Consider the following 60,948-nt stretch of genomic DNA (forward strand, 5'->3'; position numbering starts at 1 on the left):
ACTTTAGTTCCACCCCACTTGGGCCAATGGCAGGGTAAGGCAACCTGGCAGGGTAAGGCAACTCATATGCTAGTCTGGTATGTTGTGTAAGACACTGAGGTGAGATAGAGTCACTCAGGCTGGACCTCCCCACTGGTCATGAAGCTCACGGGGTGACTTTGGGCCAGTCACTCCATCACAACACAACCTCTCTTGCATGGTTCTTATTGTAGGAATAAAATAAGGAGTGAACCCTGTCCTCACAAGCCACTCGGAGCTCTTAAAGAAAAGGTGAGATACCAAATGAATAACTAAATATGTAACAAATAAAATATGTGGCTGTTGGACCTTATTTCAAAAGCCCTTTGCAATCAGTTAATCCCCTTGAAAGAAGATTCTCTCCCTTTTCTGCAGCCTGATGTGTGAAGGGGAAGAGAAGGACAGAAGAGGGAGGAGGAGGAGGAGGAGGGAACATCAAGAGAAGAGAAAGGACAACACCCCACCTTCTCTTTCTAGCCCCTCCCACAGTCTTCTTCTGTCCCAACCACTAGGATGCAATTCCTAGTGGAATTGCATCCTAGTGGAATCAAAACCGCCCAGAGTCCCTCCTTTGGGGGGGAGATGGGCGGTAATAAAAATTTGATAAATAAAATTAAATTAAATTTTAAAAATCCCTAGCACATTACTTCTAATCTATAAGAATCCAAAACAACTTTTAAGAGGAAAAAAATTTCATCCACTGGGGCCAAGGGCAAGTTATTGTGCAAGTTGTACTCTGAGGCCTCCAGGTTGCCTACACCTCATACAGATTTTCTAAAACCTCTCTGATGTTACCTCCTCCCTCCTCTCTGAGGCTGTCTTCAAGCCAGTTTATGTAACTGCTTTTCTGCAAAATGGTTGTGGGATGGAATCCAGATCCACTGTGCTAAAAGTCAGTCAATCCTTTATTTGTTTCATTTCAGAGGTCAAACGTGGGTGATGGATGGGAATCATGAAAACCAAAGATGAGCAGAATGCTACAATACATCTTAAGAGGATCTCCCCACTAAGTCAGAGCAATTAATGGTACATATTCCTTCTAGATTTTTTTCTGCAGTGACTGCAGTCTATTTAATTGGAATGCAATTAAACAGAAATTGTGTAGGTATGAATAATTAGTGATACTAATCAGGGATACTATTGAGTTAATTATATCAGAGATGCTACCTAAGGATGACTGGAGGGCTTTCAAGTTTTCTAATTATACAAGAATTCCTTTAGATCAGGCTTGACCACTTTTTTTGTGCCAAAGCCATATCTGCTGCAGGTCTGGAGGCTTTGTGCATGAAAATGCACACATTAATCTATCTTAGCCAACAAAACATGGTTTCTTATCAGAGCCCTGTTTACTGTAAATCCTGAATTCCTGGCAGAAGGCTGATGGTCCCTTCCTTAAGCATCTCCACTAAAAAGGGTCCCCCATTTTCTGAGAAAGTCTGTTCTGCTGTTTGAATTTATGTTTCAATTTTATTAGGAAGTTACTCCTATGCTTAGCCCAATTCTGCTTCCTTGTTATTTCCACCCCTCTGCCTGAAGCAAGAAAAAACAAATCTGTTCCAAGTTGTTACATAAAGAGCAATCAAAAAACAGAAAGAGTAAGACATATGAGACAGAAATTATTTGAAATGTTCTTCAGCATTGGATCAAAAAGTTGCTCCTTATTGCAAATTGCATATAATTCCCTCTATAGAAGAATGGCAAATCAAGTTGTGGGGAATATGCTTTGATGTCCAAAATAACAATCCGTCTGAATTTGGAAACCATTTTTCGATTATAATTCCATACATAAAGTTTGTGTTTCTTCTAACGTAAGATCCTAACGCTTAGATTTTGATTTGCTAAAGATTTTTTTTTAAGTTTAGACAGAAATTATTGTAACCTTTATTTTTATTTGTATCAGGCCAATGATCATCCTTTATAATTGCACATTAACTTGGTTTTAATAATGATCTGAAGTTTTTAAATGATATAAGGTATTTAAGTACACATAGGACAAAATTTACGTTATCTCAAAATTGTTACTCCATTTCATTCAGTTTTATAATACTTGTGAACCTCTTTTCTATTTATTTAATGCTGTTTCCTTTTATTCCATTGTTTTTCGTTCTTTTTTTCCCGTTCTGCTTCTCTTTCTCAGTGGTGTTTTCTTTTTTAAGTATCAAATAAAATAAAAATAATAAAACCTCTAAATATGCTAAAGACATAATAGAGTATTGTAAAAATACTATACTGTTAAACTATAAAGCTGTAGTTGTATTGTAAAAAAAACACAACCCTAAATATTGGACTGAAAGGGAGGCAATTTGGAATGCCACTAAATAGAAATTGTGTAGGATGTGAGGGGGATCTCGCTGCAACATCCCTCATGCCATTGATCACCTGGATTGATTCAGCTGAGTCAGAAATTTTGTAGGCATCAATCATTAGTTTTGCATTCTATAGTAAAACCACTATATAATGATTAATGGAAGGTTCTCAGGTTTTGCTGTGATGCAAGAATTACTTTAAACCTTTCTAGCCTGAAGAGCCACAACTAGTACTGATTTGGAAGCTGTGTGTATAAATCAGCGTACTGATAAACAGACACACTTTTGCGCACACACTCACATACCACCCTGCATTCTTCTAGCAAACTAATAGCTTCTCTGCTTGAATTAATAATAGAGAACAGCTTACTCAGAGGGAGGGAGAAACCATTAGCAGAAAGAAACCATCAATCTCTTGGTTTCTCTCTGGGCTCAGGAGAAAGGTCAGTGAGGCTTCCACAGTCTCCATGGGCCACCACCACTACTCAGAAGAAAAACAAAAAGGATTTCAGGGTGGCAACCTTTGCCACATATGTTTAAATAACCACAAGAGCCATGCCTTCTTCTGTGTGTTTACTGCAGTGCAAAGTTCTACTGATTTACTCTTATTTCTGGCCTCCAGATTGAAGGCCATTAATTCTCTGCAATGTCAGTCAACCTATGAGCTGCCCAAGCTTTGGTCTCTCCAAGAAGGGACAAAGTCTACTCAAGAATTACCCCAGGGGTAAGGTTAGGCAAAGGACTACTTTCTCACTGAGTCCTGAGTGAAGATCTCTTCCCTGGCTCTCCCGAGACATTGTGCAGTCCAGGTGGCATAGCAAGCGGCACTGTTCCCCCCACCCCCCAATTCTTGCCAGTTGCCCAAAGTGAGCCAAATTATTTAAGCTAAAGAAACCTTTGACAGAAAAAAAAGAAAGAAAAGGCATTATATAAGGAACACTTTGCTACCTTTCCTGACATCCCAGATCTGCTGCCTGAGGCAGGTGCTTCCCTCTGCCCAACAGTAGAGCTGGCTCTGCCCAACACTGACTGCAAGGCAGAAAGGGAGGCTATCCAAGGTACTAATTCCCTGCAAGAAATCAGCAGGGGCTTTGCTCTGTCACTGCTCTTGAATAACCCTGCCCATCGTTCCTAAGCATTTGCCCTCAGCAGCCCTGCTTCCCCTGTTAGGGCACCAGCCAGCCTGGGATTTTGCCAGATCCAAGACCATAGTTACGGCCTGACATTAAACAAAAACAGACATGTGAGTTTGGCTGTTGGTGTGGCCAGAGTTTGTGTTGCCTGGCAACTGTTGCTACGGGTGGGTTGTGATCTTTGGATGCTGTTGCGGCAGGGAGGATGGTGTGTCCTGAACTCCGCACAGAGACATGTGCGGATGTGTGTGTGAGAGGGAGTGTTTATGCATTCATTCTTATCTCTGCTTCACCACCAGCTCCAGGGTTGGGGGCATCTGAGAGGGGATGACAAAAGAAGGAGGAGAAAGATGGACACAGATTGACCAAGACATACCTGCATGCACCGAAATAAATGCAGTGGATGCAAAATTGTTACACTGTACTGCGAACATAGGAATCCACTGCATGAATTCTGACTGAATCCAATTTTATTATAGGTCACAGACCTAGACTTCATAAAGAGCTTTGGCTTTTCTTTACACACACAGGCTCCTGATATGGGGGCAGATTTCCAGGAACAACTCTATGTCATTTTTAAAAATGGACAAGGATCTGGAGAGGCACACAGTAAAAGACACATTTTTCTATGGAGGCCTCTAGTATCCCCATTCAGTTCAAGTCCTTCAATATTTAGGGAATTCACACTTCCTCTGTAATTTGCAGTCAAACACAAGCACAAACACACACATGCAGCTGCTCTTCACATTCTATATGTTGAGTGTGAGCAAGAGCCCTGTTGTCCCCAGAACGATGATTGTTCTGCAGATTGTGATTCAGCCACATCATGGGTGATGGCTCCAAGTTATTGTCTTTATTTCAAACACTCCTTCTGTTTTGCAGTCGCTCAAGGTATTTGCTCAAGCCCTGTTCAAGGTACACAGGGACTCTTTCAGCAGATTGCCTAACTCGCACGGTTGGGCCAGTTGCATTCTCTCCAAAGATCCTGGATACATAAACAAACATACAAGTGTGCACTGACAGGGCCTCCCCACCCAACATCCTGGCTCATTTCAGACATCAGGCCGAACCCACTGTTTGCACTAACAATCACATCAAGAAGAATCCAAACCACGTTTCAAATTCCAAAGATGGACCACAAGCAAGGCACAGTTAAGACCTCATTATTGGCTTTCACTTATACTCCTATCAGCATTCATTTCTCCTTCCACAGTGCAGTTCCACTCCTCAAGGCAGAACAATGGCCACTGCCATGCTAGAGTTCATCAGACCAAACCATAGTTAGCTTTAAATAAAAGCTTACAAACTCATGTTGAGTCACAGTTTCAGATTCTAGTTAGCTGGTCTCCGGAGTTTTGAGTCTTTTGCATGGATTTTGAATTTCCATGACTTTTTGACCAGCAATGCTGGTCTTCTGAACACCTTCTGAAATGCACTGCAACGTATGATAGACTTAACCCGAGCTAACTTGTCCATTGTGGAGGAAGATTGATTATGGCTATTGTTGTTTTTTAAATTTAGCTTTATTTTATGTTGTGTTTACCATTTCAACTTGCTGTAACCCACCCTCTAGCTTCCTTTGAGTTGGTCATGCTACAAAAAATAACAAACAAGCAAACAAACAAATTGGCTTTTATATGGGAATTGTATCTTTTGGGCTAGTCATTCTCCACCCTCAGATACAAATTTCTTTCTTTGGACCCTCTAAAATTGGCAGTGTGTTTTCTGCTGCTTTGGGAAAGAAACATATCTGTAATCTACATCTTAAAATAAGATTCATGTTGTTTTAAAAAACAAAGGGAAAAAAAGAATAGCCTCTAAAAACATCACCTCCACACATGCAGGAAAAAAAATAAGTTTGGGCTGAAGCCACATGCATAATGCAGCTCTACCCACTTTGCAGAGCTGTCGTACTCCCTGAGACCCATTCTGTGTACAGATACCTGTGTGTGCTGAGTTCTATACTGTAAAATAAATTGCCATGGGAGGTAATGCTGACCTGTCCTCATTAAAACCTAGAAAGACCCTCAGAGTATCTTTTTTTTATCCAGAATTTTCTATGCTGATAATGGTGGTGTTTATTCTTTGGATTTTCTATGTTAATGTCTGTGTAAGCTGCCCAGAACCATATATAAATGTACAATAAATATATGCACTTTCTCTCTAATTTTGGCCTACTTATTTATTTTTATTTATTTATTTTGTATCCCGCCTTTATTATTTTTATAAATAACTCAAGGCAGCAAACATACCTAATCCTCCTTCCTCCTCCTATTTTCCCCACAACAGCAACCCTGTGAGGTGAGCTGGGCTGAGAGACAGCGACTGGCCCAGGGTCACCCAGCCGGCTTTCATGCCTAAGGTGGGACTAGAACTCACAGCCTCCTGGTTCCTAGCCCATTGCCTTAGCCACTAGACCAAACTGGCTTTCTTCCCTGGAATTCTGGAGGACAGAGGTGCCATACACATTATGTTGGGGAAGACTATGGTAAAGAGTTAATCAACAAGTGAATATTCAAAATTGCTTTTATTAATTTGCAACTTGGCAAACTCCATCTTTAGAAAAGCTGTTCTTGTCCGTTTGATGGGTGGACAGCCAGGGAGCATAATCTCTGATCCTTAACCCTATTGGGATACCTGAGAGGACCTCATAGTTTTGTTTTTTCTTCCCAGGGACCTTTTCTATGCATCAATATGAACAGATCTGCAAGGTAGACTTATGCATATTTACTGACTTAGCTCTGTGATGGGAACAAAGCCACCCGCAATCACACAAGCTTATCTAATAGATGCCAGTCCTAAAATTTGCAGCCCTGTTCACCTCAGAGGGCTGCAACACCCCACTGTCTGTTCTCCAGCTTTGGCTGGTTCACTAAAATCAGGAGAAATATATACTCTATCACTGACCCAGAAGCAACTCCCAGTCACAGGAGTATCTCTTGCTCAACTCATTCCTGCTAGGATATGAAATGCAGATAGACTGAAGGACAGCTAAGCACATTTTTACATGGGATGCTTAACTGCTCTTTTCAGACTCTTAGGCTCTTGACCTATGGTCATAAGGACCAGGAATACAGAATAAAAAATCAGAAGCAAGCTCTTTTAGGAACGGGGCTATCATTCCAGACAATTTTCCAGGATCAAGCCTGTTTGTCACTAGCATGGGTGAGGACTGTGTGGCCCTCCAGATCTTACTGATCTGAATCCCCCAGCATTCTATTGGCCAAGCTGGATGGGAATGCTGGGAGTTGCAGCTTCGTGGCCCAGAAAAGAACACAGATTCCTGCCCCTACTCTAGACTTCTGTGTGCCAGAGCCAGGCACAAAATCATGTCTCAAGATGGCAGATGTGAAACTGCAAAACAAGGTGCTTCTCCACGCTGGGGTTTGTTTTCAATAGCCAGGATCAGTGCTTAAACTGAAATGCTACCAAAATGTAGATGGCCTGGTTTAGAAAAGGAAATAAGCGCTTGTTGTTTTTGTGATCATTGCATCAGGAGCATTCAGAAACCCTTGGACAGATCTAATGCAACCCAGCAGATCTTTAGCTTCTGCCTCTATCTTGTCTACTCTGATAACAAGGTTGTAAGGTTTTGTGCAAAGATGCCTTGGCATCACTTGCTACTTGATCCTTTAAACTGGAGGTGTTAAAAGAATGCATCTGGGACTTTTCTTGTAGACTGGCTTGCAATTCTTGCAAGGATGTAAAAGTGAATGCCAGGCATCTTGTCCAAGATGGACCTAAGGTGGCCCTATGTTCCTCAATAGTCCATATACAAAGGGTCATCTCAAGTCTATTGACTTGTTGAAATAGTTGGGTCAGCTGTTGATCCAGCCTCATAATTGCTCCTCAGGCTTATAAACAAGAGCGCAGAACAGGATCTTGTCATACAGACAGATTAGTCCAGAATGAAAAGGTTCTGAGGTTGTAAATGTAAAATGTACCAGTGGAAATCCATAGGTAAAGCTCAGCTAAGCTTAACTTGCCCTGTTAGAGCTTAACTTGCCATTTTCAAATTACTCAAACAAAAAGCATCAAGCATCAAGCAGATTGATCTAAATACCATTTCTGCATATCTCTCTGCATCTGCAGTTAAAATCTGTACATCTCAAGATGACATTTCTGCTTCCTCTGCATCCTTATTAACAATCATAAAGGCAAACAAACGGCAGCGGGGACCAAGGACAGTGTTCTAAGGGGTCAGGATTGAACAGCCCTACAGTGGGAGCAGACAGATCCAGGGAGAGGAACGGGCATCCAGCCACAACTAATGGGAAACCAAGACCATTCGCAGGACTTAGAGATACCTGAGAGAGACAAGCATCGCAATCAGAGCATTAGGATAGCGGAGAGAGTGGATTTTCTAACATTTTCAATACAGCCTGGTCGAAAAACTAGAAACAAGACCGTATTCCGAATTAATTAGTCTAGAGCAAAATGACGTCACCATGTTGTCTGCGCTGCACACAACAAAAAAGGAAAGCTTCTAGCACTGTCTCCAACATGGCGCCCTCCCGGGGGGCCCTTCACCCTCTGCCAACTGGCCAAAAATCATGGGGGATGTGGGTCCGACTCCGGAGCATCTGGAGGGTGTCAGGTTCTGGGAACCGGTCCATTGTCCATTGCCATCTATGACAGAGATGTCAGTGGGGCTGATTTGCAAGGAAGCGCGCCCAGAAAGGCGCTGCGACATTCTGAATGAGCATCTTCATGCACGAAATAGAAAGAGAGAGGGAGAGGCGGTTTGGAGAAGGGATGCGCAGAGGCCGCCGGGTGTGCACCCCGGTTGAACGGGAGCAGGGCGCGTCGCTGCAGCTGCAGCTGCAGCGGCGCTCGTGGGAAGCGAGAGGCGAAGGATCCGCCGCGATTCCGACTGCAAACCCAGTCGCTCCCCCGGCCTCGGGATCCAGCTGGAGCCGTCCCTAGCCCACCCCGGCTTCCCCTGGGCCGCCCCGCGCGCGCGCTGCTTACCCCGCTCGCCGTCCGCCGCGCTGCGCCTTGCAGAACGCGCTGCTGAGGGAAGGGCGGCGCGGCCGTCCGGGCGAGGCTCGGCTGTTGATTCCCGTCTCCATGGAGACCCGAGTGACACAGCGGCGGGGGGTGGGGTGGGCAGAACAGCCAGGGCGCGGGGGGGGGCAGGGCGAGGGAGGCGTCCGGGGCGGCGGGGGCGAGCTGCGACCGCCTGCCAAACACCGGGCCCGGGCCAAGTGGGCCACTGGAGCGAGGGCGAAGGGAAACGCCGCCGGGACAGATGGACGAAGCTGGCACCGCGGGGAAGGGAGCGGGAGAGACCCCCTCGCCCTTCGCCCGGGAGGGAGGCGGCCCCGCCGTAGCCGCGAGACCCGTTTCGGCCCGCTGAACCTTGCTCCGCGGCTGTCGGGGGCTGCGCGGGGGAATTTAATCCCTGCTGGCGTCCCTGATGATGTGCAGCCGACGCAGCAAGCTCTCCGACGCCGGGGTGGCTTTTGCGTCCGAACAGCCCCGTCTGCTTGCGCTCTTCCCAGCATGGTCCTTTCCAAATCGGTGGGACTCTGGGTCCTAACATCCCGAGCTGGAGGGCACCAAGTTGGAGGCTCCTGCCCTGTTCTGATCTTTCCCATCAGTGTCAACAATTTAATTTAAAAACAGTAAAACCCAGAGATGCCAAGGACTGAGAGTGTGCTTTGCATGCTGTGGCATATGGGGTTTAGAGGCCTGGCTTGACTGCTGTTGTGCTGGTGTGAGTCAGAAAAAGGAGAGAGAATCTGGGAGAAGCAGCTTGCGATGGCCTTGGAGTGCAACTGGGTCAGGAGGGCTGATGAGCTGACCTGGTTGTATATAGTGATTGATTGATTAGATGTCATCAAATCATTGTTGACTCTGAGCGACCACATAGATTTCCCCTATAGTAGAAGAACAGGAAAGCCCCCACCAACTTTCTTTGTGAAGCAATTGTCCTTCAGGGTAAAAACACATCCAGCTGTCAAAGAACCCACATTCACACTGTGATGCATGCCAACTGTCTTCCATCTCTTTGGGATATAGGGGAGGACTTTTCAGGAGAGAAAGGCCATGACTGTCAGAGATCCAGATCTAGCAGTGTTTGTTCATACAATATCCTTGGTTGTTGAACTGACCCATTTTCTAGGTTCACACAGTGGACTAAACCATACATACATGAGCTAAAACATCTGGGTTTGTGTATCATGCTAAGCCATTAAAAATATTAACAAGATTAAAGCTAACCCATGTTCACAGGGTTCTGTAAATGCATCTGCTAGGCTTCAACTGACCTGGCTAAGGGCTGTGCAAGGCCAACATTAAATCCTGTGGTCTTGCCTACTCATGCCCACCCACATACACACAAAGAACCAATGAGAAATCAATAGAAATGGCTTCAAGTGTATAATCCAAAGGTGAAAAAGGGAAGCTGTCTGGAGGCTGTCAAACAGAACAGCATTGTTTCCCCTGTCTGTTTCAAAACAAGACTAGTATTATTTGGTGAAATTGGCAGGCATATAGATTTTGATCAAACCTTGGGAAAAACTTCCTAACAGCTAAGAAGGGAGGAGAACCCTCTTCACTGGATGTAGTGAAGGAAAGACAGAGCAGCCATCTGCCAAACAGGTAGAGGTCTTCCTATATAGAACTATATGCTGGTCTATGACCGCAAGAAAGATTTGGTTTGATTTGATTTGATATATAGAGCTACACTGAATGGGAGGTTGGATCAGATGACCTCTAAGGCACACCCCACTCAGGGTTAAACAAAGATGAATCCTGCAAAGGGAATAAATAAATGTGATCTGTTGCAAAAAAGCAGGGTGGGTGGGTGTTATGGTGGGAGACAAACAAAGCTAGCTAGCCATGCTTCCTTGGCAGCTGAGCCTCTTGGGACACCTAAATGCCTGTAACTGATAGTCAAGCTGGAGGAAGGAAAGACATGCTAGGCAGCTTTGATAATATAAATACATATGACCTCCTAGTGCTGTAGGGAGGAATGTCCCCACCCACCCAGATATCTGCCTTTACCTTCCAAATACACTCTTGACCCATTATAAATCCAGCAGAGTATTATTGACACTAACATCTAGCAAAGCATTAAGATTGATTGGTTACATTTATATCCTGCCACAATCTACCAATTCTTGGTGGCTTACATTAAAACATGAGATTAAACATTAATAGGTTGACTATATTTCCTTGAGACAAAAACGGGACATAGGGATGGCAAAACGGGACAGAGTTAAACTTATGTAATATTCCATATTCATGAAAAAGGTGATAAAAAACGTTATCGACAGTAAGCTGGGAAGGAGCAGGAGTGGGAGGTGCGGCAATGGTTGGGTCCAGAGAGGCTGATGCAGGGGTGGCACTGGGCGGAGAGGTTGCAGGAGGGCTGAGGGTGGTGGCGAGCTGGGATGGGAGGACAGGAATGGAGGAGTCTAGTGAACGGTTGTCCCCAACAACCTGTTCCTCTCTGGTGCGCCCTTTTATTTTATTTTCTTCCCACTGTTTTGGCCTGCGAGCCAATCGGCTTCTTTTCTGCTGGGCGCACTTTTCTGACTGCCTTCCACTGCACTGATTGGCGGCAGCGACTCTTCCTCTTGCTCACCACTGATCAGCTGTTCCTGCGGTTCCGCTCTGGGTTTCCCACCGGATTGAGAACTACTGCCAAGTCAGCTTCCTTTTCAATTTCAATTTCAATTTTTTCCCGTTTTTCCCAATAACGGCTCCAACGTTTTTGAAAAAATGGGACAAAATTGACATTTATATTAAAATGATGGGACGGTCGGGAAATGTTAAAATAACGGGACTGTCCTGTTCAAAACGGGACGTATGGTCAGCCTAAACATTAAAGATGAGATGACATGCTCAATTACAAACAGAAGCTGCTTCTGTAAAATTGCTAGATTTGTTGACTGACTGGGCTATTTATATTTACTGCAACATCAAGCTTTTAAATTCTTGATCGCTGTCATTTTCAACAACAAAAATTCAAAGAAATGTAAACTGATATCAACATCTGGGCTATTTCTCTGCCACAAGTTGCAAAAACTGTTACTCAGAATCAGAAACATTCCCACTTCCTAATCGTAAGAGGAAGAGGTATAACAAGGTAATAAAATTTAACTAATTATATTGTTATATAAGTATAAATCCTAATTATATTAGGAATTATATATAACTGCATAAAAGGAAACCTATTATGTGCACAGTTTGGATCGCAAACTGCTTTGCAAACCTGCAGAAGGCATCAAGGTTGGCATCTTAAGTGAATTCCAATTTGCATACAGGTTCAAGAAGTGCTCATGGGGTAAGTTCAATCTAGACACCGAACAGTTACTGCTACCTGGTGAAGTCAGTACCTAACAAATGCCCAAATTTCCTTTTTTCCTCCCTCCATGTCACTTTTCCTTTTCTGTCGGATCTTTCAGGTTCGGATCCTGAGTGCAGGGACTGTCACACTTAACTTCCCAAATTATTTGGGGGAAATGTTCTTGACTGAAGGCAAAGATAAAAATGCTTAACAAAAGCGATTGCCTCGGGCATACTGGGAAATTGAAAGGCTCAGGCACAGATTCTGTTGTTGGTTCTTCTGAGTTAGGGTCTGACCCTATTTTGAAAAATACTAAACATCTTTTAGGAGACTTTTTTTTTAAAAGGCACTGATGACATTAGGGAGCATAGGCTGCCTGAGTGGAACCACGGGTGGCATTTGGTGAAAAAAATGGGTGGATGGATTTTCAAAACCGCCTGCCGTATTTCCACAGGCTCACCCTCTGTGTAACTAAGGCTGGGGTGAAGCTCACAAAGATCTGCGCAGAGGCGTTCTCCTTCCAGCTCTCTACTGTGTAAACGCTTTGTTTGAGGGCATGACCCTGTTGTTAGGCAAACGGTGTGACAATCAACAAATCATCCCACAGAGGAATGAGAACAGAGCGCTTCCCATGCACTTGAAGAGAACTAACTGCTCCTGGCTCTTCCTCTCTGAGAAATCTCTCTTTCACAGACACTTTAGTTTAACTTGGTTTCTCTGTAAACAGAGAGTGTTGTTTTCTGAGCCATTTCCTTCTGCTCTGAGACTTTCAAACTGTATTTTTCCCAGCTGGGCCTGGGTCATTTTTAAAGTCCTGGGACAGCGCTTGCAAAATTCAAGGTGTCATTATGAACAATCCAGATCAGCCCTTTCCTTTATTGCTCTTACTTGAACAAGTGAGACTCGGTGGTTAGCCCAAGGGTGGGTGTCTTTCAGCATGGCAAAACCACTTACAACATGACTATTTTGGTCTCAGGAGGATGCATCTGTCAAAAGATGATGGCGCTCTTTCAGCCTGATTTTTTCCATCTTGGAAGAGGGGATTAAGTGGATGTAGGCGCATTAAGGCACAAATGACGAGGCTCGAATTATCCTACTTTGGACACATTATGTGAAGACCCAGCTCTCTAGAGAAGGCTCCAATGCTGGGAAAGGTGGAAGAAAAGAGGAGGACCAGCAGCAAGTTGAATGGGCTCAGTTACAGTGGCAATGAGTGCACCATTGGCAGACTTGAAGGAATAGCTTGGGGATAGATCATCATGGAGAAAATCTATCTCTGTGGTCACTAGGTGTAGAAAACAACTTGATGGCACATAATCTATCAGACGCATTAAGTTTTGCAAAGGTTTCATACCCTTATTTTGTGCCTCTTCAGTGCCAAATGGTGGGAAATCTTACCATTAAAAATTAGTTGTTTCTGATGATCTGGATCTTGGTTGCCTGCCTCTAGGTTAAGAGTGATTAGGACCAGGCTGACGCAGGTTCAAGTCTCCACTCTTCCACAGAGAAATCATTGGGGGGCTTTGGGTGAATTGCACTTTCTCGGTATAAGATAATGGGTTGTTGTGAAGATAACATGGGGGTTTCGGTTTGATGGAGGTCATTGCCTTGTTCTTTGGGACAAAACACAAAGTCAGGATGAAGTTGGGCAGCTTATAAATCTAATCAATACCTGTAAATATTAAGAAGTCCATATATATTGACCCCAACCCCTGACATCAGGAGGTCCACCTCCTATTGGCTTCTGAGCTTACCGCAGGATCAGGATTTCTCCTCAGGTGGAAAATTCCATGCATACTGCCACCACCCACCCCACAAACTTTATTTCCTTATTTATTAAACCTTTAAGAGAGATGTATAAACAAATACAACTAAAAACAGATAAAAGGGATAAAAGAGTAAAGCACCAATGAGTAAACAAAGGGATCTAAAAAGCTCATGGGGGTATAGCTTTCCAGTATACCATCAATTAGTTATGACTGATGGAACATGCTGTTTTAAAAAACGAAAAATCACCACGGAGACTGACATCCTTATGCGCTGCACCTAAAAGTACCTTGGGAAAGGGCGGTGCCACGTGCAGCATCAGAGGAATGACACTTTGGGTATTTCTTCTTTCTGGTAAACCGGCAACCTCAGATTTGGGTGGGGATCGGTTAAACAGAAGCCACAGAGCTTTGGCCCTGCTGGCTGGCATCCACTCTTCCTGTTGCGAAGGACACAGGGTGAGCTCATCATTTTGCTCCCAGGCACAGTCAGAGGGACTTGCAACTCATCATCCTGCTCTCCTCTTCATGAGGCTGAGCCCAAGCGTTGGGAATTAACAGCCACTTGGCTTCATAATGCCCAACCCAGCTGCCCATTTGCACACCCCTTCGTTTTCTTCTTCTCGTCTTCTCTGCCCACCCACCCAGAAGGCCTGCCCTCCCTGCCAGCCGCAGGCCTAAAAAGAACTGCGGGGCCACGGCAGGTCATTTGTGATCTAGGCCATTAGGAATCTGGAGCATCGTGCACAAGGCAAAAAGGACGGAAGGGCGCAAAAAAAAAAAAAGTCTGTTTAGACGGAACCAAACAATCTCCATGGTATCAGGGAACAAACCAGATCAAAGCATTGCTGCTGCTGCTGCTGCCTTCTGGGCTAAGGCCCTGAAGGTAGGTGTGTGTGTGTGTGTTTAGAGGAAGAGAAGGCAACCAACTGGACTGGGGGCGGGGGGTGGGAGAGGTCAACGGATGGATGATGGCAGAGCCCGTCGCTGCCTTTCGCCTGCTGTATTGTTTCAGGCCTTTGGAGAGGATGCCAAGAACAGAACAAACAGGCTGCACAACACAGGGAGAAATGTTTTTGGCTGTAGTGAAAGCAAAAGCGTCTCCACAGCAGCCAGCCCTGTGCAGTTAGCAACCGAGGTGGCACCCGAGCCAATCTGCCATCCCACCTACACCCACCCCCACCCCAGCCCATCCAGAGCATCCCTTGGTCCCAGAAGTGTCACCTAGCCCCTCTCTTCAGGTAGCGCCACTCCCTGAGCAAAAGGCTCCCTTGGGCACCTGCCTCTGTCCTCCTTCCCAGCGAGGGAAAGCTGCCCCTGACAGGCTCTGCATCCCTCTGCAGAGCTGAGGGCTTTCTGCTCTCCTGGATCAGACCTGAGTTGATAGTGTCCCAGGAGAGGAAAATGCAAGTCGCACAGCTGTGATTCAGTTAGACAAACTATCACCGCAAGTTTAGCTCTTCAGAACTGGTAACTGTCCAAGAAGTCAAATGAACTGGAATAAAGGAGGAGGGCTCTGACTGGAGGTCAAGCAGCCAGCAGAATTAAAGATTTTTCTCCATCTGAGTTCTCCCGTGGAGGTGAAGAGGAGCTCTGCTTCTTGGCTGCCAAAGTTTCAAAAATGCTAATCATTAGAACTCTCCTTTTGAAGAAAATGGTGAGATACCTGGAGTTGGAGAATCAAGATTTGCACTAGAGGCACAGAGGTATGTTGGTGGGACAGATCCTCAAAGAAATGGAGCACCAAGATACCCTAGCTGGGGAAATGGGTCCAGGCTATTTGGTATAAGCCACCATTAAGTAGATGTTTGTGCAGCAGGTGAACCCAGCCTTTTGTAAAAGTCTTTTTAAACTCTTATATGACCTCCCTCTACAGCAGTATTTTTCAACCTTGGCAACTTTAAGATGTGTGGACTTCAACAGGCTGGGGAATTCTGGGAGTTGAAGTCCACACATCTTAAAGTTGCCAAGGTTGAGAAACACTGACTTAGACCATTGCAGTCAACTGCCCTGTCAGTGAAAAAATTCAAAGCATTTCCAGCACATTTTGGTTTCAACATCTCCCACAAAGGGAAAGTCCACTACATCTTTAGAGAACTGTTTACAGTGTCAAACTACTCTCATCATTAAGAAGTTTTTGTCAGCCAGAATATGCCTTCCTGTAATTTGAGATCATTACTCAATACCCAGCACTCTGCAGCTCAAATTTTAAAATAATCGCACATTTTTGCCTGCTCATTAATAGGCTACAACCAGCTGGGTTCACACAACACACTAAACCTTAAACTTACAAGCCATCGTGGCTGGATTCACATAACATGACAAACGAAACCAAAGAAACCGTATTACAGTTCATAGTTCTGCTTGAGTTTCAAATCATCTGTCTTTTTTCTTGGTCACTATTTTAAAAGAAAACTGGAAGGAAAAACAGGATGGCCGTGTGTCTGACTAGAGGACTCTCATCAGTTGAAAGGGCTGAGCAGCTCTGATCTGGTTTAGGGATAAAGAAGATGCTCATCAACAGATCAGCATTTGGACAGCAAATAGGGCAGTCAGGAAGTCACCTGGTTAGTCTTCCCTCCTTGAATTGTGTAAAATATTGTGTTTCTATTTAAACTGCAGAAATTATCCCTAAATGTGCTTCTATAATTGTGTATTTACATATACACCTTTTACCCAAATCATTCCCTTCTTTTTCAAGCAATGCCTTTCCTTTTCTTTTGGCCATGCAGAACTGGGCACCCCTTGGTGTTCCAGATCAGAACATGTTAATGGCCAAAGCAACTCAAATAGATCCAAAATTTAACTATTCTGCTATATCTACTGTAAGGAACCTCTAGTATTTAAGTTGAAAGAAGCTCTTATACAATGTAGAAAAGACTGATCTCTTCCCAGAGAATATTTAACATTACAGTTCTGCGTGAACCATCCACTCAATATCCAGATTTGGTCCCCTAAAGGAACATCACTGTGAGAAAGCCCTATTTCTTCATCTTTCCCTCCTCCACACTGCTGGCAGACAAGTTGAGCCAAGTCCATTTTCAAATCGTTTGGCAAGTCTTCCACTTCTGTTCTTGGCTGACAAGCAGGCCTTTGAGAAGCGGCGGCTAGTTTACACTGCCCCGAAAGCCATTATCTTAACTGAATTTCTCATCCATGCATTGGGCTTAGAACCACATTCATCACTGATGAATTGGTAGAACAGGATACAGGCAAATGGGTTTTGTTCTTCAGCCAAACAATAGAAAAATGATGAAGAACTGCTGCTGTACCTCCACACCCAGATTTTCAGTGCTACCCAATCATCTCCTTCTGCAGGTTGCTCAGAGCAGAATCTGAGTAACAGCTGGACCTCGTCTAACTGGGACTGGGTACCAGAAGCAATTAGCCTATGTTATTAAGATTTTTCCTTAAAATCTTAAGGAAAAATACTCCAAACTCCCATTGGCCCCAGATGGCCTTGGAAATGGTTAGGTATTATGGAAGCTGTAGGCCCACATTGGATAGGGCCACAAATTCTGGGCTATCACATGGCAATGCCCTCTAGAGCACCTGCTGTTGCTACAAAACACAGTGGCATGGCCTAAAGGAGGCTTGTGCAATATATATAACCCAGTAACCACAGCAACTAAATAAAATATTGCAAGGTTATCACTGTGGGAACTGTTGCATTCTCACTATCAGGACGTGCTGTAACATGTCTAAATCTAATCAATGCTTGGAACTGGAAGTACATAGGACGGGAGAGCACTGTGGAAGTTGGACCCCCTTCCCCTGGGCCAATTGTGGGCTGAGAGCGTTTTTGCTGACAGAAGAGTCTGTTTTCAGATTCAGCTTATCTGAAGAGCTAATGCGATGTGGTGGCTGGGATGCAACACTCTTCCCAAGCCTCATGGTACCTTCCAGATAAGTTGGGAGGACTATTTGCATGGAGCACAAGCAATGGCCAAGCCAGAAAGGGGTCAGTGGAGACCGTAGTCCAGCCAATGCAAAGGGCACCTGGCTGGGGAATACCAAGTCTGAACTTGGTAGCGGACATGAGGCCATTTTCTGGTGAGCCTAGCCACCCTCACTGGGCTGCTTCAAGGGTTCCAACTTTTTTTGTGTGTAGAACAGAGGCCAGCCTGGTTGATCTGAATTCTCTATGGACAGAAAAGCAGGCTATACATCATATAAACCTCATACATTCATATGCAAACCTGCTCACTGCAGCTTTTGCTCTCCTCCCCACAACCATTAAATGCAGGCCCTAGCCATGAAACGGCTATTCATCCCTGCCTTAGAAAAACAAAGAGATATGTGATTAATAAAAATAAAATAAAGCTAATCTGCTTTCTCTCTGCAAAACGAAGATCTCTAGCTGTAGGCTGGGGAAGCAAGTTGCTTCCAAGAATCAGCTGAATTAAGGTATTGGCAAAGATTCTGCTGAAAATCCAGAGTCCCTACCAACGTCTGATGGCATCCAGTTGTAGCCTACGTTACAAAGACAGCAAGAACGAAGGTAGCTGAATGCTGATTGGGGAGGAAGAAGGGAGGGACCAATGATCTTCCAGATGCTTTTGGACTACAACTCCCAGAATCCCTTATCTGCTCTACTGGTTAGAACTGATGGGATCTGAAGTCAAGCAACAGGCTGAAAAGATACAATAGATTATATTGCTTCAACCTGTGAAAGTGTAAAACATGCTCATCTGTATTTTAAATATGTATACAGCAAAGAAGAAAACTATATAGTAAATACATTTTCTGTATATCCTTTCTACTTCAGGGGAGGTCACAGCCTTAAAACAAGACAGTGATAAGTACTTGTCACTTAATAAGTACAGTGGCCATCAACAATCTGAAAGGAATAGCTTGCACCACTGCCAACTCTTTATACTTTATAACCATAAAGTAGACCATCAAACCAATTAACAACTTGGAAAGTGCACTGTGAGAATTCTCTCTATGTAAGAGGGAAAGCGTTCTAACCAAAGATGATTTCTTGGATAGTGTTAATTGCTTCTGGATGGCCAGTCTGCAGGGACCAGCTAATTACAGAACCATCCATCTTCTATAAGAACATAAGCAGTGCCCACCTGGATCAGATTCCTGGCCCATCCAGTCCAGCAGTTTGTTCTCACAGTAGCCAATGTGTAACTCAAATCTCTGGCACAAGGGATTGCACCACATAACCATAAAGTCTCCTTCAAGGAAAGCTCAACTCCTGCGACTGCCACCTTCTACTATGCCATTCATCAGATTCCAAATCTGCTAAAGGTTGGTTAGGCTTGGGGTGCTTAAGGCTATATAGGCCATACAGCTTGAGATATTCCAGGCTAAAGCCCAGGGCCCACTAACCCAAAGCTGCCCCCCTTAATTATTTTGTGCATTGATTGACTGATTGGTATTAATACAATTTCCTCTTTTGTAGAGACAGAAAGAGAGAAAACATTTAATTGCAACTGACTAGTCAAGAATGGAAAGTACCAGATAGGGAGAAATCCAGTGGAGGGAATCACCCAGATGTGTGCATGGGGTTCTCCAAAGCACATCATGTCCAGGCCCCTCCTGGTAGTGCTGGTCAGAAACATCCTGATATTTGGAAGAGGGACAAAGAAAGCTCAGATGCTGTGCCTAACTATTTGCCATAGTGCTGCCTGATACTGAAATACAAACTGACTACACACACACACACACACACACACACACCCCTTCCTTGTTCAGCCCGAAAGAAAAAAGCATAGGGAATCCCCAAGGCTGACGATTACCACACTGTTACTCAAAGCTGCATACACTAACTCTTCATCATTTAGCCATCAGCCCATGGAAATCCACAGTCCTAAAATCTATAAGGGTGGGGCAGAGGAGGACAGTCCTGACTCATCACAAGGGCAAACCCCTGCTGAAACAAAAGGTGAAGATGCCCGCAAGTCAAACCTGACTCCTGGTGACTGCAATGTTCTTGACAGTGTTTCAGAAGTGGTTTGCCACTGCTTTTTTCAAGGATTTTTTTTTTAATTTCTCAACCCAGCTGAGGCCTAGAATTCCCTAGAAGTCTCCCATTCACCTATTAACTAGTCCCAACTCTCGTTAGCTGCCAAGGCCAGGCAAAGTATTTCAAAGCAAAGAATACAAGTCACTACCTGAAAAGGACAGCACTGAGGAAGACACCCCACTTAGTCATGGAAAAGAATTCTTGAAGCATGGCTACCTAGCGTAGTGGAAAAGAACAACAGGGACTTTAAAAGACAGAAGCTTATGCAAGCTACTCAACTGGCATCCTATAACTGTGTGGGGCAGCTGCTGGATTCCGCTTGGCAGCTGAGCACAGCAGGATGGCAGAAATAAGATACTGAGCTGGTTCCATTGAAAGCAATGACACGCTCAGGGGCAAACAAAAGTTGCACAATAAGGGCAACAAGGCCAGACAACTCTAACTCAGCCCAAGACTCTGCCATCCCAAGTTTCCAGTGGCATTTGTCACTTTTTCCAGAATGGCACACTGCTTGAAGCAAGCCAGGGAATATTTCTTCCGTGCTATGTTCCTTCAGGTATTAAAACTTGAGCTTTTCTGTTCTGGCCTATAAGAATGTATGTGTTCTAACTGATCTTCTAGCAATGTCAGGGTTATGCCACTATCATCACCCCAGCGGAAACAGTAGACGGTACATTCTAGTATCACAAACCAACTGGCGCCACCTCAGATCTATCCTTGCAGCCTCTAGGTGCCAACAGTATGTGGGCACCATGGCTACCAAGATTAATACAAGCCAATCATACCAAAGGTGTGCCACACAACTATTCAGATTATGCCCTCTAGAGGCCAAAGGGTTTTAAAAGCCAGCACAGACAAGGTTCAATAAATTATCCGCATGGACGCTCTTACTGAAGGCACAGCTAGTTGCAAGAAGCGTCTATGACTGGATTTCCCTCTTGCTCACAATAAGGAAGAGCATTGAAAGATGGTAAAAGGGTTAAAATATGCCACCCCATTTTATTGATGAAAACCATTTTCCACCCCATTTAATTTGACTGTATCAATTGTCCCCAACATAAAGTTAACCATCTCATTCACAGCTTGGCTGCTGTATGTCTCCTTTTAAGCCTTAAATGACCCCTGACCAAGCAGAAGGGTACAGACTGCAGGCCAGTTTATATCAATGCTGCTGAAAGCTGCAAGTATTGGCTGTTGAGAGGACTACATCCTTCTGTTTTTGGCAGGCTAAAATTCAGCATGCTTAGAAGCAGGTCCTGTATTACAAACATCTTCAGCTGTGAGTCACCTTCAGTTGTTTGGGTCATTTCTATTATGCCGATCCTGTGAAACTGTCTCTTACCGATTTGACGTAATCTACTCTGACAGGCAATAAGCTCTCCAGAAAGCAGAGAGTTCTTTTCCAACTCTGGGATCCTTTTGCTCAAAATCCCAGGAAGTAAACTGATGCCTACATCCAAAACATGCACTCTACTACCTGAGCGATGACCTGTCCTTTCCAAAAGCACATCTGGTTTTCTTTCTACTTATAGTCTATGAGAACCGTTACAGAGGTAGGACTTGACCAGCTGAAAAGTGTCCTGATCTGAAGAAGGATGCAAGCATTAGCTTCAACCCACAAAACAATTATGGAGTGAGTCCCACACATGAAACACTGTGTGCTCAGGAGCTAACAAACTGGGTACAGTGTCATCTTGGGTCTCTACGATGACAAAACTGCTTCTTGTGTTCAGCAAATGCGGGGCAGGAAAAAAAAAAGGAGAAGTATTTAGCAAAGAGCATAGAAAAAATATTTATTGAGAACAGAGCTGTTCAAAGCGCTCCATAATATTGCTGCATGAATGTTGGAAGCTACCTTCTACTAGGCCAGACCATTTGTCCATCTAGTCTTATAGTCTACCCTGACCAGTAGTGGCTTCAGAGTCTTGGGCAAAGGTCTTTCCCATCAACTGCTATTTAATCCTTTTTAACTGGACGTTAGGGAAGAACCTGGAACCTTTTGGATACAAAGCATGGTCCCTCCCTAAAAGGAAAAATGTGAGAAGGCTCCTGAAATGTCCAAGGAACCATGGAATAGACAACTGCCTTGTTGCATTCCTGGCTCCCAGATCTGCCGAAGATGTCTCATGCTGGATCTTCTTGCCCAAAGATCCACCGTGCACATGAAGAGTTTTGGGTTACCAAGAAAGAGGTTCACAAGGGAAGCTGTCGAAGTGAAGTAACTGGCTCTGACCTCTCCAAATTTATGCAAATGTTCCATGCCAACCTTTAAAAAACCCCAAACCTGAGGTTGCATCGCAAGGCAAGAATAAGCTGTCAGAGAAATGGAAAAGGCTAGGTGGGAACAACCACCTTTTTGTCTTCCTTTAAGACTTCGTAACACAGAACTATTTCCCAGGGGAAAGTGTAAAGGGGGGCAAGTACCCTTTCCAACTCCCTACTCTGCTCAGGCAGTATGATATAGCTACTTTTGCCCCCCCCCCCAAAGAAAAGCAGGGAAGTGGGCTTGCTTTGCTGAGGTCTATAAAAGAGCTCAGGTTACAGATCTAAGCATCTGCAAAGCTTAGTCCTGAAATCTCCAAACCCTGCATGCATGTTAGAGAGACTGCTAACTTTAAGGCGTTTTTTTACCCTTTGGCTGCTCTCCAGAGGCAAATGACTTATCTTCATGAACTACAATAAGAAAGGAATTGCCCAGTTCCCCATTAATAAAAGGCATTAATAATAAGCAAAATACCAGCCTGCTCCAAAGAGCAAGACAGATCACTCGAGATTAAATCCATGAACACCAATATATTTGGAGAATGAGCAGGCCACACACCATTGCTTCTCTCTTGGCTGTTATAGCTCTCAGGCTGCCAGGCATCTTAGGCTGCTGTCGAACTAGTGCTTGAATCCCAAACATGGTAGTTCTGGTCATCAACATGCCGTTTGCTGGAACATTTTCTGTGAGGAGGTTCAGATGATGTCTCGCCAGACCAGAGGTTAGGGACAGGGGGCTCCCCACTACTTCTGCTCACAAACACAGCTGGGATCTTTGGAGACAGTTCCAGCTCTTCCACTTGCTGTGCCGTGGCTGGCTGAGAGTTCTTGCTTTTTGTGTCATGCCCAGCATTTTGGTGCTTCTCCCCTTCACCCTTAGAGTAGACTGCAGGGAAAGGAAGATGCTGAGGACCACGGTTGGAAGCTCCACTTGTGGCACTGCTCCCCAGACGGGTCTGAGCCACAGGGATCTCATCCATGGACTCTGCTGACTCGGAATGATAATCAGCTGGAGGACTGGCAGCTTGGACTGGACCCGTGCTGCCGGTGGGGAGGATTACTTTAGGAGGAACAGCTGGTACAGGGAGGCGAAGGCTGGAAGACGAGGAGGCTGAAGAGGGGGCAGTAGCGATGGACGATTCTGCAAACAAAAAAGGAAGGAGAGGCTAACAGAAACGGTTATTTCCCTCCTTCTACAGCAATTGTGCTTGTTGAGATCGTGTGAGCTGCGGCAAGAAACCCGGGGAAAAGTTAATGAGTTTCCTACCTTCTGTTCTGCTTCCCAGTCTTTACTAAGTGAAGCTACTAGAATCAGTTTGGTTTGTTTAAAAAAAAAAGCTATTCACAAGTCATTTGGCAGCTTTATATTTAAGTTTAGAAGTTTCTTGCTGGACAAAAAATGATCATATGAGACCTTTAGGATGGACTCTCTATGCTGCCTATCTTACCTGACTGTAAAACTGGAAGAGAGGTCCATGGGTCAAGGGCCACCTTGGAATCTTCTTCCAACACAGAGGAAGGAACCTTCTGCAACTTCTTCCTCTTCTTCTTCTTCTTTTTCTTCTGGAGCTATGCAATAAAGCAGAGTGATGTCCATTTAGAATCAGTATGGCTATACTGACCACGGTATCAGCCAGCCCAGTCCAAATTCCCACCCAGCCATGAAGCTTACTGGGTAATTTTGGACCAGTTACTCTATCTCACCTATTCTTCTTTATAGGATCCTTACAATTATAACACAGTATGAAGGAGACAGCATGAAATATCATCTAGCCACTCAGAGATCTTTGGAGAAAGAACTCAATGACCATTTTCATGCACATGCAACTTTCTTTAAGTTTTAACCTGTGACAGGGCTCAGCAAAGTGTGACAACTTGGGAAATCAAGTATTTTTTCAGTTATAGACCCTCAAAGAATCTTGGAGTAGTCACTACTTTCCAACTTAGATTACTGAGGATGGGATGGGGGGGAGGGGGAGATAAAGATCTATAGATACCTATCTAGAAATAGATAAGTAGCTATAAATCCAATGAACAGGAGAAGCAGGAACAGAAATGGGAGCCTCCCACAGTAATTATTATAAGTATTGGCTTTACTTACCAAGCTGGTTGGGAGGAATCCTCCATTACAGGAAAATGACAAGTTTAAATTAATTTATATACCACCCAGAGCACTATGGTTACTGGGACAACAAGTAAATAAAAATTAAGCAGGCAAGGACATCTAAAAGCAAAGGGACACAGAGCTATTAGCTGCAATTAGAGTTGTGAAATTGATTTTAAAATGCAACTAGTCTTTCCTCCTATTTCTGAAATAAAAAGGCTTTTTTTAAAGAAAATGACTAGATAGTTAACTAAAGCATGAGAATCAAATAATGGATGTATACCTTTTGCTACAAAATTCAAGATAGTAACATTTCAATAGCACCAACACTTTATTCCTCACAATGAAACAGTTCTGTATTTTTGCTTGTGAAAACACATGTAACAACTCCCCTACAAATAAATAAGCAAGCAAGCAAGCACACCCAGAATAGAATAAAATATGCCAAGAACATAAGCCATGAAAGATTGTTAACCGATGATGAAATTGGAACTGTGCTATGGTGGCACATCATCAATATGTAATGTAACACCTCAGGCTAAGCTTCAGTCACAGTCTCTCTCTTACCAGTCGCTGGTCTCCAGACTGCATATCCGGAAGCTCAGAAGACGGTATGGTCTTGGAGTCTATGCCGTCATTGCGGATACAAAACTTTGGTAGGCTGAAATAGAAGATTGGACATTGGCCCTTCTTCACAGACCAGTCAAGCTAAAGCTTCTATGTGTGGACCGGAAAGTGGGCCTTATACAATTAGTTTATTTGTCCATCTATCAGCTTCCTCCCAGTACCCTGATGTGAGAGACTGTGGAGAGGCTGGGCAAAGAATGAAGGCACCCAGATGTAGCAACCAAGAGATAGTGGGCAATTCAGCTGGTAAGTCATCTTATGAATGGCAACTTAGCCGAAGGTGGAGAAACCTCTGGGAAGTGTTTCAAATCACTTAAAGAGACTCCACTTATAAATGAGACTGAGGAAATTCTATTATGGTTTCCACAGTTCCGCATTTATCTTGACCACAGTCCAAGATGTGAAATCTGCGTAGTTCTTGCTTTCTTGATGTTGCCCGGCTGGGTAGGGCTTGACACTTTGGTACAAATAACTGGCTTCCCATTGCTATTGCTGTACTGATAATCCTGGTGAAAAAAAAATACTGGTTTCCCAGTTGCATTCCTTCCCAGCTATGTTGCTTTTTCCCACTGGCCAATGGAGCGAGATGATCCATTGGCCAAAGGAATAAGTATGTGGGCCATACAAAAGGTTGTTGAGGGCCACAGGGAGACCATGGGCTGGCCACTCCTGATTTAGCCCCAGGCATTATCAACTATGGTCAGGGCTTTTTGAGAGTTATGGCAGACTTCTCTCCCATCATTTGTTATCAAACCATTCTGACTAGAGATGCAAAAAATATTCCTTATAAAAAACAGATAATCTAATAAAGACCATGGCCCAGGAACAAGAAACTCTTTCTGTGCAGCGTATTAACAGATACATTCTGTTCTTATGTACAAACACTCAGCTGTGGAGGAAGAACTATGGAATTATTTAGTAAGCAGAAAAAGGGGGCTACCAAACAAAATACATGATTTATTTAATGGGAAGATAAACAAAGCACAAATTCTTGAACTGTATTAAGCTCTGACATTATAGTTTTGTTACACATACCAAGTCAAGTAAATTTACTTCCAAAGTTCTAAGAAAACAAATTGAGGCACAAAACTCATTTTTCTTTGCAAAAGGAGACCTCCTTGTAAAAGTGTAACTTTTTTATTAACAATTTTATGAGTCTGCATACATGGGAGATGGGGAGGCAAAGATTTTGCTCAGGCACTTGAGTCTATTAATATTAATTACCTGCCTTTAGCATTTTTCCCCCACAAATGAATACTGTATCTCTTAAATTTTCCATCTCTATACAGAATTAATCCACTGGCTACATCTTTCTCAATACCATTATGTGTTCTTCAACAGTCCTCCCTCTATAATACATATACTTTCTATAAAATAATATGTTATTCCAAGGAAGCTGAATCCTTCTGGTATTTTACCCAGAAAAAGTCCTACATACCTTCACAAGGGATAGCTGTTTAAGTACAATAGCATAATTTTTGAGACAAAAATGTCAATACTAGTAATCCATTCACCTGGTAGCTAAATTATGAGCAAGGCCATATAAAATCCTTTTTATTTTTTACATAATTTAAGTCACTCAATGTTATTTAATATTAATTTGCTGTAATGTTTAATATTGTTTTTTATTATAATATTTTCTGCTGAATTCTACTCTTACTGTTGCTGATTTGGTTTTATTTCCTCTTCTTAGCAACAAAAGCCAAACAGAGATATAAATTCATATTTGTATTTACTGTTAAGAAAGCTGTTCTGATTTGTAAGCAGCTCAGAAAATTATATTTAATATAATCTTACCGTAAATCCAAAATGCATCACCCATTGTAACAAATTCTTAGAAACTTAACTTTGCTTTCATTCTACTTACTCTCTCCCGGATGGTAATCCTGACAAGTTCTCCACCTGGATCTCAGGATTGGTATATCCAAGACTCCCTGCATAAAATTGCATATCCTAAAACAAACAAGTTACCTATTTATTGTCATTTTGAATGAAGAAGTAGGGCAGCATCACAAATTGTTCCTTTCTTGATCAAACATCAAAATTATTATTATTTCTACCTTAGAACAGTAAAAAACAATCGATTTTTTTAGTATATATACTTAAAGATTTGAACATCTTTACCTTAATACCTTAAAACAGTGCTTCTCAAGCTTTGTGGAACCTGGAGTACTTTGTAGTATCTCCAAAATGAATAAATTATCCCTCCATCAATCAAATGAAGAATTTTACTGGGGTTAGGGATGGACAAGGAATAAATATACCACTTTTAGCAATTACATTTTAATCCATATGTCAAAGGGATTGTCCAAACTTGTAACTTTGGGCAATGGCCCACTGCAGCCTTTGCACAGACAAAATGAGGAACACTGCCTGTGCAAGCCTGATCGGATTGTTGAAAAAAAATCTTGCCCTCCCCTCCAAGTTGTTCCTGACCCCAAGGAGACACATCCCATAATTTGAAGAACCCCCAGTTTAAAATGTAGGAACCTCAGATTTGCACATGACCTTAAAAGAGCTAGAATGACGCAGTGCTTGTTGTGTTGGCCTCGGACTGTGGAAAACTTGGTTCAAAGACCCAGTTGGTGATACTGATTACTAGGAAGACCCTGAGCCTGTCACTAAATCAGCCTTTACCAACTTCAGAAGGTTGCTGCAAGGATATTATGGGGTGTAGCAGAGCACCATGTATGCTGTCTCTGTGCTCCTGGAAATGAAATACTGTACTGTTCCACGTGTTTTGCTGTTTTAATTTACTTGATAAAAATGGAATGTTTGAAGAAGGAGCAAAGTATCAAGAGTTTCTACTAATAAATTCTGGTACCACAAATCACAGTTTGTAACTCCTTTTAGCAGCTTAGTTTTAGCCAAGGAGAGCTTTGCTTCAGTATAATGTATTTGGCATTCAGCTCACTGTTAGGCTGGTTTATCCAACTGTTCACGTAACAAACAGAATGGGCCAGCACAGCTATGGACCCTCACTGTGTGCTGAAGATGTCAGCATGTCTAAATAACTGGATTACTTTCTTAGGCCACATAACCGATTTGATTTCCAAGAAGGACATTGCACTGTATTGAGATTTAATCAGAGTAGATAATTCAAAGGAATTATCTCTATGGTTAACTTGTCCATTGACTTCAATGGGTCTACTCTAAGCATCTCAGAACATCCTATGATCAAAAACCTCAAAGCAATGATTTGTCATCACCCAGAGTCACTTTTTAGTGAGATGTGCAATGACGAAATATGATAGATAGATAGATAGATAGATAGATAGATAGATAGATAGATAGATAGATAGATAGATAAATGTATGGATAAAAATGGATGATAATTACAGACTATTCCTGTCTGCTAACTGGGGTAAAGGTAAAAAAGAAGTATACAAATTAAAGGCATTTGCAGATGATTTGGTTTAAATAGTTGAAAATCCCCTGGAAATAATACAAATATTAATGGAAAATATTGCCATTAATATCCCCTGAAAGAATTTGGTGCATTAGCTGGATTTAAATCTAATAAAGAGAAAACTAAAATGTTAACAAAAAATATGAGGATGGAAGTTCAAAAATAACTGATTGGAAAAAAAACTGGCTTTCAGACTGAGAAAAAAGTAAAGTATCTGAGTATTACTATGTCCAATATAAATTGTACGTTATTTCAGAATAATTATGTTAAGGTATGGAATGAAATTTAAAAAGATTTACTAAGAAGGGAAAAGTTGCAATTATTACTGCTTGAAAGACGCTGACAATTCTTTACTGGATAGGAGAGGATGTCATTACCTCTCTAGGCAAATTCGTGGGAGACTGGAGATTTTGTGGCACAAGTGAGTCAGATGCACTATACACCTTTAGATAGACACACTACTGATTGACAGAACTAACACAGAAATCAGAAACAGATGTAGTGGTCTTAGAAAAAAGATCTGATATCCATTGTAGGACCAACCAAGTGGCATAGAAAAATAAGCAAGCTTTGGGAATTAATTAAGGAATATAAAGAAAAGGAAGGAGTAGAGAAGACAAAGTAAAAAAATTAGGCCAGATTTTTGGGGTGTGCAGTGAAGTTTAAAGACAGCCTCAAGATGCAGATTGTAGACTGAATGCATTAGTCAGTGGCACACTGAGTGTCAATGTACAGCTACCATTCAGATACAAAAAATAATGATTATCCTCTTCCACTGGCTCTTATAATGACAGCATAAAGGCTGTAAGTCCCACTCTGTCTCCTACCATGGGAAAAATACACAAGCTCCAGACTTTACAGATATCAAAATTAAAGAAACATTAGAGAGAAACATTATGAACACACTGCATCCTGGATACGCCAAAAACATACACTTTTACTTAAGCAGAAGCTACAGCCTTACCTGAATGGGCCTTGTTGGGGGAGGGCAGAATTCCAGCTGCTTCTCAGGATCCTTCACCTCTTGTGGGGGACGCTGCTGCACAATATATTCATAGGTGGTCATTCGATGCCACACTAAAGAGAAGCAGAGAATATTAATTCACTTCAAAGTTCCTGGAACAAGAAGTGAATTAAGATGCTATGAGGGAAGAGCTCAAAACGATGCTTTGGAGGGGAATAAAAAGACTTTATTTAAATCAGTCATTTGCTGATTGTTAATGAACAAGATAATACTGAAGTACCTGTTCAATCACAAAAGGGTTAAGTAGCCACTGCATGCAAAAGCCTCCAGTTCAGACAAAGTCATATTTGAAGATATGTAACTGAAGCAATCCCAGATGGATCCAATTGCCAACCCAAACCACTGTCTCCAGTCCACTGCCTTCCAGATACTGGGCTTCACCTTACATAATCTGACAGCTGAGGGAATATGGTTTGGCTGATTTTAATGGAGGCTTTATGCTTTGAATACCATAAAACACAGTAATAAATCATTATTTACTCCACCTCACTAATTCGAAAAAGAAGAGAAGAAGCCAAGGGTTACTCAGAAATTTCACACAAGACAAAATACTTCTAGCTATGTTCACACAGACAGTGTGAAAGTGTATATATGAATGCATGTATTTATGAGAGGGGGGAGATGCAGACTTTAAAGTGAGAGTCAAAACCAGAAGAAAGCGATACCTACTGAGATAAATATGGAAGACTAACAGGTGGCCCAACAGGAACAGAGTCAATAACCCCAGAAGAATCAGCACACCAGCCAAAGTCAAAATTGCAGGTGCTTGCGTCTTAATTGGAGCAACAGGAAGGAACACAAACCAGACATCTGTTTGGTTCTTCAAGCCTAGAAAAGGAGATAGACAAAGAAAAGGGAGGGAATCTCCACCACACCGTATTTGTGCAAAATGCTTTAATGGGCTCTCATGGGGCCGTTATCTTGGTTGCCCAAACTCTGCATATCTTTTCTTAGGAAATAAGTGTGCAACAGTGCTTGATAGTTTGGCTACTTATCAGCAATAGTGCTTCTGACCAAGAAGATCAAAGGAGACAAAGGAGAAACTGCCATAATGAGGTAGTACTCCATGCAGGATGTAGAAAGGTACCTTCAAAGTGCTGTCCAGTGCGTAACTTCATGGGATCAAGGAAGAATTGAACAAAGACATAGAAAGCAACGAGTAGGATTAGGAGAAGGCCCAGGATGGCAGATATTACACTGTTCAGAAACAGCCTGTCAAGGAAACAGAGGAACTTTTAGCATCTTCATAATGAAACACAACAGCTGTCAATTTGCAGCCACGGCTGCCACACCTAGCAATGAGAATCTGTGACAAAGAAAATATGCCATTCCTACCCCTGGCTGATGTATAGTTAGGGCTACACTCCTGCCTGACTGTCCAGCACTACTTCGCTGGTCTAGCTCAGCAGAAGGGAGTAAGGACTTCCATAAAGGCCAGAGAGAGACATCTATAATCTAGCATATTCTAGAGTGGAACTCTGTTAGAATTTGAGTAGTCTACGTGTAACTAATCACTTCTATCACATCTGATACAGTTTACCTCAATATTACAAGAAGAATATAACAGTTTTTACTGGTCAAACAACCAACAGAACATTCATGTGTCTCAGCCAGGAACCAGAACAAGCAGCTGGACTAGAAGTCCCAAATACAAGGCTCTAAAATTCTAGAGGGCTCTTCTAAATAGTGTGCATATACTTTATATATTTCTAACAATGATCTTAAGTGTGTTCCCTATAATGTCATGCAATTCGAAAATGGGAAAATGGTATTTGGACTGTGGAGGCTGAAGCACACTGTAAAACTAGGTGCTGGATTTGTTCAAGTGATGTACACAGGCTTAGTTTAGTGTGTGACAGACAAGAACCATACCAATAATTTCTCTCTCCCACACAGTTGTTGAGCCACATGCAATGATGATCAAATCCACATACGCATTTGTTACAGGTCCCACAATGTTTTGATCTGGAGCTCCTAACAATAAAACAGGGTAAAAAAACAGAGCTAATTATACTCTGCATTGTTTCCCCAGACTAATTTGGGATGCTAAATTAGATTTGTACCAACAGAATAAAAGAGGAAAAAACTAATTAATGCACTTGATTCCATGGGAGAATTCCACATTGTTTCCAGTTAAGCCTATTCTTATATTTAGAATAATTTCACTAAAATGCATGGGAGTTCACAGAATTATGTGCTTTTATTTGCCACTGACTTTCATTCACCAAGCCTGCACTTCTAAGTAAGACTGTTCTAGCCTGTGTCTTTGAGCTTGTAACCAAAATATCAATGCAGGAATGGTAGTCTATTATGAAAATAGCAAGTCTTACAGAACGATTCAGCACCAGCAATTTTGTCAGCCATTCTGCACTGCCAACGATCTCTTGTGACCTGCACAATTTAGTGACTTGGCATTGGGTAAGAGGAAGAAAGAGTCAAAACATAGAACTGAGCTATTTAAGAAGTCATGGTTGTAGCTATATTATTTCATTTGAATTGATGATGGAGGTAAGATGCAGAGACGGATAAAAAAGGCACTGCTGTGTGCACTGTTTAAGACCACAAGTGATTATTTAATTCACAAGGTCATGGTTGAGTCATGCATTATGCTAGACTGTTTAATCATGACTTATTGAATAAACACAACTGGCTGGGTCCATACAACAGAGGAAGCCGTAAGTCATAGTTTACAAAACAGAATGACTGTGTTTACATAACATGCTTAACCAAAACCAAACAAACCACATTATGGTTCAACATGACATGTGAATCCAGCCAGTTCTATAACAGTCCAAGATGACAATAAACTAAGGCATAATACCAATAGCTATTAAAGTACTTGGAAGTTTTCTCTGACATTTCTAGCACTGATTGTTGCCTGAGAAAAGAATTGGTGCAATTAACTCACAGCTCAAATAAGGAAGGCAAAACAAATACTCACACATCGACATCACAGATGTGACAGTGACGATTTTCAATGACATGAGCATGTTGGCTGCGATTGAATACAGTAAGAGGCCCCTGGTAATTCTTCTTTCGCACACTGTCGTCAGCTGGGTCAATGGAAACTGCTGTAAGGTGGACTACTAGATGGCAGAGGAAGAAGATTCCAGGACACTGAAGTGTGCATAGTTAAGGGTTGTCTCTCAGATGTATTGGTATTCACATTTCAAGGTTCCACGTAACAGGATGCCACATCAGTTAAAAATCCTTTCAGTTAAAAAAAGAATGGTGCCAGCTATCTTGAAAGATGCAAATCATTGCTGCTTCACAGGAGCCCAGAAAAAGGATGGGGGGGTCAGTAAAAGGTGTTCTGATAGCAAAAGGATTGAATTTTTATCCAAAGCAGTGTTGGGTATATTCATTATGGAAACTACTGCCTAAACACAACAGCTGTACAAAATGGAGAAAAGCAGACAGAAGCTATAGAAGCGTTGAGTGATTTTTATGAGAGTTTTTCAGTATTCCTAAATGACTACATTTGTGCCACCGTTGATTCAGAGTAACTATACTTGCAAGATGTAAGGATACAATGTACCCAGCAGGGATCCAATGAACGGGCAGGAGTGGCACAAGGATGCCAAAACCAACCAGTGCAAAGAAGAAGTAAAGCAGCCAGGCAACAAACTGGAATGGATGTGGGGGCCAACTCCAGCCATTTCTCCTGGCATCGTGGGACTGAACCTCAAAAGTCACTTCGGATGTCTTCTCTGGGGCTGTCTTATTAGGTGGTTTGCTGCAGATGTTCATCTGCGGTAGGTAAGAGGAAAAGTAGAAAACAGAAAAGGAGGAAGGAGAAAAAAACATTCTTTAACTGAAAAGCTGCAGGAGGCGTATTTAAAATACAAACCATTCTGCAGATGGAACATTTGGCGCAGAAAAGCTTCTTGAAAGATCACAGAGAGGGCAATGCAACACCACAGGCCCAACAGTTTTCTTTAGAAAAGACAACCCAATTGGACAAAATAAAAATGTCACAGCCTGTCTTTGGAGGCTGACTTAGGCCAGAACTAACTTGCTAAAAACTGCCAGCTGTAGAAGGTTTCCCACTGGAAATAAAATTGTGTGTACTGGTGCCTCAGATGGGCTTGGAAGTCATTGCTCTGAACTACACACAAACTGTATGGTGTTTTCTACAGTCCCCAGGAATTCAGCATTACATATTGTGTGCCTGTGTACTGGGGGGAGGCGGTGGAATGGTTTCGTTACAACATGACAACCTATCCCATGGACGAAAGGTAGTTTTGAAATGAAGGTCATTTTTTTTATGCTCAAACTTGAATAAATGACCCCAGAGAGAAGAAACACTAGGCTCCTTGCAGAACCAAATGTGCTGGAGACAGATGGCTTTCATGTGAGTACGGCTGGTAGGTTTTCATCAAGGAACTCCTGAATGAAAAACAGGAGATTCAACATACCACAATACGGGACACACACCGCAAATGAATGGAAAGCACATGAAAACACCACACGCCACATAAGCATTTAGATCTGGATTAAGTGAAACTTGTAATATTAGAAAAGTATAACAAGCCACATGGGCTCCCCTTACCCCAGCCTGAAGATAATTGCCTCAATCTTACAGTTCAGGCCTCCCTCAATCCAATCATGTAGTTCTTAAAGTGTTCTCATAAGGTCCACAGTCTCTTTCTCTGCAAGTAAAATACAGATAAGAGAAATAAGAACTACTGAAGCATTTTTGAAAATATGAAAAAGTGCATTTATTCGCTTTGCCTAAGGCTTCAATTCTATTTCCTACCATAAAAGGGTTATTTGCTTTCAAAACAATCCAATGGCATAGAAAACAATTCCACACCTTTCACAGGGTTCTTTGACCTCTATCATCTTTACCCACTGAAGAGAAGTTTGTGTGAGTGGCTTGTTGCATGCAACATGTTATCATTATAATAATCCCACCTATTCCCAAAACGTGGTGACTGTAATTTTCTAGAAGCTGAAACTGGGCTACAAAAGCTGAAAAAGGCAAGTTGTCCAATATCTTCACTGGCCAAATTGGCACACAGTAAGCTCCTCTAGAGGAGATCAACGTATTTTCCTTTAGAATTATACATTAAATGCCATCTATATGACAGGGCAGAATTTAAAGCACATGCACACATGCATGTTTCAGTTCTTCATGATCCATCACCATTTCATGCACAGACATACTCTTGCCTACAAGCAGCAGTTTTTGATTAGCTTCCTCTGTTGTTCATCAGGAAAACAGATCCTGTAGCTAAGCAACACCTTTCCCTTCAATTAAGAATCCTTCATAAAAAAAGGGGACTGGTTAATATCCATGAAATGATCTACTTTTCAGCATCTCCTGTTAAGCAAGTTTCAGAACACTGATTTCTGTGCCAAGCCAAGAAACAGAAGCTCCTCCCTGAGAAGTAGCTGCCTACGTGTCATAAAAAGTTGTGAGTTCTCTAGAACGGTTCAGAGGGAAAATACGAATGCATTTATGCATAAATCACAACAGTTCAAGAACTTCATATAAGAATGGGGAACTGGGGGAAAACAAGCAAGCACTGGAAAGTATCTGTAAGTGATAGATATTTCCAGATTTCAGCACCAGCCACACTGAAAATACCCAGTCAAGCACAACTCTTATGCTTCTCTATGGCCATCAACTAAAACAAAATTATATAAAAATCCATACAGGCTGACAAGCAAGGAACTTCCAGAGAGGCACTGTAAACTAAAGAAAAGAGGCCTTTTGGCAGAAGCATTTATTGTCTGAATGCCAGAAGGACAGCATGAAATTAATTTCCTAGAATGACCAGGAAAGGGGGAAGTCATTTATCTCTTGAAGCAGCTTTTGCATGCCCAGAGGATGATGATGATTCATTAAATTCATTAAACACTGAGATTGATGGAGTTCCTGGTCTTCCAGTATGGCTTTGTGGCAGTGCTGTACCTAATCTAATACTTGGCTTGCAGATCTAAAAGTAGTCCTTGCTTAACAACCATTCATTCAGTGACTGTTCGAAGTTATGACAGCATTGAACAAAGGGACTTACGACCAGTCCTTGAAGTTTCGGCCATCGCAGCATCCCCATGGTTATATGATCATCATTTGCAACCTTCACTGCCAGCTTCCCACAACCAAAGTCAATGGGGAAGCCAGTAGGTTGCAAACAGCAACCATGTGACGTTGCACTTAAGATCTGCCTGGGACTTGCTTAATGACAGCAACTGGAACTGCAGGAACTGCTGTCATAAGTCGTCGCGGTCACGTGACATCACACTTTACGATGAAGTTGCCAGTCCCCATTACTGTCATTAAATGAGGATTACTGCATCAATAGAAATAATAGAGGATCCTCCTCTTAGGAAATCAGAGATAGGAAAGTGTGGTCAGGGGCTTATCTCTTGATTTGCTAGCTTGTCTGGACAGCCCTTCTTGTAGAGCAGTGTTTCTAAATCTTAGCAACTTTAAGATGTGTGGATTCAACTTACACATCTTAAAGTTGCCAAAATTGAGAAAGGAGGCTGTATAGGGAGGCAATGTAAGGGTTTTTAAACAGCATTTACACACCCGCTGCCCAAAGTCACGTTGGCTTAACAGTGGCTTACCCAATAAGCCACCCTTGGCTGGGATCACCGCCCTCCTTCTACGGAAAAGCCCCTTCCCCATCCCCGCCTTTGCTCCTTCCAACCACAAACAGGGCGAGGAAACGTCTGGCTCTCTCCAGACGAGAGCGGGAAAGCATCCTTCCAAGGAGCCCATCGTCCGCAGCCAGCGAGGGAGGGTGGGTTGCTGCCCGCTGCGGACGATGGGCGCGGTCGTCCCGAGCGGGGAAGGCTGGTGTGGGGAAAACCACACCGACGAGAGGAAGATTCGCAGCCCGCCTGTAGGCGAGGTGCAGGGAGAAGCGTTCCCGCGTCTCCAGCTTCCAGAGGGAAGGGCTCCGGGCGCCTTCTCGTCCCCTAGGAAGTGCCGGGGCGAGCGGAGGGGCGCCCCGGCTCCCCGCCTCTCCTCACCTTCCCCCCTCCAGCTCAGCGGTGGTTCCGGGCGGCCATGCACCCGCCTCATGCCGGGAAGGGCCCGCTACGTCAGGCTGGGCCCTGTGGACCGAAGGCTCCTCGTTGCGGGTCAGGCCGCGGGGCCCGTCTCCAGGGCGACCGCCGGGACAGCGAGCGAGCTCCGCCTCCTCTCCACAGCCACGCCCTGTCCCGCCCCTTGGGCGCTCCGCCTTCTCCGATTCACGAGGAAAAGCCTGGGCTGGTTTGCGCAACAGACTAGGCTGGAAGGTGGCTGGTCGGTTGGTTTGGGGCTCCTGGGAACGCCGCCAAGGGAGTTCCCCCTGCAGATTTCAGGGTCCTGCTTTAATCTCGATTTAATTACAGGGAGAAACTTCTAACTGCAGGCCCCGGGCAAAGTCCTTTCTTTCGCATGCAGCATAAGGACTGTGTCGGTATTAACATAAATTTGTAATTTATAAATCTGAAATTACCAGGCAGGTAATTTGAGAGCGTGGACAACTGTTTATAATTATAATAATAATAATGAATAATAATCTATTAAATTTTATGCTGCCCGACTCTCAGCGACTTTGGGCGGTTTTTTGATTGATCAGTTACGTGCCATCAAGACATTTTCTACTCCTAGCAACCACAAAGATAGATTTTCTCCATGACTGGGCAGTTTACAGATTGTTAGAAACATTTCAAAACAAGTACCGTACAAGAAACACAAAATAAAGAAACAGCTGGCTGAGAACACAAATCAGGATGGGAGCAAGGAAAAGGAAACTCAGTGGTTCTGGTTTATAGGCCCCTAGCTTCCTTTTTAGCACGTATCAATGTGATGCCAGGAAATACCCTTTTGTGGCTGACAATATATATTTTAAAAATAAAGGGAGCCGCTCCAACTGTGATTAGGAGCAGCTAGGCATCCCCAAACCATAACAAGATTTTAAAATGTGGGGAAAAAATAAATGCAATGCACTGAGAAAGCTCAGCCATGATGGGGCTCTGTATGTCATGTCTCTGCTAATGATGCTTGAATCTTTTGCCATTCTCTGGGTCAGTGTTTCTCAATCTTGGCAACTTTAAGCCGTGTGGACTTCAACTCCCAGAATTCCCTAGCCAGCTGGCTGGGGAATTCTGGGAGTTGAAGTCCACACGAAAGTTGCCAAGGTTGAGAAACACTGCTCTGGATGGTCATCTGGAGGTCCTGTTGGCTGTGGGTCCTGGATTTTGCTGCTGAGGTTTAGCCCTTCGCTGCTTTCACTTCTCCTCTTTCAAGGTGACAGCTTTTCCATTGATATTCCCAACTCCCCTTTGGGGCCTTCCCATTTGACATGCTAAGTTTGGACAAACAGGATAATAGTCTTATAGAGGACTGGTAATATTTTTTAACTAGTTATTTGGCTAATTTGGCTATGAGTTCCACTAATAATTCTCAATACTGTATCCCTTTTGCCCATGCAGAATACAGTACCCCTGAACACAACACAGCCTTTGGCTCACAACAAGGAGCCTCCCTCCATCCAAAATTGGAGGGTTCTCCTTCTAACTGGTTCAATTGCTAACCCTTCTGTATACAAGTAACTGCTTACCTATTTGGTAAAAATAGAAGTATGGATCGTATTCACTAAAATGTAACAATAAAGGCTTCTAACAGTGTATCCTGTCCATTTTGAAAGGAGGAGACAAGATACAGAAGCCAGAGACAGAAAATCTTGATCGGCATGCCAGATTTTAAATGTTTACAAAAGAGCCATTTCCCCTAAATGGCTGGAGACTTATATTTTCTCTCAACATTCCCCACCACCATCACAAACTGTACTTACATTAAATTACAGAAAAGCTTCCACTGCTGTTGTGGCAACATAATCCAAACCAAGGGATCATTCCTGCCTGCATACTAATCCACTTCAAGAAACTGAAAAACTTGGGATACCTTCACCAGCAAATATCTCAGAAAGAAAGGTCTCTTGTGCCTTATTACTGCATTTCTCACTTAGCAATCCCGGATCGACTTCAGTGGCAGAGGAATACAGAGGCTTACACAAGTCCCCACCCTTCAGCCCTTTTGGAAACTGGCTGGCTGGCAAACAGTAACAAATCTCAGAACAGAACAGCTGGAAGAAATCCAGAAGGCTGGAAGAAATCTAATGTGAAAAACTTTTGAACAAGTGGACACTTCCTTTCTAGACTATTTTGGAAGCCGTTCAAGCCAAACCCCAGATAAGCCATCGCAATAAACAGAAAGTACCCGTTGAAATCTGCACGCACAAATATTATGGAGTGCCTCTGGGGGAAAGAGGAGGGTATTTTAGGGAATACACTAAAATGGGCTTGGCCAGTCTAAATCAGTTTCATTCTAATTGAAGAATCTTCCTTCTTTTCAAACTTCCAATGTTCTCCTTTCTTCACTGCAATGAGATGCTATTTCCCATGTGAGTTCCTGTCAGTTCTAAATTTTTTTCCTGCTTTTTTTGATACTCTTTAGGGAGGGAGGGACAGAAAGGGGGATAGGAAACTGGAAAACATCGGTTGGGGGTCATCTTTGGGGTGATGGGTAACACTTTGATGGACTAAGCGGACCACTGATGTTGGGTCATTGATGCAAAACCAGCTGGACCATTCTGTGCATAGTGACAAGGGTTGTCTTATTTTCATTTTTCCAGTAGGGTAAAATGGTACTTTCATATTTCAAGGGGGTATGTCTTTGAAACAAGAGTGGCAGTCAACCTTGCCCCCACCACCACCATTTTTGGCATTTGTGGCTAGAAAGGACTTCCAGAACCCACTAAAAGGGGCTACTGAAGGGTTTTGGACAGCCTGCTGACTTCTATTCACCCTTTCTTTACCCCACCTCCTCGCTACTCCACTTTGGTATTTGCTTTCAGGATTCTATGTTAAATGTGTTCTCATCACAGGCTGATAACAGCGCTTATTTTTTCTACTTCTCTTTCAAATACCCTCCCCCCATGTGGCATTTATACACAGAGGGTTCTCTCCATGGTTCTGCTCCCAGTATGCAAGTCAAGAACCTGTTTCAAGGGACAAATGTCACACCTAAAGCCAGAAGCTGGTCTAAATGAGGTAAGTTTGGGACTTTTGTTCCATACAGCTGTACATTTGTTCTCTCTTCACATTGCACATAGATTGATTTAAACACAAAATCAAGCCTTATAGTGTAGCCAGTTTTTCTCAACTTGGCAACTTGAAGATTTCCCAGAATTCTGGGAGTTCAAGTCCATGTATCTTCAAGCTGCCATGGTTGAGAAACACTAGTGTAGTCCTTCTATTCATCATTTTCACTGCTTTTCTTCTCCCCAACTGGCTGACCCTCTATGTCCTCAAGTCAACATTGCAAAATATTGGATTTTAAACATGGGACGTAAGATGCATCAATCTCAACACTTCCTGCTGGAAACCTTGGCTATGTGGCCTCTTGGGTCACCCTCAAAACAGGCCCAGATTTTTTAATTCCAATCAAGGCATCCTCTCAGGTAATTTCCAGGGGACCATGTGGATTGAAGTAAACAGTGGACAAAATGAGAACCAAATCCTACCGGAACTGTTCTGTTCCTGCTTTTGTCTGCTACACATCTTTTCCCATTCTCTGCCACCCACTCTCTCCTATAACCAACAGGCTGCAGGAGAAAGACCCATTTCCTGAGGTCTTATGCCTTGCAGGGTTTTTTTTTAAAGAAAGAGAGTCTGGAGGCTCCAAGGTCTTACAAATGTGGGATGCACTGCCTCTGAGAGATGCTGCCCCTTTGGTTATGCTAGCTGGGAAAGCTTGGAGTTACAATCTTGGAAGAAAAGACTGCTCTACAGAAATCTTTTTCTACCACCACCACGGAGATTCTGAATTCCCTTTTTTTTTAGATTTTTTTTAATCCTGCCTTTATTATTTTATAAATAATTCAAGGCGGGGAACATACCTAATCCTCCTCCTCTTTTCCCCACAAGAACAACCCTGCGTGGTAAGCTGGGCTGAGAGAGAGGGACTGGCCCAAGGTCATCCAACTGGTTTTGTGCCTAAGAGTGAACTAGAACTCACAGTCTCCTAGTCTCTAGCCTGGGGCCTTAACCACTGGACCAGTGTCTCTCAACCTTGGCAACTTTAAGATGTGTGGACTTCAATCTATTTATTTGTTTTTCAAATTTTGCTACCACCCATCTCCCCCAAAAGAGGAATTCCCCAGCCCAATGCTTTACAACAGCTTAAAAGTTGATCAATAAAAAAAGAGATCAAAGCTCAACACTGAGAAACATATTTCAACCTAGAGGTTCAATTCATAGTCACTCTAAATCAGTGTTTCTGAACCGTGGCAACTTGAAGATGTGTGGACTTCACTCCCAGACTTCCCGAGCCAGCAAGACTGACTGGGGAATTCTAGGAGTTGAAGTCCATACATCTTCAAGCTGCCAAGGTTGAGAAACACTGCACTATATCAAACTGGCTCTTTGCCAGAAAACTGATATTTGCCAGAAAAGACCAGACTGAGAGAAGCTTCCTGATCCTCGCATCCTGCTATTCACTGCTAGCTTAATCCACATTATGTTCAAAGTTACCGTCTATTGGAGGAGGGGGAAGAGAAAGGGACATACAGTGATGTATGAGGAACTGGCTGCCCTCCATTCTAGCCGATGTTCCTGCTCTCCCCACTTTCTTTTTTAAAAATAATCTTTCAGTCTAAAAATCCCTTTGTCCTTCTGTGATCCTGGCTCCTGTTACCGTTTGGGCTTACTGCTCATTTTGCATTTCCAAGCAGAGCACCGTGCCTGCCTAGAGCGATTATGGGAATAGGAGAGTAAACGAAGGAGATAAAAGCCAACCCATCCACAAGCACTCTCGTTGCAAACGTTTTGTGTGTGTGTGTGTGTGTGTGTGTCTTTTTAATGCACCATTGCTTCCAACGCTGAAAGACCTTCATCCTCAGATTCCTATTACAGCATCATTTTAGAAAGATATTTACACATCTGAAGACCCCCCATGACCCCCCTCCTCACCCCTCGTCATAAGGCAGACAAAGGCAACAATTTGCTTGGGGCTCAGTCTCCCTATTGCAAGCCATCTAGCCTTAGGATGAACAGACATCAGCAGAAGGGCAAGGGCAAGAAGAGAGAACAACCCCCTGGTGTTTTCTGATTGGTTCAAATCCCTGATAAACAGCCACGCAGAGACCAAAGTGGGCACGACATTCACGACCAGGACCGCAGCTAAAACCGCTTCATCTGCCGGCGTTCTTGCCGGCGCTGTTTCTTCTCGTTGGGCTCTTGATTGGCAGCTGGAGATTCTGCAGTGAGCCAAGGACCCAGGATGTTAACCCACAGGAGATAAAGTGCTCGTCCAGGAGCCTGTGAGAGGTAACAAAAACAGGGTCCCCTTTCAAGGTGTGCAGCAAGTGAAGTTGCATTAGCCAAAAAGTTGGCTGGGTTTTTGGTAGTTAAAGAATTTCGTCCCATTTATCTGTAGGTGTGGTGGGCATTTATATCCCATTTATTTAATTTAATCTATTTGATTTTATTCTAACCTATTTTATTCCAATTGCATTAATATCCAACAGAGCCCTTTCTATTACAGGCGCTTGTTCACCATCTAATATCTATCACAAGAACCCTCCTGAACAGCCTTTCTCAACCTTTTGACCCTGGAGGAACCCTTGAAATATTTTTCAGACCTCAGGGAACCCCTGCACATTCAGGCTCCAATATAGTCCAGAAGTTATAAAATTATATTTGTTTCATGTGAAGGCCTGTATATATGCATGAACAGTGTTCTTAAACTAAAGAATGAAATTTACCTCTTTAATATGAAGTTGCCAAATTTAAAATATTTTTTTAAATAAATCATGATCTCCCAGGGAACCCCTGGTGACCTCTCATGGAATCCTTGGGTTCCATGGAACCCTGCTGGAGAAACCCTGCTCTTGAAGGACACATTGGCTAGGGATGTGCACCTGGAATGCCATGTTCAGGTTTACTGGGAACAAACCATTTCAGCTGCAGGCACCGACTTCAGTTATACCACTCCTTTTAGTACAATTGGTGCTGCTGTAAATGGTTTATTCTTTAATGAACTACATCCTGCCTCATTTTTCATGGTCAAAAGCAGGACAATTTTTTTATAATTAAAATAAAATGTCTGTGCTTTTTAGTGGGAATTCCCCACTGTCTTCCTTCAGTGTGACCAAGAAACTTACCTGAGCATTTCTCAAATTTATCAATCTCTTTTTCTCTCTAGGGTGCTAATGGATCCAATATTTCTAACTCTCTTTGCAACCTGGAGGAAAGTTATGGCATTACTCAAACACTCTTAAAAATCTCCTTATTTATTTACCGGAGGAGGAGATGACATCAAGTGCTACTGATTAAAATTATATCCAACTGGAAGTGAGGTTTGTGTGGCTTCCCTCCAAACGGACTAGAAACCACAGCTGCTGGTGCACTTGGAAAGGGTAAGGACTTGCTATGGACAAATAAGTAAGAAAAGAAACTTACCAAAAGCCAGAAGTACCACACGTAGAGGGAAAAACAGCTGAGCACTTGGACTATGGCTGTAAGCAAAATCACATCCTTCAGATGCCTAAGGATAGGAAAAAAAATCCTGATTTTTATTAGCGTAGAAGATAATATAAAGTCTCAGTGATTTTTATTGTTCTCAAACATTCCACTCAAGAAATGGAAAAGACTGGCTAAAAAAAGCTACAGAAGATCAATCTGCTTCTATGTATTTAGAATGTGCCTGAACAGGACTGTTGTGAAGGAGGGGAAGCCCTCCAGACACAGTCTGGTCAAGATGCATAAGAAACATGGCTGCAGGATATGCTGAGAAATCATGGATTAGCTGCATGGATCTATATTACTGTGATCACTTTGGGACAGTGGCAATCTAGAGCAATGTTTCTCAGCCTTGGCAACTTGAAGATGTGTGGACTTCAACTGCCAGAATTTCCTAGCCAGCATCTTCAAGTTGCCAAGGTTGCGAAGCACTGCTCTAGAGCAATCAATGATGAATGAAGTCCTATGAAGAATGGTTGAAGGACCTGGGAATGCTGAACCTGGAGAAAATTAAAGAGAGACTGGAGAGTTGTTATCAAATATCTGCAGTGGCACAGAAGATGCAACAGATTTTTCATCTGTTTATTCCAGAAGGCAGGACTGGATTTAACAAGTAGAAAATGTAGGAATGTTGGTCACAACTGAACATTAGAAGAAATGTTTTAGTGGTAGAAGATATTCAGCAATGGAATAAACTGCTTTAGGGTTAGGTTTGTTTTAGATTTTTTATCCCATCTTTATTATTTTTATAAATAACTCAAGGTGGGGAACATGCCTAATACTCCTTCCTCCTCCTATTTTCCCTACAACCACCACCCTGTGAGGTAAACTGGGCTGAGAGAAAGTGACTGGCCCAGCTGGCTTTCATGCCTAAGGCAGGACTAGAACTCCCAGTCTCCTGGTTTCTAGCCCGGAGCCTTAACCACTAGACCAAACTGGCTGACCTCCACTCTCTCATGTGTTGCTGATGCTACTTAGACTGGTAATGAAACATCTGCAAGAAAATACCCAAGCTCAGTGAACACCAAGAACCCAATTGTTAATACAATTATCCTCCTGTTATCAATTTAATAATTTCCCATTTCTGCAACATTAAAAATTATCATCTGATTTTGAAAAATGGGAGTTTTGGGAGGCCACACACAAGGGTTTGGGGGGATGCAGGTGGCCCTGGGATTTCCAAGGGTGTCCCTCTACTGGTTGAGGCTACGAATTAAAACTACATATGCGCTCAGGCAGCAGGATCTGCTCACCTGGACTTAGGAAGTGTAGACACTCACTCTGCCATTCCCTGCTCCATATTCAGGTCAATCCCGCCATCAGTGAGGCTGCCTCCCTCTGCAAAAGTAGGCTTTGCCATTGACCTCATCGAGTGGTAACTGGCCCCATAGACCATCAGGCTGAACACAAAGGCAATCTACAAGAAGGATATGAAAATCAGCCAGGACCCTTTATCTACTTCTGAGATACTACTTTAGTAAGGCCTGAAGCTTCAAAAGTGCACAAAGGTTTGTACTTGGCAAAGATAGGCATGAAGACAAACATATTTTGTAGCTGGTGCCATTTTTTTTCCCAGTATTATTGGGCACAAATGGATACACACCGTAGGAATATATGCAGATGGACTTTCTTCTCTTCCCCCTTGCAGATATGTGTAAGGGGAGAAGATAGATTCTGGATGGGGGGAATCACTTTTAAGGCATGTTAAGCCCGTTTATAGGGTTAGCACATCTTATTTCTTTGGATATCACACTAAGAAGGTTTGACAATGTGCTGCTGAATATACGCAGTGCTCTGAAGGCCACTTATCAAGGATTGGGGTACCACATGGGGGCTGTGGATTCTTAGATCCACTCCTGATCTAAGAAAGCGGCAATGTCAGACTTCTAACTGCATGACAGCCTGGCTTGCAAAAAAATAACCCAATCGGTCAGCCATGCAGGCTCAAACGGGGAAAGGCTGCATACCAGTACTTAACCTTGGATGCTCCTCACTTTCTATATTGTGGTGCAGGAGCTTGCCTACCTTCTTCTTTTTGGGGGGTGGGGGGCAGAAAAAATAGGTAACTACCATTGTTGATGTACATCGTATGGAAATTTGTACTAAGCAGCAAAAAAGCAACCAATATAACCAAAGAGTTAGATCATTTTCCCTAAAAAAAAAAATAATCTGAAACATGTTGGGCTTTTAAGTTCATGAAAAGATATTGGCAGGAGGGGAAGAACATTGTTAGACTGGAAGGTCCCCCTCCAAAATCATTCAGAAAAAGCAGCTAGAAAACTATAGGCAATGTACTTATTTGTAAAATATGCAATACCTCCTAGTAGACTCATGTAAGAGGATGTGGTAACGGTTCTATTAAAGGTTAAGACAGCTTAATGGAACAATGGTCTACTGGTGGTTATATGTGGAGCCACCAGGTTTACAAACATGGCACAGACTCTCAGTTGTTGAAGGGTTAGTGGGGACAGAGGGATGGCATGGAGGGCTCTAAGCTTTGTATAATACTTCAAATGGCTGGCAGGCTACAGGACTAGATCGAGCAGACCTGCTGCATCAGTGTCAATGTGCAAATCAACTGAATCTCATGTTCTCCTAGCCAATATTTTAAACAGACTGATAAAGACTTCTTTCTTTGCAGGGAGGAGTGAGAGAATCAGAAAACAACAACTTCTGAATCAACTTTTTTGTCCCCCAACTCTTGGCGTGCAACACAAATAGTCCCTGACTCAAAGAAATGACAGTCTGAAAATATATAGAACTCACCCAAGTCCAAATGGTGGCTGTTACATAGAAGATCCCAAGGTTTACAATTCCGTAAATGGCCTGAAACAAAGGATATCAAAATAAGGAAGACAGCGGAATAGAAGCAGAACTTTTTGTCTAAAGCAGGATTTCTCAGTCTTGGCAACTTTAAGATGTGTGGACTTCAACACACGCTGGCTGGAGAATTCTGGGAATTGAAGTCCACACATTTTAAAGTTGCCAAGGTTAAGAAACATGACAGGTAGTCCTCACTTAATGACCATTTGTTTAGTGATGGTTCAGACTTATGGTGGTGCTGAAAAAACCGACTTACACCAATGCTCACACTTACGACTGTCACAGCGTCCCCACAGTCACGCGGTCGCAATTTGGATGCTTGGCAACTGGTTCGCATTTATGACCATCACAGCATCCCATGGTCACGTGATCGCCATTTTTGACCTTCCCAGCCGGCTTCTGGCAAGCAAAATCAATGGGGAACCATGTGACTCGCTTACCAACCACGTGGTTTGCTTAACCACTGTGGTGATTTGCTTAATGGCCACTGCAAAAGAGGTCATAAAATCAGGTTGGATTCGCTTAATGACCACTTTGCTTAGCAACCGAAATTCCGATCTCAACTGTGGCTGTTAAGCGAGTTCTACCTGTGGTCTAAAACTATCATTCTGAATCTAAATGAGCAAGTCACCCAATCAAAATTCAACTCCACTTTTTACCTTCAAGCACAGGACTTTACAGACAGGGACCCGAGCTGCTGATGAGACCAGTGATGGAAAAGCCATAGCTTTTTGCAAGCAAAAACAGGCAACTTTTTGTTGGCTGCTTCAGAACACACAGCAGCCGGACAGCCTTTCAGAACCGCAGACGTTCTCTGAGCAAAATAACCCGGCTGCCCTGGCGCCCTGCCCCCAACCCAAGATCCAGCCCCCCCATACTCACATTCGCTCCTAGGATGATTCGCAGATAGAACTTGAGCGTGTCCTTGTTTTCTTCAAATATCTGCTTTTTACCTTTGGTTCCCACCTTTCCTTTGGGCTGGGAAAAAGAAAGGCACATTTAAAAAAAAATGGGAGGTTGCACGCAGTCTCTCGATCTTTACCCAAATCTTGCCCGCTCGGCCCGGCTTGCTACAGCCCCCGTTGCCCCGGCGCCCGACTCACCGCCATGGCGACTCCCCAGCAAGCCTACAGGGCACGCAGGCAAGTCCACCAACTCAACCCAGCGAGACTTCCGGCGCAGGGACATTTGCGTCACCTCAGCGCCGCCAAGAGACCCTTTTCTCTGGAAAGCCTACAGTTCCCGAGAAGCATCACGCCGTCGTCTTGGGGAACCTGGAACGCGAGGCTGGAGGAGGAGGAGGGGGCGGAGCTGATGGGCGGGGAGGGGGCGTGGCCGGCCGTTGGAGGGAGCTCCGCTTCTTTGTTGGTCGCTGTCTTTCGCTTCTCTTTTGACCTCCGGCCGGGTTCCGGCCAGCAATGGAGACCTGGAGGCTGCCCGTGGAGGTAAGGGCGCCCGAGGGCGCGGTTGGTGCTCAACTTAGTCCTCTCAGGTTTGAGGGGCGCCGTGCTCGTCACTCAACCCACGTGGATGCATACAGACGTGTGTATAAACACGTGTCGGCCGCGAGGTTATTTGCTAGCTGTTTCCCGGCTTTTTCGCGGTAGTTCCTGAAATTTCGTTAACCGTCTGCCTCCGGATTATTATCATTTTCTTCTTTGAATTTAGTCATGGGCATAATCTACAGCTACCTACATTTTTGCTTCAATATAAGGAAAAACTGCCGGACGGTAAGATGCGCACAACGGCGAAACAGGCTCCCTTAGAGAGGTTGTGTGGTCTCCATCACGCGAGGTTTTTAAGAAGAGGCTGGGCAGCAACCTGCATGGTTTTGCTGCACAATGCTAGGGTTGGACTAGAAGATCCTTGGGATCCCCTCCAGCTACAAAATTTTATGATATTACATCTGAGGAGCTGGGCTACGGTCCCCAAACATTTATACTAAATAGTGCTTAAAACGGTGCCACAGGGATTCTTTTGCTACCGTGGCTGGAATTATTATTCTGGTTGTTACTGCTTTAAAAAGCAGTATTCTTTATTTTTTTTAATACTTGGGAAAAACTGCAGTGCAGAGTCCTGAAGGAGGAAACTGATTCTGCTGAACAAAATGCTTAGGAGATAATTACATGCAGGTGCTTTCAGGTGCATCTGAAGCTCCCTAAATGGGGAACTGTGCATTTGCTCTTCCCAGCCTCTAAATAACCTTGGGCTGCTCTGATTCATGCTTCCTTGCCTTCATGAGATGATTCAGTGAAATACTCAGACCAAGGCTGGACTTTCACAAAGAATTGTCAAGCATGATACCCACATGGGACTTGAAAAAGAAAATGGCTTGGAGGAAGTTGTAAACATTGCAAACATCTTACGTAGAAGCAACAGGAAATTTCTTGGCTTCGGCAGCCAAGGTCCTAATATTTTTTGAATTGCTCAGGAGTAAAATAATTGATGTATAGCATATACATCCTAACTGAAACACTTCAAGCTCTAGAACAGGCAGGAATGTACGCCGGAGTACATCCAGAGCACTTTGAAAAATGATTACATTGCTCTCCAATTGCAGCTTCTTTGGGTAGATTTGCAACAACAGAAACAGAAGCCTTTGCCAATCACTGGAATATTCATGCTCTAATGAGTAGCATGCACACTGTGCAATCAGTTAATGAATGTGTTAAATACTTTTTAAATCATTGATAAAGCTGAATGTTGTGGGAAGCCATGGCATCAAGGAAATAAATAATTGGAATGAGCTAAAATCTTGGAGATTGTTACAAGACCGGGTGGAAAAGGGTTATAACTATATAAAAACTGTATAGTTCAGGGAAAACAAACTTGGGCAAATAGATATATTTGGAAAGAGCCCTTTATTTATTATATGAACGGGCCCATATAATATGGAATTGATTATACAGATCTAGGCTTCAGTAGTAGCTATTCTTCTTGTAGTTTTATTATTTTACATATTTAATTAACAGATGCCTATGGACTTAAACTTCATCAGAACCACTTTAAAAGCTATAACTAATTTTAAGATTATTTTTTAATGGAAAAGCAGGATTAAAATGGAATAAATAGGTGCATTCCCAGTGGTCAGGTTGGTAAAATCGTATGCTGTTTGGACTTCATATCAATATATGAGAATGGGGAAAAGTACTCTGTGCCTCTGAGAAACTTGTGCCATGGTAAGGCTAAGTATAGACACTGAACTAAATCATAACATGGCATAGCATGCTGTAGGAACCCAAAGCATGATTTATGGCTTAGCGTGATGCACAAATCGAACCAACTGGTTTAGTTAAAACCACATGATTAAACAAACTAGACTTAACATAATGCGTGAAGCAGCTCTAAATACAGTATTGCCCTCATGTATTGCTTGTTTCAACCATGCCATGTTGAACAAGCTATAATTACAGTATTTACAATTGCTGGATTTGCATAAAGCTAAACCATTCATCATGGTTTATAAATCACAGTGAGTAGGTTCACACAATGTGATATGCCAAAACCAAATAAATTGTATTATGCCGGAGGGCAGGGATTTTCAAACTTCTAGGCTGTGGAACCGGTTTGAAAAAAAATTCCTAGAACTCTTGATCAAAAGGCAAAGCTCCAGTGATAGAAAGCTGGCTGCATTCAAGTAAACTTCTTGTTAGTGTCTCCCAAAATCTCACCAAATTCTTACAGTACTTAAGGAGTCTTTGAGAAACCCTGGCATTGAGCAACGTGAGAACCCAGACTCAGGGTTCAAAATATCACCAAATTCTTTTTCTGGATTTCTTGGACATTCTTCCAGTTGTTGTTACTGTATAGATGTAGATGCTTACTGTTGCCGGTTCATTTATTCTGTTCTTGCATTGGGACATTTTTTAAACGAAAGAATCGGCCTGTTTGCAAATGTGAATTGGCTTGTATAGTGTTTAAGCAGCAGGACAATCTTCATGTTCAACAAGGTTTCCATTTTTTAGAGGTGGGCAACAGGATAAGCCCAGACTGTGGCATCAAGGTCAAGAAAGGACTGAAAGATTGATAACCGCATTTACACACACACCCCAAAAGTTTTCTATAATGGGAGAGCTCATGGCCACGTTCCTCAGATAGATACGCAGTTGTCTAGAAGGGAAGGCTGAAATGAGTAACAAAATCCTATTTGGAAGGCATGGAGGTAGTAAATCGAATTAGTTCACCCAAAATGGTCCGATATTGCCATGGGAACTTATTATGAAAATAATCATTTTACCATAGCAAGGTTTGGCCACATCCTCTGATCATTTAATTGAAACTGATAAAAAAAACCCTACCCCAATCCAGAGCTTTAGACATTTCCTCAATTGTTTGTATAACTCCCTTGAAATGTTTAATAAATATATCACTGCATGCAGGCAAAAACAAAACTCTTTAAAAATTTTCCATGAGATAACTTATTGCTTTTTGAGCACATCTGCTTTTAAAAACTTTGTTCCTTTTGATTTTAAAACAAACAGCTGTTCTGGGATAAAAGCTGCTCCTTGAAAAAGCTGCTCAGTGAATGATTTTAATTTATAGAACCCTTACTGAGCTCTGTTAAAAATTACCCTTTATGTTTTTCTTTTTGAAAGGTTCAGTATAAATTGCTTCATAAACCATTAGCTTCGTTGTTTTTGTAATTAGCAATATTAACAAATAGGGATGCGGTGGCACCACTGGTTAAACCGCTGAGCTGCTGAGCTCGCCGATCGGAAGGTCGGTGGTTTGAATCCACGTGATGGGGTGAGCTCCCATTGCTAGCCCCAGCTCCTGCCCACCTAGCAGTTCGAAAACATGCCAATGTGAGTAGATTAATAGGTACCGCTTCGGTGGGCAGGTAATGGTGTTCCGTTTAGTCATGCCGGCCACATGACCACGGAAGTGTCTACGGACAAACGCCGGCTCTTCGGCTTTGAAACGGAGATGAGCCCCGCCCCCTAGAGTCGGACACGACTGGACTTAATGTCAAGGGAAACCTTTACCTTTAATATTAACAAACCTTCTGGCCAGTTTTAACATATGGTGCTAAAATAAACTGGGAACTGTTTCATGAGCCCAGCAGTTGGGGCTTATAGCTTAGTGCATTGTGCAGATCCAATCAATTGTTTATTTCATATCTTGATTATTTTTCAAAATACTTTTTAGCCTTGATGGTGATATCTTGTCTGGATTGGGATAGGTTTATGGCAAACCCCAAAAGTGGGTACACAGAAGCATAAAAAAGTAGTCAACCTCAACCCAGAATGGGATACAGTATGTTTTTTTCAATTCAGATAAAATAAACATGTAACTAAAATGTCTTCCTGAGGATAGCAGTTACTGTTCTGAGAATACTTGTTCATACACACAATGGCTTGCTTGTGTACAAGTGATCACTTGTATAAAAGTGATCACAGTGTATCGTTTACTGTTTTGTAGCCTTATAATATCTGGCTCTTCATAAAGGTCAGCATCCTCTGGCATTTTTTAAGTAAATTAAGCTGAAAAAGTGGATATTAAGATTTGTAGAAGGTGTCCTTCTTCTGAGCAACATGGTTTCACGTTATGTGAACTCTTCCCATCTGAACTTAACCTCAGTCTTGCTATATTAAGCCCAAGTAGCAGAGAATTGGGTGTTTCCTTTTTCAGCAGTAAATATACTGCGGAAATAGTCAAACTGTTGATGCAAACTGGATGTACAGTTTGCATCAGAAGCTATTGCTCTGGGCTTTATTGCAAGAATTGTTCAAAATGCTTGTATATACCTTTGCTTGGCCCTGAAGTCTTATGTCCAATTATTCAATTGGTGTAATTTTAAATTCTGGAGGTAACAGTCTTAGGACAATGAGTTGTTTTTCTAGAGAGCCATGCAAGTTGTGTCACGTATGTCAAAATCTGATAAGCCAGTGTTGCTATATTTGGAGGTTCAGCTCTTCTGCAAGGTGAGGGTCAGACACCTGTCCTAATCATGTCACTGCTTGGGCCAAGCAGACACTATCTTAGAGGTGGTCAACTGACATCAATGTCCAGTACAAGCCATGGCAACCTCACGTCGTGACATTATCGCACTAATGATGTCAGGTTCTAAGTGTCATCATACCCCTAATGTCACCACTACATCCTATGGCAGCCAGAACCCCACGTCTCTTTATGGCCTTGCTAAAGATTGAACTTCAGTTGTACCACTACCTGCCACTTTGAAGGGTCACATACACAGGATCTGAAGTGTGAGCCCAAGCCTCTGAAAATAACACTTACCTAGTTAAGAAAAATAAGTTGCAACATTTCCCAAAACTCAGAAAAGGATGTTCCCCACCACACATTGGTGTGATGTGGTTGATGTGGCATTCTTGCCCCTAAATCTTCAAGTCACGCCCCAGTCACTAAATGCAGTGGGTGGCCCACTGCTGCTCTTCCTTGGAGCATTAGCTGATAAATGTTTACTTTCCTATTGCCACAACAGTTGCGCTTTAGCAAAAGTGGCCTAATGAACAGGGCACTTCTTCCATTAATATACAGTACACATTTATTTTGAATAACCTGACTTCAAATGAGATGAGTATCTCATACAAATTACCACTTAATGTCTTACATGGACTCTCTAATGCAGTGTTTCTCCACCTTGGCAACTTAAAGATGTGTGGACTTCAACTCCCAGAATTCCCCAGCCAGCTATGCTGGCTGGCTGGGGAATTCTGGGAGTTGAAGTCCACACATCTTTAAGTTGCCAAGGTGGAGAAACACTGCTCTAATGCTTCTTCAAACAGCATTAAGCAAAGTTTTTCTGGATCCAAGAAACCAATGAGAGAAGAAAGAGAAAGAGATGGGGAGACAGCCGTATGTTTATATTTCTTCCTGTGTCCAAATGCCAGTATTTGTGGTTGTCATCCAAACCATATATTAACTTTTGCTTTCCCAGATCATGATACAAGGAAGAGTTCTGTCCTGCCAATCCTTACTCCGTTAATTTCACAATTATGTCCTTACTTGTTGTCTTCAAACAGATTGAGTTACGGAGCATAACAGGCATCTCAACAAAATGACTGGAAGTTTTAGATGATATTCCATCTGAGTCCTAAATTGATTTTGTTTCCTTTTTCAACAGCTAAATTGGCATCTGCTTTCTCATTTGTAGGTCATCACTTACATCTTGAGCTTTCTACCTATCTCTGATAGAAAAGAGGCCTCTCTAGTTAACCGAGCCTGGTATTTTGCAGCCCAAGACTCCCTGCGACAGGTAAAATCTTTGTGGGCTTCTTAGACAAGCTCACCTTCGCTTTCTGTTCCTTTGGAAGACAATCTTCTCTTTGAAATTATCCCTTATTCCAGGATTGGGTAGGTTTTACTGTGTTGGAGTTGGAGCCACAGCTCAGCCTTCCAATTTGCCAGTGGGCTGCAGGAAGCTGCTGACAGTATGTTAATATATTACAGTGGGGAAGATTGCCTCATTTTGCAAGTTTTTAAAGATGGGAATGAAGAGCCAGTTTGGTGTAGTGTTAAGGCGCCAGGCTAGAAACCGGGAGACCGTGAGTTCTAGACCCGCCTTCGGCACAAAGCCAGCTGGGTGACCTTGGGCCGGTCACTCTCTCAGCCCCAGGAAGGAGGCAATGGCAAACCACTTCTGAAAAAACCTTGCCAAGAAAACTGCAGGGACTAGTCCAGGCAATCCCTGAGAATCAGACATTGTTGAACAGATTAAAAAAAAAATGGGAATGAGAGTGTTCCCACCCCCTGATGTTTCCTGTTCAAATTCCCATCTTTAAAATAGATACAAAACCCACCCCCTTCCTTCTATAAAATGGGGCTCCAAACACAGAAGAGATGTTGGCAATGAATTCCAAAGTTTTCTTTCACGTTGGCCTCCTTGGAAGTATGTCCTCGTGACGGATCCTGCCTTGTTTCACTTCTAGGAGAATGTCTTCTACAACATCCCAGCTACCTCTGCTTCACTCAAGACCATCCGGGGCTTGGCCCAAAGGCATGTGTGCAGTGTCAAGATGGCAAACCTAGATAGCTCTACCATTTCTCGGGATGTCATCAAATATATTGCCAATTACTTGGGGCCCCATCTACGCAGACTGTGCTTGAATGGGAGCTGCCTGACAGAAGCTAGCTTTGAGGAACTCCTCCTCGCTTGCCCCTGCCTCGTGGCCCTGGATCTGAGCAGCTGCAACAGCCTCTTCATGTCTGGCACCCTGCTGTCCAAACAAGAGACTTTGGTGCAGGCCCAAAAAGTGCTAGTCAATTTGAAGGAACTGAATCTGTCTAGTGTAAGGTACTTGTCTGACCTCACTTTCAACCGCCTGACCAGCTGTTGTCCACAGCTGGCCAAGTTGGTCCTTGCCCGCTGCCACATTACCTTTGAGTTTGATAGCTACTATGGCTCCTATAACTACAGCTCCTCAGTCCTGCTGTCCTTCCGCAACCTCCTGCAGTTTCTCCACCAGCGAGCCCCGTGCATCAAGTCTTTGGATTTGAGTGGCACCAATATTAACAGCCAGGCGATGAAGACCCTGGTCCAAATGGAGAACCTGCAGCTGCAGGAACTTGTATTGCAGGCTTGCCGGGATCTGAGCAATGAGGCTGTGAGCATCCTGTGTCAGCACCAGCCTCATCTGACCACGCTGGATCTGAGCGGGTGCTCTGAGCTTTCTGACCGGGCCCCCCTGGCCATCAGCTCTCGGCTCCTAGCTCTTCAGTGCCTGCACCTGGGGAAGCTCCCACGAATGACCGATGCTGGCTTCCAGAGAATGTCACGCCTGAAGCATCTCCAAAGCTTGGACGTGTCTGAGTGCAGCCTTGTGAGCTGCAGTGAGCTCATGAAAGCTTTTGGCGCTAATGCAGGACTTCCCAAATTAAAATCCTTGAACGTCGCCTTTTGCTCGTTACTAAGAGTAAGTTCTGCGGTGGCTTTTCTAATGGATTCCTTTTAGGCTGAGAGTATGGTTCAACAGCTGGTTCACACTTGGGGCTAAACCATAATGAGGTGGTTTGGTTTTAACTTAATATAATGTATGATCCCGTGCTCATGTTTTTTCCAGTAAACTATGGTTAAATAAACTGGCTTAATGCAATATGTGAATCTCCCCAGCCTAAGGTAGAAATTCACTGAGAGCTATGCCCTCCCTGAAGCCCTTGTGGGAAGTTAAAATGAATATGAATCCAATAATCTTTTTTCCCCTTCTGCAGGACAGCACAGTGCTCTCTCTAGCTGAAGCCCTAAGCAAGAACCTTCGGGTTCTGGATCTATCATCCTGTGTGTCACTCTCTAACAGAAGCGTCCAGGCAATTGCTTCCCGTCTTTTATGCTTGACTGTCCTCCGCTTGGCCTGGTGTAAAGAACTGACCGACTGGGGCTTGCTGGGCGTTGAGGAGCCCAGAGAGCAGTGCGAATATGCCAGAGAGGTGAGAGCACATCATAAATGTAGACTCTTTTGCCTGGATAATGACACAGGGGAAGGTAGAAATGATGCGTGTGAGTCGAATGTTCCTGTATCAGGCGTACTCAGGAGTCTGGGGTTTCTGTAAGTGCTAAATGGCAGCACTGAGTTGACCTTGACTGATCCCAGAAGAAGAAAATGGTGGCTCACTTCTGTACTGCTATCAAGACAATCATATACACATATCTATGAAGCCACCCAGAGCTGAGTTCAGCTGGAACATTTGACCTTTCCAGGTTCTCCAAAAGAGACCTGGTGAGAGTTCGTATTCCTCATTCAGGTTTCAAGCTAAAGAAAGTGAAAGGGCAGGAGCCCTTCTAGTCCTCTGGTGGCCCCCTGTCTAGTTGTTAGCTTATTTTTAGTTTTTTTGTCTGAAGGACAAAACCACTCTCCTCACACATCCACCAATAAAGGTGTAGACAGATATTGAGCAGACTTTTGAAGATAACATTTTTTGCCTAGAGCAGCAAATAGATGCAAAACTAGGAACCTGGAAGGTTGTGTAAACGTTCTTCTTTTCCCACATTCCCTCACTTGTTGTCTAATGGCAAGGACTGGCCACTTTTTGGGTAGTGAACACTGTTCTGACAGCACGTGCACACAAAATGTTGACTAAACTAAAAATACCCCAAATCTCACAAGATTTCTGCAACCTTGGCTGAGATCTCATGTTCCAAATCTCTTGCAATCTCCTTGCCCAGATGTTCTTCCTGGTGGCTCATGGTCCTCTTAACTAATGGAAGGGGCTTCTCTTTTGTGATCCCAGGGAAGCTATGGCAACAATAGGAAGCATTCTATATAACATGTTATAGAATGCTAGCATCCTGCAGTTAGAAGACGCCATTTAGGTCACCAAGTCCAGCTTCCTTATCAGTACTGAAAGGCTGTCTGATCGCCACTTGAACCCAACCAATGAATGGGAACCCAACCATTTCTCTAGGTAATTAGTTCCACTGTTGAACTCTTCTTACTGTTAGAAATTTTTCTAACAATGGGTATCTGTCGTCCAGTAAAAAATGCTGGTTGCAACCCCATGATTTATAGACCCAGGAAAGCTAAAAAAAAAAAAAAAGCAGCATCCATTTCTGAAATTGTTGACCTTTGAATCCAGGAAAATACAGGGAAGACCTCACTTTCCCAGAGCCCACAGGAATGCCCAGGTACTGGCTGGGGGAATTCTGAGAGTTGAAGTCCACGCATCTTAAAGTGGCCAAGGTTGAGAAACACTGCATTAGAAGGTCAAGAGTTTCTTAAGCGTCATCTGGGATTTTTAGCAGTGGTAGCAAGTTCCCTTTGGCAAGAGGTATTGGCAGGAAACAGTGTTGTTTGGATGGAGCGTGCCCTAACTTTTCAGCGTGTACTGTAGATTGTATTAAATGATTGTTATCAGTCCATGCTCTGTCATTAATTGAATCTTCCTCCAGCTTTGGAGCGGGAAAGGAAGGTGGGCCCTTAAAAGAATGTTTGCGATGGTGGGCACACCGGAGCATTGGTTTTACTAATGAAGCCTCATTTACAGAGCAAAGGACAGCAGAATCCTTTGCCTAGAACATAGCAGGCAACCTTTTTGCCCTTGATGGCCACATGCAAGCAGTGGTGCTGGATTGCATGCCGACACCCATGTACAAGTTCACAACCTTCTAAAGTAGCCTTCCTCTTTCAAACACAACCAACACAACCCACCTGTACTATCTCTTCCTAGTCCCTTAAAAGTTGGGATACAATCTAATTGAGAAAAAAACACCCCAAAGTGCTCTCCGCTATGGTGGCAGTGAGAAAGTTATAGTGTGGGAAGAGATGGAAATATCCACAGGGGTGGCCTGCGAGCCACCAATTCCCCCTTTGTGTTTTGGGGGCATAACATCAGGGCTCCAGTATCATGGTCCTTTCCAGCCTGGATCCCCTCTGGTTCTGGGGACTTTCACTCCCAAATTCCCCAGCCAACGTGCCATTAGAGCATACCTGAGCTGTGGAAGGCTACCTTGCGATGTAAACAATTGGGAAGGCTTTCACCTGCCTTTAACCACCATGCTGACTTGTTTTGACAGAAAGAAGCAGGCCCAAAGTTCAGCAGGAACTTTGGCAACATGGGTTTTTTCCTGCCACCTCCCCAGGATTTGGAGCAGGATAAGCTGATTGTCACTAACCTCAATCAACAGAATGCTCCAGAGCAGCACCAAACCTCTTTGAGTGCCCTGACCCGTCTGCAGGAGCTTGACTTGACAGCCTGTGGGAAGCTGACAGACGTGAGCATAGCCAAGGTACAGGGCCTGATTTGGGAAAGCAAATGTTGGGGCCAAGTAGCGGAACACAGCCTTTGCTAAATGGACTAGCAGATGCTATCTTCTCCCAGGCCAACGTTCCTGTGAAGGAGTGATGATCTGTCCACAAGAAGCCAACCGCATTCTCCAGTTTGGGACAGTCCAAACAGCATCAGAGGAACATCTGAAACTACCTCCTATGAAGTAGAATCATTGGCCCACCTAGCTGTGCAGATCCTATAATTTATTTTTCTTCATTCTGCATAAAAATAGCAACTCAGAGAACTCAAGGCTTGGGGCTTGGAAGGAACACGTAGGTTACACATCCCCGCTCTAAACTAAATGATGTAGCTTTTCTTGGGGTTTGGCCCAGGGTGTTTCCAAATTCTTCCTCAACCCGCCAGGGGTTGTGACCTTCTGCACTGAAAACAAGTGCCCTGGGACTGAGATTGATGTAAAGCCTACTCAGTTAAGCATTTGTAAGGAAGCACAAGTACAGCCTCTGAAAGCAATGCACTGCAGTTAGGGAGACCAACAAGCAAGAACCAGATGTTTGTGGCTGGTTGGAGATCGGTTAGAGCAGAACCAACAGCCGCAAAAGCACCCAAGAGGCTTGCTTGTTTAGAAAGGTGCTCTTTAAAAAACGGAGGTCACAAAGGAAAGGAAGTGGTTTGGTGCACAGGGAGGAAGAGCTCATTGCAGAGACTAAAAAGAAAAATGGGAGGATGAAAACGATCTGCAGAGGATCACCTTGTTCGAAAGATGCAAGAAGAGACGTAAGGAAAGCCCAACAGGATAAGTAACACGGTCAGGGAAGAGGACTTGATGGGCTGGATTCATACCACGCACTTTAACAGGTTATTTAAAGATCTAGTAGAGGCATTCACAAAGCATGCTAGCCTTAGTTACTTTTAACCCAGATTACGTTTCTTGGTGTGCGATGCACCCCAGCCATTTTGATTAATTTTATCATTCAGCCTTGTGCAAACACAGAAGATGAATGAACTCAATAAGCAAGTTTATGCAAACCCAGGCATTCAGTGCCTCCCCTTCAGTTACAATTAGCTAGCATGTATCCTCAATACACAGGAATGATGTGGTCACAAAACAGGCTAAAAAACACTCCATTTTGTCCAATGTTGAACTATATGTTGGCTAGCTTCACATGCTCCACTAAATCCTTAACCTGGGTTATACGAACACAATTACTGTGTTCACATCATATGCAGTGCCCAAACACTTAAATCATATTGAGGCTTTCCATGATGGGGAGATTCCCACATTGGGCAAACCATTCAAAACTAGGGCATGATACGGTCCTCAGGGATCATACCATTTTGAACATCAAGGGTTAAACTTGTACCACAAAACTGTCTAGCACAGCCTTTCTCAACCTTTTGACCCTGGAGGAACCCTTGAAATATTCTTCAGGCCTGGGGGAGCCCCTGCACATTCAGACTCAAAGATAGGCCAGAAGTTACAAAATCATTATATCCGTTTCATGCGTAGGCCTGCATGTATGCATGAACAGTGTTTTTAAACTAAAAATAAGGAATGAAACTTACCTATTTAATGTGAAGTTGCCCGAATTTGAACTAATTTTTTAACTAGATCGTGATCTCCCCGGGAACCCCTAGTGACTTCTCATGGAACCTTGGTTGAGACACTCTGGTTTAGCAGGTCAGGGTGAAGGATCACACCAAATAACCTATAACCTCTTTATAGACTTGGGGTATTTTTCTCTCTGTCAACCTGATTTACACATTGCACCCCATGCAGGATTTGGTTCTGCACTTCCTCTCCAGGTTATCACCTTCCCAGAACTCCGCCACCTTTCCCTCAGCCTTGTGCCCAACATCACTGACACCAGCCTCCTTGCTATTGCGCGCAACTGTCAGAGCCTGGAACACCTTTCGCTGACCCACTGCACAAACCTGACGGATAGAGGTTTTGCTGAGGCAGCTGGATCTCTGCGCAGGCTGCAGTATCTCATTCTTTCTGGCTGCAACCAGCTGACCCCCAGGTGAGTGAGCATAGCTTGCAAGAGATGGGTCACCTGAATGCCTCAGGGCACCAGAGGTGGCCCTAAGGCTCCTCAGTTGACCCCTGGAAAACTCTCTAAAAGCTCTTCGCCTGCAAAGGGCCCTGTCCATTTTATGCCACTGCTCCGTCCACCTCCGTCCAGGTCCCTCTCCCTAAACGTTGTGGACCGCCCCTGACCACCAACAGGTTGCCCACACCCTTCTTACAAATTGGATGGGGATGGCAAGGTTACTTTACCACAGAGCTTTCCTTGTGGAGGTGGGTGGGCCAAAGAGACCGATGGCAGCTGGAATCTCCCCTTCCAGGACCCTGAAGTCTGTCGGTCAGGAGTGCCAGCTGCTGAAGTGCTTGGATGTCTCCATGTGCAGCAAGATCAGCATGTCCGATGTCGAACGTTTCCAGTCGCAGCTGCCCCCTCAGAGCCAGACGAGCATCCAGGCACGGTTTGTGGGTGGCGCAGACCTTTCCATCAGCCTCTGAGGAATGCTTGGTGGGTCGCGAGCCTAGACCCCTTGACGACAAACCTCTCCCCATCCCAGTGGGAATACAGGAGATCATCTTGGACAACCTTGACAGCCTCATGCCCATAGGGTGAGAATTAATTGCACAGCTATTGCCGTATAAGCCCCATCAAAGAAACAGCCTATCCTCCATGGCAGTGAGGACAGCTTCCAAGATGGTCTTCCAGGAGGGGGCTACTGATTAAGGAGGGGGCTATTGATTATTAAGACCAGCAACTCTGATATCCTGCAAGCAGAATGGGGAATATTTATTTTGCTCCTGGAGTTTGGACCAAGGCAAGTCCCAGCAGTGCTGGGACTGGTACCCCAGCAAGGTGGCAGGACAAATCTTGCTGTTCATACCAACTTCGACATAGCCAGGCACAAGCACTCCCCCCCGCACCACACACAAAGGCTATGAATCCCCTGTATGCAAGAGGGATAACTACATTCTTAGGTGCCAACCCTTCAAAGTCCCCTTGTCAATTTTAGGGGAACTTGTGATTGAACCTGCTTCCAAAGTCTGCCCTCCCCACTGACATCAGAGCATCCTTGGACTGTTCAGGCACAGTGAGACGCCCCAGTGACTTCATTCTTGCTAACAGGGTGAAAAAGCAACTTTTGTCATTAGCATCCCTCTCTTCTTCCTAAGCCTATAACCCTGTTTGTGTACTGGGGGAGGGGGGGCTTCAGACACAAAACACAGACACAAATAAAAGACTGCCATCTTATCCATGCTTTGGAATCTGGGGCAAAGGACAATGCAGGCTATTAAACCCAGCTCTCTCATCTTGGCTAAGAGTTATGTATTTGATTTTGGTTTCCCCAAGTCCCTGCAAGTTATCATCCAAAGCATCTGAGGCCTACCACATGCCTACTTCTGCACAATAGCATTAGGAGTCACGTTCTCCAAAATTTGTCAAAACATGCCTGAAATCTAGCATTGTGCACAACAGTTTTAAAAAAAAAGGCCTACCAGTTAACCCACTGGCCACAAAATTAAGAAGGAACAGGGGAAGGTAAATGTGAATCAAGTGATAAATCTCAGAATGGCCTCCTGTATATCTGCAGGAGTTTTCTGATATGCTTTGACCATTATAACTTCAAAAGCCTTTTTTTCTAATGAACGTTTGGGGGAATCCTAGGAAGGTGTGCGGAAAGATGTGTGAGCTTGATTCGGTACTGATCAAATGCTCCTGAATTAGGCAGAGGCACTCCGCTTAGCAAACAGCTGTTTGTTTCAGCCACTGTTATTCCACTGGCTCCAGTAAGTAGGTTTCAAGGTTTTGATCCGCAAGGTAAATCTACCCCAACCTGAGATTACAAATTAGAGTGTGACGCTCCCAAGTAGTCCACCACCTAATATGATGCCTGCAGAGGCATAAGATTAATTAAGATGCAATTTTTTTAAATGTCCCAAAATCTCATGATCATCTAATGAGAA

At 43.5% G+C, this 60,948-nt stretch overlaps 4 protein-coding genes across 7 annotated transcripts in view; 1 reads left to right on the top strand and 3 right to left on the bottom strand.

Moving 5' to 3' along the window:
* TPPP3 (tubulin polymerization promoting protein family member 3) overlaps positions 1–8,542 on the bottom strand; it is a 15,035-nt gene extending 6,493 nt beyond the window's left edge. Inside the window, exon 1 of the mRNA XM_063313225.1 lies at positions 8,429–8,542. The gene's annotated coding sequence lies outside the window, so the exon portion shown is untranslated. The remainder of the gene's footprint in view (positions 1–8,428) is intronic.
* Positions 8,543–21,266: 12,724 nt separating this feature from the next.
* Positions 21,267–37,937, bottom strand: ZDHHC1 (zinc finger DHHC-type containing 1). Of its 3 annotated transcripts, none has more exons than XM_063313202.1 (12): positions 37,727–37,937; positions 33,478–33,577; positions 32,457–32,675; positions 31,867–32,042; positions 30,798–30,899; positions 30,013–30,137; positions 29,595–29,753; positions 28,866–28,978; positions 26,360–26,445; positions 24,433–24,526; positions 23,210–23,330; positions 21,267–22,902 (listed from the first exon to the last, which is right to left on the bottom strand). In XM_063313202.1, exons 3-12 carry the CDS (start codon positions 32,673–32,675, stop codon positions 22,367–22,369), a joined length of 1,731 nt encoding a protein of 576 aa, XP_063169272.1. In that variant the 5' UTR covers positions 33,478–33,577; positions 37,727–37,937; the 3' UTR covers positions 21,267–22,366. The 3 variants fall into 3 exon arrangements, with proteins under 3 accessions (XP_063169272.1, XP_063169273.1, XP_063169271.1); XM_063313203.1 differs by lacking the exon at positions 37,727–37,937 and adding an exon at positions 37,375–37,552; XM_063313201.1 differs by lacking the exon at positions 37,727–37,937 and adding an exon at positions 35,913–36,082.
* Positions 37,938–40,771: 2,834 nt separating this feature from the next.
* On the bottom strand, positions 40,772–46,465 carry TMEM208 (transmembrane protein 208). 2 transcript variants are annotated; one of them, XM_063313206.1, is made up of 6 exons: positions 46,382–46,465; positions 46,161–46,256; positions 45,222–45,281; positions 43,736–43,872; positions 42,396–42,480; positions 40,772–41,252 (listed from the first exon to the last, which is right to left on the bottom strand). In XM_063313206.1, exons 1-6 carry the CDS (start codon positions 46,385–46,387, stop codon positions 41,115–41,117), a joined length of 522 nt encoding a protein of 173 aa, XP_063169276.1. In that variant the 5' UTR covers positions 46,388–46,465; the 3' UTR covers positions 40,772–41,114. The 2 variants fall into 2 exon arrangements, with proteins under 2 accessions (XP_063169276.1, XP_063169277.1); XM_063313207.1 differs by lacking the exon at positions 46,161–46,256 and having other exon boundaries at positions 46,382–46,444.
* Positions 46,466–46,611: 146 nt separating this feature from the next.
* LOC134503965 (F-box and leucine-rich repeat protein 13-like) lies at positions 46,612–60,298 on the top strand. The gene is made up of 7 exons (XM_063312945.1): positions 46,612–46,723; positions 52,396–52,497; positions 53,171–54,154; positions 54,450–54,665; positions 56,749–56,961; positions 58,767–58,984; positions 59,310–60,298. The coding sequence occupies exons 1-7, from the start codon at positions 46,697–46,699 to the stop codon at positions 59,482–59,484; spliced, it is 1,935 nt and encodes a 644-aa protein (XP_063169015.1). The 5' UTR covers positions 46,612–46,696; the 3' UTR covers positions 59,485–60,298.
* The last annotated feature ends 650 nt before the right edge of the window (positions 60,299–60,948 follow it).

Source organism: Candoia aspera, chromosome 11 (genome assembly GCF_035149785.1).
Source record: "Candoia aspera isolate rCanAsp1 chromosome 11, rCanAsp1.hap2, whole genome shotgun sequence".
Taxonomy (NCBI): domain Eukaryota; kingdom Metazoa; phylum Chordata; class Lepidosauria; order Squamata; family Boidae; genus Candoia; species Candoia aspera.

Coding starts and splice junctions, on each gene's coding strand:
- LOC134503965 (XM_063312945.1), top strand. CDS start 46,697: ATGGAGACCTGGAGGCTGCCCGTGGAG. Junction 54,155..54,449: donor CCTTTTGCTCGTTACTAAGA/GTAAGTTCTGCG, acceptor CCCCTTCTGCAG/GACAGCACAGTGCTCTCTCT. Junction 56,962..58,766: donor CAGACGTGAGCATAGCCAAG/GTACAGGGCCTG, acceptor CTTCCTCTCCAG/GTTATCACCTTCCCAGAACT.
- ZDHHC1 (XM_063313202.1), bottom strand. CDS start 32,675: ATGAACATCTGCAGCAAACCACCTAATAAGACAGCCCCAGAGAAGACA. Junction 30,900..31,866: donor CACATCTGTGATGTCGATGT/GTGAGTATTTGT, acceptor TTTTATTGTTAG/GAGCTCCAGATCAAAACATT. Junction 30,138..30,797: donor GTGGGAGAGAGAAATTATTG/GTATGGTTCTTG, acceptor TTTCCTTGACAG/GCTGTTTCTGAACAGTGTAA.
- TMEM208 (XM_063313206.1), bottom strand. Junction 42,481..43,735: donor ATGGAGCAGGGAATGGCAGA/GTGAGTGTCTAC, acceptor TCCTATCCTTAG/GCATCTGAAGGATGTGATTT. Junction 41,253..42,395: donor TGTGGTACTTCTGGCTTTTG/GTAAGTTTCTTT, acceptor TACCTCTCACAG/GCTCCTGGACGAGCACTTTA.